Here is a 70,904-nt window from a genome sequence, read left to right as displayed (position 1 = left end):
AAACACTCCGCTAGGAGCCAAAGGACTTATCCGACAAGTAATTAGGAGCGGGGTCAAGTTGAGAGAACTAAGCCCTGTAATTCCCCCTGCAATGCCACGGGTGAGGTAAGGCCTGCCTGGAGATCCTTTTCCTCCTGAGAAGGCCCTCCAACAGAACATGGCAGTGAGACACAGAGAGAGGAGGGATGAGAGAGGGATGAGTAAGTCAAACAGAAGCATTTAGTGTGGAGAGAAGGGGAGACAGTAGACGTAACGCTGAATCTTTGAATTTGCCAAAGGAAAAGCACTATAACATATATAGTGTTATACGTTTTCACTAAATTATTTGGTCAAATTTTAACAATTCATATTTTATCATTTATTTTTGCTTGGATAAATTAAGAACAATTAAAATCCTCTTGGTCAGAAAGGTTGAGCTTTATGAACGAGTAAAAATCTGAAATAATCAATGATCAAAGAGTCAAAATAATTAGATTTTGCCAATATCCAAACATACTGTGATGACTATTTGTGGCAGCATTTGTCCATTTGAAACAATTCAACTGGGGAAAATTTTCTACAATATATTGCATTTGACCATGTTTATTGTTTTTTTGTGCATAAATTATACTTTTGTTTGAAAAGAAAATTATTTCAGATGTATGTTACTATGAAATCTTACAACTTCCAGCATAGATACTCAAGTGGGATTTTGACGTAGCTGTAGTTAAATATTTACAGGGCTTTATATTTTCAGTCCATTGCACGTGAGATGGGAAATATTGTTAGTTTTATTAGTTGCCTTTAAGTTATATATATATATATACATATATATTTATGAAAACTAATAATTAGATAAGAAAATAACCTAATAATGAAAGAATTACCCCACAGTATATAAAGTAGTTAAAATTAACTAATTAGCTTTGAGAGCAAATTAAATGATTAAATGATACTCAAAAGTAACAGCTCTAGACAGACATTCCCATAGTATGAAATATTGTATATAAATACAAATAAAGAACCAAACCGAGAAAAAGACACAAGCAACTCCTAGCTGAACGGATATTTTAAGATCAGCCTCTCTAGAATGTACAACGCTGTGCTAAAGACACAAAATCAACACAACATCAACTCCTGGGTTGTATTTCTGCTGTAAGCTGCACATTAAATTGCCTGGTGATGAAAAATCCTATTTACATTTTCGGAGCGGACTCTCCTGTCAATGGTGGCTCCGACGAATGCGTTGTCTGTCCTTGAGCCCAGCGGGTTCATGTGAGCCCTGGTGAGAAAACACCCATTATGTGTTCATAGCCACAGTAGGCCCGTGCTATTGACCTTCACCTCAGCTTTCATGTGGCTCAATCCTTGAGCAAACCTCACAACCCACAACACGTTCGTAAATCAGTCGCTCAGGACAGATACAGCAAGAATCGTCCAGTTTTAAAGCAACAATAAGAAAAAAATATAGCAAAGAAAAAAACAAAAAAAACATTCCTAGTTATGATTTTGCACTTTAATTCAGTTGTTCTATGGACTGTTGTTTTGGTGCCAGTAATTTCTCTTCTCTCAGCCCAAGGACTCCATGCTCCTCTTTGTAAATATTGTTATGTTGAATGCCGCATTTAAACATCATTTTCAGAAGAGCTTTCATCTTCCAAGTTATCTAGCTCTTCTGGCTTTGGTACAATAGCCCTTTTATCCACTTAGACAAGTGCAGTTACAAAAAAAAGAACTACAAAGCAGCGTCATGTCAGCAGATATAAGGTACTTTTTGTTCAAATTATTACCAGACGATTACTGCAATGTGGACGTTATGGAAAATATGATAAGTAAAATCAAAATTTCTTGGGAACCTTTCAGCATTTTATGTAAGTTGACAAGAGGAGACAACCTGAAGAGGTATAATAAAAAAGTCCTGTGTGTTATTGCTTCTACGTACCGAACTATGTGATGAGGAGGAATAGAGTGGAAAATAACGGACTCACTCTAATTTAAACAATCCAGTCTCCACAGATCCTTCCCCTGGTGCTTATTGCATTTTTTATATCTTATTTTGTTTCCTATTTTTATATTTTTCATATTCCTACCTGCACAGATACACCACAGCAAATTCCTTGTGTGAGTAACCTGCTTGGCAATAAAACCCGATTCTGAACCATGTGTTGTGGAGGGATAGTGGCTACATGTTAGCGAGCACTGGTCTCTGTATTTGGAAACGCCTGCTCAGTGTTTGTCTTCACTTTGCGGTGGTTTGCAGGGGGTGTTATGGAAGGGCAGATCAGCCATCTCAGCGATGGATTAGAGCAGACTCTGAGACTCTGCAGAGAAGTACGGCTCTCATTAGAAAAATGGGAAATAGACCTCTGTTTCATAAAGAGCCATTAGCGTTTATTGATGAGACTAATGTGTGTGTTTATAGTAAATTAGAAGGAGAGAGGCCATGCTTTAGGGGAGCTGGTGATGAAAGGCTTGCATTAATGCACGTGGTGTAGGGACTGCTGTTTTCCATTTGAACTAACCGCTTCCCCTCCGCTCAATACACCAAACCTCACATACAAACACACGCACACACACACATACACAATACCTGCTTAGATATACTGTACATGCTGACACTCTCTCACTCACACACACACACACAAGCACACACACACCACTCCTCCCTCACAGCAGCCTACACATGTAAGTCATATACTAACCAGAGTAGGCCTGGCGCCCGGGGAGAGCAGCCTGGAATTGCCCCTAAGAAACCAAATCCACTTTATCAAACTGCCAGATGTCACTACCAATCCTCCTCCACTGGGCACTGCTTTCACCAGGCAGCAGCATGGAGACGTGGAGCCTGCCGGAGCCGACATGGTGACACTAAGACACAGAGCAAAAAGGACTGAGGAAGATATAAATCTGCAGGTTTCATACACGTTAATTTTTTGTAACTTTGACTGGAAACAATGCATGTGCGTGCCGAGTCACAATAAAGCAAACTTTATTGTACACCTGTACAACTTTATTTTGAAAACTTTGTGCAGACCTTTGCAGCTTCTCATTAAAGCACATTCGTACACACATAAACACACATATACTTTTGTTTCTCTCTAACCCAAATCTATTTTCCAATTTTATCGGCTGAATTTTAAAGCCTATTTTATATTATCTTTGGTTTTTGTCTGTTGCATATATTTTTTTACTGTGGATTTATGAATTGTCTTTTACAAAGCAATAACAATAAAAAGCTATACAAACAATAAAAAAAAAAAAAATCAAAGTAAAATACCCTTCTTCATTGCCCTCCCAGTACTTCTTTAAAATACCAGGCCAGCACAGATGAACGACATATACTTTTAAAGAAAAGCCAGGAACATTAAACATTCCCAGACTTTTTTTCCCCCTGTCAAATCAAGAAGATCATTTCCTTCACTAAATCTCATAAGTGCCATTTCAATTCATCCGCTTACATTAGTGGATCTGTTCCATGCACCGTTGGGATGTTGCTGTTGTAAATAAGGCATAGACGAAAATGAACTTTCCAAAATGGTAAATTATTCTTCATTACAACAGGGTCACGGTTACCGGAGAAGCCAAGCAAAGCAAACACTTTTCAAAGTCCAACAGCTCCCTTGACATCTCGACTGCCCGCTCAGATTGAACAGGAAGCAAGTGGTAATTTGCCGTGAGTTCTGTCCAGCCTCAGAACTCCCAGACATTGTGTCGTCCAATTAGAGCGGAGTCGCGTGGTTACAGAGACGCAGAGCCAACGGGTCACGAAGTTAAAACGGATTCCTACCGTCCCCAGACAGTTGTTGATTGAGTTCCTGGTAATATGTATATATTGAAATCACTTTTTCCCTTTTGTCAGTTTGAAGTCATGAGCTTGTGTGCATGTGTTTTGCATAAATGAGTCGGCTTCATGAATCTGAAAAATCAGCTGCAAATGGGACGAATGGTAAATATGGTTTGAAAACAAAATACTGTATTACGGGCGCTTTGAGGAATGGAAATGGGAAATGGGAACATGCAACGTGCACAATGTGGTTTGAATCAAGTCAACCTTATTTTGCCATGATTATGTAACTAATTACATTTCAGGCTTTTCCATTCTGAAAATGGATGTTGCCCTCAGTGGGAGAGAGACATTTTAATGCATTTCCATGCCCTAATTAATTAGTTCCCCTTAATAGCTTGGAAAAGCCCCCTGATTGTACTAACAGCGTACTATCTTTTCCCCATCAGATCCAGACACTATCAGATATTGATTGGCCTTTAGAGAGAATCATTAGTCTGTATTTTTTGGGGGCATAATCCACCTCAAAGTTATATTTTAACTTAGTAATTTTGAAATAGATACGAGTTTCCTCATATTTTTCTAATTTAGTATGGATCTGATATCAGATCAGATCACACTGAATTAGAAAAAAACTTTCATGTGAGATCATTATGGAAATCTTTAACGCTCTGGAATGAAACGCAGCCCAGAATGTATTCCCATTTATTTCATACAAGTAGACATGTTCAAAAATAAGATCATTGGCTAAAGTGGGCGTAAAGACTGACTGGAAACAGGGAGAAAAATCCGCCAATATTTTCTATGTCATCATCATGAGCTGGCCGGGCAACCAGCAGCCAAAAGAATCATCCACAATGTGTTTATTTTACACTTCATCCATCATATCGTCCCCGTCTCAGAAAGACTATGAATATGCACATTTTAGAAAATTACCAACTTTTCCCTTAAGACACTCATCTGTCTGCACACAGAGCAGCACCCAGACTTAAACTTTATTTTCACACATACACACACACACACACACACACAAAATGCAGTGAACTTGTGTTATTTTCCTATCATACACAGGAAGTGGTTTCTCCACCATCACCATCCTCGAGTTGCCATGGGTAACGTGGTGTTTCCTCACCACCTCTTCGCTGTCTTCCTCTTCGTCCCCTTTTTTCTTGCTTGTTTGTTTGTTTCCCCGATGTTTTTATTTAAGGCATCAAAAGACACCCCCCACCCGCTCCCTCCCTCGCGACGTCTCCCCCAGGCCCCAGACCAGTCAGGATGATTTGTAAACTTCAAACGACTGAGAGCCCCAGCCCGGTCTCCTCTGCTCATTTAGGTAATTCAATAAGCCAGGGGGGGACGAGCACAGCGGCGCACTGTTTCCCCCTCCTGCCCTCTGCGCCCTCTCCCTTCCGACCCAAGCCTCTGTGGACTATCTGCAGCAAATGTCAGTCTGCAGTCAAATCCAGCTTCCGCTAAAAAGTAGGATCCACTGTTCAGAAAGGCTTCATTTTTATATTTCACCCACTATCGTTTTATTTAGAATAAGGCTCATGTTAGTGATCATGGCTGTCCTCCTGCTGACCCTTGTAATGAACTATCACTTTTATCTTTTTCCCTTTCAAAGCTCCCCTTATATCACGACTACTGAATGCGAATTAGGCCTTGCCCTGATATTAACGTCTGTTTGATCCGATAACCTTATAAAGAGACAGTGGTCTGATAGAGACACCCTGGGGAAATCCTCCCTGCAGCTGTCAGTAAATGCTTATCAGCATGGTCACTGTATGCATGTGACAGTTCATTGGGGCAACAGTCTATCAGGGTTTGTTCTCTATGGTATGGTGGGGGGTTGGAGTGGAAAAGGTGGGGTCAGAGGGAGGGAAGGGAGTAGTTAATGATATCCGCCTCCCTCCCTGCTTGTCGAGACAGAGGTGGCGGCAGGTCTAAGTAGGCATTGCCACAATGTCCCAGACTCATAAATGCTGGAAGAGCATAAATCTCTATCTTTATCAAAACCACACAGAGACGTTGGTGGCCACTCCCCTCCACGGCTGCCTGTACACACCAAATGTGCATCTGATAAACTCCCCGCTCCCAAACCCCACTGCTCCACATCAGATGCAGCTAATAATGCCACACAAAAACCTGGTAGAGAGAGTCAAAGGCTGCTTACCCTGCCACCACAATCCCCAGAGGATTTCACATCGCATGACTTGTTCCAACTCATGTCTAAACATAAATCACACAGTTTTTATATTCCCACCAACCAGTTTTAATATGGATAGCAATTACAGACAACATAATGAAAGGTGGTTCTGTCTTTACCGGTAACACTGTGGCATTTGTGTTTCATTTTGCTTGGTTCATCTCTGACCAACAATCAACAATAAGCCAAATTAAAGAGACAATTCTCAGGACTCGAAACAATGTGAAAAGTTAATGATCTTATTTAGAATTTAAAAAGCAGCAGAGCATCTTGAACCTCAGACCCGCTGTGTTTCCCTCTCCCTGCCTGAGCCCACCCCCCAAAGGACGTAGTCAATGGGCCATTTTATCTCTTTTCTGTCAACCATGACTGCAAGAGCACCAGATAGTCATCTGGAAGGAAAAAAAGAGTAAAAACAATTTAAGTGGCCACAAAAATTTTTTTGGAGTCGTCCAAAAACCTTTCAAAGCAAACTATGATTGGGATGAAATTGCAGAGCCTCTTCCGCAGGAAGGAAAAGCTGACTAATCACCTCGTCATTAATGCTGCGGCTCATCAGGGCCATGCCGCCTGCTGGCACTGCCCACACGGCCGACACTGACTGCTGTCGGCACAGGGAACGGAGAATATTTGGATTGTGCTGTTCAAATATTTGGTGCGCCCTGACACAGCCGCCGCCATCCAGAGCTGGCAAGGCAAGAGACTGCCTGTAATTGATTTAATTATCAGTAATTACCCAACTGTTTTTGTGTACTCTCTGTAGTCCTGGGTTGGGGAGGAGAACAGGGGGCGTCTGTAAATGATGTGTTTCCATCTTAATTAATGCTGTGGTCCAGTCAAGTTAAAATGCGGCCACACAGACACATGTAGATGTAATTTTGTGGAGACTGACACAGGTCGACGCTGAGGGTGGCAGTCTGACATGAGATTGAAAGGAGAATTAATTAGCTGAGTCGTGCATTTTGTATGTGTGCGTGTGAGAACCATTTGCATGCACATGAGCTCCTGTAATATGTGCGTGGGGGGGGGGGGGGAGCTGTTAAAAGTCTTGAGTTCTAGCCTGTAAATGTCATGTTTGGTCAAAGATTTCCGTTTTTGCCTTCTAATTGGTGTCGGGGGATTTTGGTTTTTAAAAGGGGAGGGTTCAAAAAAAAAAGCGGGCGAGGAAAGAGTAGTGGGGGGGAATAAGCCTACAGAACTGCCGAATTCCACTGAACCCAAACTGGGTTTTAATGGTTCCTACTCCAGGGGAGCGTAGCTTGGGTCATTAGGACGGGAAAATGGGGTCGTGCTAGAATAACAATCCCCCGCTTTTATTTGACTGCACAAGAAAAATATTGTGTCAACACATAAAAGAGGTTAGTGGTGATCATAAACTACATTCGCTGTTCAAAAACTGTGGCGGGGGAATAAAATGTTGTTGAGGAGGTGGCAGGTTTTGCAGAAGGTGTGATGCTGAGGCGCCTTCATCTGGAGTTTGTAGGTAAGAATAACAGAGAAAGGAAGAATTCTTCACCAGGACTTTTTTCACTCACAGAGGGACCTCCTCCGGGGCAGCTTCAAAGCAGACGCTGCTCATCGCTGCTTATAAATCGGAAGGCACACTCTATATGTTTCATGCACAACCACCCTCCAGCCCTCCAGCACCCCCACGTCTCCTCTTCCCCCCCTGGTCTTGGTCTCGACAGTGAGTGGGTTACTCTACTGTTTACAATATTTCAAATTCCCTCTCAAGTGTTTGGCTTGGCAGGTTGTCCGGCCTTTTCCCCAGCAATTACAGGCTTGCAGAGTTTCTCAAATGGGGCTTTTGAAGAAATAACACTTTTCTCCCCGAGCTCAAGGGAAAAAATTGAGACATTTGGCGAGCAGCTCGTACAGTCAATCATACAAACTGTGCTCAAGCTCTGTCTGACGCACTTGGCCACTAAAATACCCTCATACCTTGTGTGTGTGGAGGCGTTCAGACACACACTCACACACACACACACACACACACACTTTTTGATGCTCAATTTAGAGTCCGTCAGACAAGTACAGAGACCGATGTGCTGTTACGGAATATGAAGATTTGATGCAAATCTGCCAATTGTTTAGATCTAGTCATCCACCAAAAATATTTATCCTATTGTGGGAATGAATGTTCCAAATGTCATGGAAATCTACGCAACGATTGTTGAGATTTTGTACATCAGTTCAGACCAAAACATTATCATGGCTAACAAAAGCTCACTAATGGTGAAAAATAAACAATGGTATTTCCCATATCACAGTTTTGAGAGTGGATATGACAGAAAATGGAGCCCGGGAGGAGGAAGACATGAAGGCTCAGAGTTATAGCTGCTGATTGTTTACTCGTCCATTATTGGACAAGATCAACGTCCTCAAGTTCTGCTTTATCTCCCAGAGCGCAGCAGAAATTATATTTAATGTGTGGGACTGTCAATGAGAGAGAAAGAAGACAGCAGAGAGGCAGATATGGAGACAGACAGGGGGGGAATTTGTTTGTTTGTGCATGAGCGTGCACGTGCAGACGAGAGCCTGACAGCGGACATTCTGAGGATGTAAGTCATTGCCGCTTCTCATTCTGGTATTTACAATAAACGTAATTGTTCTACTAAACTTTCTCTGTGAAGATTACGATGCCGAGTTCAGATGAAAGGCCCAGAAACATCAACATAGTTGGCCTTGCATTGTCATAGGGCGGAGAGAGAGAGAGGGAGGGAGTGCAGGAGGGGAGGGGTAGATGTGGGGAGGAGGGAGGGGGGATCTTGAGTTCCTTAGCCTGAGGCTCAGAATCTCCCCTCCCTCTGCCCCCCCCCCTACCTCCCCTCGCTCTTCCACCCACACAAGGGAGTTAAAAATCCCATTTACTCTGACTGGAGCCAGGAGTTGGCTTGAAAAGGCCGGGGACAAAAAGCGATTTTCCACGGAACAAAACCATTACAATGGTCCAGCTTTGATCTGCACCCCCCCCCAACTCCACTCCTACCAGTGCCAATTGAACTTTGTCACCATGCAACTGTCATCCACGAAGGGAAAGCCCTCATACTCTGAATGAAGCGGTCCACAGCAATTTACTCCAGACAGCGCTTTGAAGTGTCAGGGAGAAGTCCAGTTCCTAGGCTGCACTTTTTTTTTGGGAGCGCTCTCCCTCTCTCCTCTCCGTCCTTCCCTCGTTCCATTCCTTTCTCTTGCCAATTTCAAATGGCCAGCAGGACGGCGTGGACAGTCCAGCGGGGCGGCAAAAAAGAAGAGAGAGAGCATTAAATGTCCAGCATCGATTCCTTCTCTCTCTTCCCCTCCCTCCCTCCCTCCCTCCCTCCCGTCTAAGTAACAGAGGCATGCAGCGCTGGCATGTGGATAATCAGCCATGGGGCCCCGCGACATCAAAAGCTTGGAGAGCCCCTAAGAATACAAATGTGAGGCCTAATGGTACACTTCATTAATGTCCTCCCCATCAAAGGCCACTTTACTGACTTGGGAGATTGACTAATTTACACATTGTGGGAAATTGCTCCCAGCCATGCGTAAAACTGCCAAGCATTTATATAGAGAGAGTCAGAGAGAGAGCTGGGGGGAGGTAAGTGGAAGGGACAGCCTCTGTTCTCTTCTCTAGTGCTTTCTTTAACTGTTGGAAGTGGCTGAAGGCCAAGCCACATTATCACACATATGAACACTAGGGAGTGCACGGCTTTGTGTCTCATAAGGATTATTACTTTTGGCATTTTGATGGGCTCTATCGCTCTTCTTCCCCTTCTTCTCGTTCGTATCCTCTCCTTTTCCCTCTGCGCAAGATCCACTTTTTTTTTTTACTTCAGCTTACTAAAGAATAGTTTGACATTTGGGGAAATCTGGTTTTTTGCTCTCCATGAGTGTGATGAGGAGGTCAATATCAATCGTGTGTGTTTTAAGTAGACCTTAAGCCGAGATGAAGTTAACTTAGCTTTGCGTAGCTTAGCATAATGATTGGAAACAGGGGGGAAGCTGTGCTCTGTCTAAAGGGAACAATGGTATCGTGCTGGTTTAAGCCGTATATGAACAAAAATGTAAACATGTCAATTGTGCGCCGCAGCATGTGTCTTCACAAGCAACAGGTTTTCTTTGCATCCAGTGTGGGTTGAAACATTTAGCCTTCACAGTTCTGCTCTTTGTATAGAAACCCAAGAAATATGTTCATATCGGACAACATTGCACCTCACACTACATCAGATGGCAACAGTTATTACCAAAGCAGGAAGTTGGTTTTCCCATCATTAAGCTGGCTATAAAGTGAAGGTGGAGGTCACAGGCATCCCACGGAAGACGGGAGGAGCTGAGTTTAGGGTTTGTCACACACTCAATGATTGCTTTGTTATATCAATAATCCTTATCTGTCCATAATCAAGTTTTAGTTGCTTAACCTTAAAGGTAAGGGATGGTTATTTGTTTCCGAAACACTTTATATTACTTGTTGTAATACTCTTTACGTCACAAAAACCATGAATAAATAAAGTAATCTGAAATAAAAGCAGTGTCTATAGCCCTTGCAGAACAGTAATATACACAACATTCGGACCTGATAAGATGATTGGCTGGCTGACCTGTCTGTCACAACGACCGGCCTGCCTGCTGCACCCTGCCCATGCTCTTACTGCGCATGAACAGAATCTTCAAAAGCACGAGAGGCTCACAGCACTCAAGCAAAGAGGATTTAGATAATAAATGATGATCATATCTGAATCATATTTACTATCTGATGTGGTTTTTACAAACTACAAGTTCAGCAAAGTTCCTTAGATTGGATTTACCGCTTCGCTGTAGATGAAATATTCAGAATCACTGAACATGCAAATATATGTCTTTCATTTCAGAAGTTTGACAACTGGAAACTAAATATTTCCTACTTCAGTGGAAGGTTATTCCTCAGTGTGTGTACACAGTGAGGTTTCAAGTTTACACAGTCACGTCATGTGTTCCGTATCAGACAAATTTGGCTTGGACACAATTTAGATTCAGAATGTGAAAACACAGAAATTCTCCTCTTTCATCTTCAGCAGATGAATGTGAAATCAACCGCAGCAAGTTTTTTTAAACTTTGGAGAAAGCCAGGCTAGCTGTTTCCCTCTTCTTCCAGTCTGTATGCTGAGCTATGATAAACTAAACTAAGATACCTATGCCCTGACTCCACCACTGTCCTTAATCTGCTGAGATTAGAGTGTCACTGCCTACACGTATATCCCAAAGATTCTGAACAATTACCTAAAAATACATACAAATAAACGTATCTTCAGCGATTCACGCCTTTCTTCCTCTTTTCTGCAACACTTTTGTATAAATATTTCACTATTGCCCTGATTCACACACACTCACACTCACACACACACAAACACACACACTCATATTACTGTCAGCACCAGTTATTACAAGCTGGAGCCACTTGCAGGCCGGCGTGTTTTACAACCACGTTAACCATGCTATGGGGAGCGCTTGTGATATTTTCTGTCGCTGTCTTACATATATGTTAGTGTGAGCGTGGACCGTGTGTGTATATGAGTGTGAGTATGTTTGGGCGGCTGGAGAGAGTTAACGCCTGCTTCGGGCCCTGACACTCGCGATACAGAGCAAGTCTTTCAGCAGGCAAATTATATGGCTTTAATTTGTCTTCTTGAAACAGTGTAGCCGAGCCGCAGACGCTGATGCCAAGTGCCGCTCGACTGTAGCACTGAGGAGAATGTTAAAAGTGTGTTGAGTGTCTGTACATGTAAGCAGAGCCTTGACATAAGTAAATACACTGGCTTGGGCGGAACACCTGTTTATGTTGGAGACTGGAGGAGCTGACAGATATTATAAAGGAGTTTTCAATGTTTTCCATGGAGCCAGAGAGTAGCAACGTTTTCAAGGAGCTACACTGGCAGAAGGGCTGTGCCACTGGACGGGGGGGGTTCCCTGGCAGGAATGGAAAGCCTAATGTGTCTTGTTTGCAATCTGGACAGAGTTGTGTGGTTGGCCCAGCCTGCAGTAGTACACACTTCAGTCATTGGCTGGTCAACAGAGGCGATTTGAATATCGTGACTAATTCGACCAATTAAACTGTCACAGTCCTTTTTTTTCAATGGTGCTTTTTTTTCACAGGCTCCTCATCCATAATGCTCTCCTCTGTTACTCCAGGCTTTGACTTTAACTCTCTCTATTCACAGAGAAGTGGTGCAATGAGCTAGATCACAGAGTATGTAAAAGCATAGCCAGAGGCACTACTGGGCCAAGCCACAGTGGAGGGGGGATCTTTACAAATTGAAGAATGAGGTCAGTATAAACAGTTTGAGACACTGTTATTTGGCTGCTTTCAAATCAGAGGCGGTCAGGGTGGTCAAAACAAAACTTACAGGAATTATATGGAAGTCATAAAATAAAATTAACTACTTATGGATATGAAGAGAAACTCATAGCATCGCTAATGTGATAGCCGTAACTCGACTAGTCCCCAGCGTGCATGTGAACGACTTTGAGGTTCTCATTTCAAGTCAATGGAACTGGTTCTATTTTGAATCAGTTAGACACAGAGCAAAGATAAACAGAGAGATAGACAAACTGGATTTTGTTCAGTGGCAGCCATACTGCACAACACTGCTCCACCGCTGTCGGTAACTAACTCATGACCCTTTGGAAAAACCACAGGTAATTCAGACACTTACACTACTGAGGCTAAAACAATCTTTTTAAGCAGCAGTGCAGAGTTTTTTAAGGTCTGGGTGTGCTTTAAACAAACTAGGTCGTTGAACCCGATCAAAAGGCAAAAGTGTTTGTACCAGTACCTTAGGGCTTTTCTTGACGGTGAAAGGGATTGGGGGGGGTCTTGGTTTCAGGCACTGATAGACGATCAGACATGCAGCTCAATTGGAGCATACAGGGGACCTTAGGCCTTGTTCAAACACACAACAGTGTTCCTTTCTTCATTTCAATAAGAAAGAACCATGTCATCCAGGAAATAAAGTTAAACCTGGTTATATTTGGCTGCAACCAAACAATTTGATTAAGCCCTGCAAGAATTTCCTTCGGGATTAATAAAGTCGGATGTTATCTTATCACACAACCATATGTATAAGAGAATATTCCTTAGTCATTTAGGAAATGATACGATACAATGCAAAACACACTATTAGTCCCTCAAGAGACAAACTGAATATATGAATGTGAATCTTGTAATTCTGCTGTTTAAATGCAAAAAATAATTGAAATAACATGTTCATTCATTGTTACAAGATTTCAGAGTCAAGGATCTTTAGCTAAGACTTTTTGGACCTTTCTGGATTTACTGTCTTATTGCTACCTGAATAGAAGAGGGTTGCTTTTGATCTGAACATCTATTTATTGAGACGGTTGCATCAAGGCCTCTGGATCGTTCTTTGACAATCATTGAAATGCCAACATAAAGCAGCCGACTCCCTCAGGCTCAATGTGTTCGATTGAGTAAGATTGGTCAGTGTCACAAATTGATACAATGTTAAATTGAATGTGCAGATGACCAATCTAAGGTGTTGTAGCTTGCTAACATCATTACAGACTCACAAAGACATAATCAATGTACTTATGTGCTTAAATTACGATTTAAATCTGTGTTTTTCCTGTTTTGTTTGATCTCCTTCATCAACCACATCAATAGCAATGTTACAGAAAGTATTGCACTCTATTCTCTGCTCGAACGGCAAACACCTGTATGTGTTTCATTGTTTGATCTAGACACTGCTGCCATTAAAACATTGTCTTGTCCAAACAAAACAGCAGATGGTAATGACCAAGATCAAAGGAATAAAGGTGCACAGGTGTGACATTAGCACACATTCAGTCAAACACGACACTGGTTTGTCCTCGGGGATTTGAGTCATTATATCAATATGGTTGCTCTTGTTCTAGATGACTGAAGTGCAACCAAACTGTTGCACAGGTTGTCCAGAGACACTGTGGTGATGCCTGACCAATGGAGACATTTTGGGAGACTGAAGGGAGACTTGGCATCAATAGACTTGAGTCAGGTCTTGTGAACCTCAAAGGGAGCGCTTGAATTCACCTTTTGTCCGTCCCTAAACGAGACGCTGGGGAGACTGTGCCAATCTAGTCCGCCGATCTCAAAGAGAGGGAGAGCCACGCTTGGATTTAAGTAATGCGGTGCTCCTTGTTGAACAAATTCACCATTGTGACTCTTTAGCCTGATACTATCCACATACCTGCTTTTGGGGAATGCATGTGAAAGGGCAGTCTCGAGTCTCTGCCAAGAGGAGGGATGGAGTGGTGAGGAAAGAGGAGGGGCTCCACTTAATGGGTCACAAATTCACATTGAGAGGAGCCACATCTGCATTTTATCAGCAAGGCCCAGATAGTGTTACAGGGGACGATTGTCTGCAGATTGGCCATTGGGCCTTTTAAAGTGGTAAATTGTTGAGCAAAAGCAGAGCTGCTTACAGGATGACGTAGCATGGTGCCGCCTGCCACTCACAGAAGCTGAAGGGCCAACACCAAGGCAAAAAGCCCGATGAGCTTGGAGGAACCAGTGGACGTTTCATCGTCATAATACTCTGTCATTGCTAAAGCTCTCTGTGTTACCATGTCTGTTCAGTTCCTTGTGTGCACAGAGGCCCTGCGACAACTCAGATTCAGGATATTGTAATAGTTCTTGGTCCAACCTCGTTGTTTTTTATTTACACTCCCTGACATGAAAAGCACAATTGGTAATCTGGCGAAAAGACGATATCTGGTCAGACATGGTCTCTTCCCATGGCTGACCCAGAACATCCTCTGACACATCTACTCCACAGGGAGCTGTGGACGTGGGGGCCAGCGTGGTCTGACAGTGAAACAAGTCCCGTGAGGCGTCAGCGTACCCGCGGGGACTTCTTGTCTCTTCCCTCTGCTTCATTACCATCTCCCCCTTCTTTCTACCCTTTCATCTGCAGTCTATCGCTGGCTCCAAGCCATCGCATCCGGGAATATGGTGAATGGGGTGGGAGGCTACAGACGGACTGGGAGCGGATATGGGAAAAAGAAGAATAAACATCACAAAGAAAGGGGATTTTTTTCATTTCAGTTTTGACGCCAGTTTCTGATAATGAAAGTCGACACAAAAGAAGAAGAGACGTTAATGTCGGTCGTGGCATTAAAAAATTCTCAATTGCAGCTCAGGTAGTTTTAAACAGACAGAGTTAACTGCAAACTGGACTAATCTTGAAAAGGCCAATAGCATTTTAGTGTAATAAATTATGCACAAATACGAAAATGGTGATTATGCATTGCTAATTAAAAATCTACACTTGCATAAAATCGCTGTTGATCTGGCTTTATCTCTGAAAATGTTTTTGATATGCATGACTGCCGCCCTATGACACCAACACCTGGTGAACAAATCAGTGAGCTGCATCGCACAGCTCAGCAGAATCAGCTGCAAAAAGCAACAAGAGACAGTTATCCCACTCGTCTTCAAAGTGGCCAATAAAGATGCTCAGCTGAATCTCCTCACTTTATCTTAATTGTCGGAGAAAATGGGAGGCAGAGCCTTTCCAGTTTACGATCACCTATTTGCCCTCTAATGGTGTTTATGAAGAGGATGGAAATAAACAAATTACAGCAGATGAGTAGGATAACACACACACACACACACACACACATTATTCTAGAGTTCATACGTATTGCATACAGTGAAACTTACATTTGAGTTATTTTCACTTTTTGTGGAAGGATATATTATCTACATTACAGAAAGAATCAAGTAAGTACAATTTGCTTCAAAAAAGCCAAACTACAAGTGCTACGTAAGTTCCATATAAGTTCAACTAAACTGAATTTGATTCAATTTGTATCATTTATTATTTCATAACAATACTAAACAGTGTGTGAAGCTCCTTTCATACAGGACAAAAGAACTGACCAACACCCTCTGACATCTGGCTTTTGTCTTCACTGGAAAAGGGCACATTTGAAAGCTAGCTAATATTAGCCCTCATTCCCAGTACTGTCATTTTTATTCAGGTTCCTTTCAGCACTTGCTGAGTCATCAGAGGCTCCGACACATGTTGGGTGCGTTACAATCACAATGGGACAAGTAGCGGCTAACATCATTGCTCCCTAGTTGACCGGCCGTGTGGCCACTGCTAATGAAGTGATGTCACCATTTTAATACCTCGTCATTCATCAAATTCACAACATCAACACTGTTAGTTTGGACCCAAAAATGTACTTCTCTTGGAGAATGGTGATTTAAGGGGCACTATTCTGGTAAAAATATGCATTCCTATTATTTTGAAATAAAGATTTGCCCAGTACACAACTCAAAGTAACCAAGAATATTACAACATATACTGATTTTTACTCTCTATCACTAATAAAAAGTAACTTGTTTGGAATGAAATGAAATGGAAAATCTCAATATTATGAAAAACTATATCAGATATCACAGAAATCATAGACCACATATAATCTTCCATTATTAAGCAAAAGTGTCAGACTGTGATAACATAGCCATCTCCGGTGATGTATTTCAGATACATTTTATTGACAATAAAAAGGGAAAATGCACTGATTCTCTGGCCAGAGATATGAAACCAATCCAGTTTCATTCGACAACCATTAAGTAACTGAGGCTAATTTATTGCTTTCTCATTTATTGGGGGCAGCTTTGAAACACATTTACCCACGGCTCCCCTCTTTGATTTCTCTGACCTCCGACAGTCACACACCTTCACTAAACGCACACATAAATCTACGCCTATCCACCCACTACACACACACACACACACACACACACACACACACACACACACACTGCAAGCGGCCTTATCGCCAGACTCTCATGCGCACCCAGACTCCACTAATCAAGACAAACTCCAGCCATGCCCCTCACACCCCGAAGCCCACCCTATCATATCCTTCTCTCATTCCTGACGAAGCCCCCACCCAACCCCCCTTCTGCCATCATCTCCTCCCACTGGGCCGCACAGGGTCCCACTTTTATTGGTTTGGACATAATTTACTGCCCACTTGGTAATGTAGCATTTCAGCATATGATAAAAATCATATCAAGTCACAGCAATGGGTGCTATGGCTTGAAAGGGACTCATTGTAATCAGTTAGATACCAGAGGAGGTTCCTGCTCTCTCTCACTCACTTCCACTCCCTGTTCTCAACCTTCTCTCAGTCCTCCTGTTCCTCTGCACAAAGATTACAATATAAACTGATATATTCACTTGGACGTGTTCATGTAAAACTCCCCGCTGGCATTTTCCTCTTTCCTCCTCCACTTTTTACTGCAAGACATTTTCAAGGGTCAATACTAAGCACTGTACCCATTATTATTTCAAAAAGAACCTGGCTGCAGTTAGTCGCTTTACTATTTGTGGTAATATTCTCGTTTCCCCTTTTCTTGTGAAACGAGAGAGAGAGAAAGGATGGGGGGGCAGTGAGACAGAGAGGAGGGGAAACAGCAGACTGAGGGGAAAAATCTGCCTCTGAAATAAAAGGTAAAGTAAGGAAAATCCCAACGTTGTGACAGTGAATTGATGAAAGTTGTAATTATCCTAATTAAGTTAGTTTGGGGCTTCATATGGAATTGCAGGAAGCGTGGCTGTCTTTTCTCTCTGTACTTACAGAGGGTAATAAATTGAGCCCCAGGCTGATTCTGTTGCCACATTTCTTTCCACACCATCACTGCTGAGCTACTGTTAAACTGCGGTAAAAAGGCATGATGGTGTTTTACTGTGCTGCAACAGATGTAGATAGGAAATGTGCTGTTCCTGGGTACCTGCAAAAGTACAAAACCAACATTATTTACACAAAACATTTTGAATAAATTTCACACATCAGCAGAATAGGTTTTATATCATTATTATATCATAGTTTAATTGAAATGGTCATTATTTAGTGTGAACCGGTCTGGTTAAATTGGTACTGTGTAAACAAGCACTCTTGCATTCATTCAATACATTGTTGCAATTCCTCTTTGGCGAGCTTGGATTCAGAGTTTGCTGCACTCCTCAAGTTTAAAAGGTTCTGTATGAGCGGATATTGAGATAATTGGTGCGATGCGTAAGGATATGAACTTTGGGTTCAATTACGTGTGAAAGGACTTTCCTTCCAGAACTATGAGAGCGGAAAGGAGGCTTATGAAGCAGCTAATCCAATGATAACACTTATTACACCTTAGTTTGCAGATTTTGGTCTTGAAGTATGTGCTGTATATGTATACTGAACTATGTTCAAGCCAATATATGTTTAATTATTTGAAATTCAGATAATGTGGAATTTTAATAAAGGTTTAGTATTTTTTCTTATCAGACAATTGAAATGTATAGATTACAAGACATTGTAGACTATGTTTATAAACCATTCTATTCCATTAACAATCTAAAAATAATTTTAAAATGGTGAAAAAGATTCAAACTTCCATCTACTCACAAAAGTGGAAAAAAATCGACCTCACTTGGCAGAGGTATTTAAGATGGAAAATGATTGGCCCCGATTTCCAGGTCTTGAGGGAGATGGCTATAAGCGCACAATTTGCCTTGTGTTTTATGAGTGGCCCTAAATCTGTGTTTTATCAGTGTGAGGGAAAATCCTGATGCACTCTTCGGGTTTCACCGACATTCAGCCCACTCACCACTGGACACAAGCCGCTCTCTCTTCACGGCTCATCTGTTCCAGGCTTGACCACACAAAGGAAGAAGCCACATGGATAACCAAGACGCTATCTAAACACTAAACAGAGGCCTCCTGTGTACAGCAGTCCAGATAAGTAGACAGGTGATCAGGCTGTGATCAAAGACGCAAAATTACTTCCAAGGAGATTCTTGCCTTTAAAACAACACATGTGATTGTGCCAATTATCAACTGTCGACTCCCATTCAGTGAGATAACAACTCACAGCTACATCTGTATGTGATGTCTAGTGTTGTTGGAATTCCATCTGATGTTTTACCAACTGAAACTAATAACAATGACTGTTTTTGATATCATTGTAGCATGTTGTGCATCAACGTGAAAACTAAACATATAAAGTGAAAGAATAAATTTACAATGAGACAAACTGAGAATTCCAGTAATACGCAGCAGGTTTCAGTCCTGATCCGTATTGAGGGTGACCAGCACTTTAGCTTGCTGAAGCTGGCTTAGAGTTTCAGTGGCCAGTGACTAAACATTAGGATGGAACAAGTGCAGGCCTTTGTGCGGAGAACTAAACCCAGTGTCGTTTGAGGTTAGCTGACTTGTCTCTGTGTCCTTTGCTTGCAGCTAAGGAGTCCGTCACTATGCTGTAAATCTCACACGCTGCAAGGCCGCTGTCCAAGAGAGAGCCATTAGTATTCGTTGTTAAGTGAACCGCTGAAGTGCTCACCAAATTAAAGGCAGACTTTTATCTTTGGAGAAGTAAATAGGTGGTTTTCCTGATCGTTCCAAAGTAAATAAGTTAGAAAACTGTTTCCATCCACTCCCAACTCAATCGTCTGGGTCCTATTTACACCACTAGCTATTTAGCCATCTTGCACATCCATGACCATATGCACAGCTGAAAGGTATTGTACACTTAGAGAGAAACCTTGAGAGAGGCCAAATCTGTCGAGTTGAAACAACAGAGAGAGGATTAACAATGCGTGTGGCTGTGCGGTTAAATACCCAACCTCTGACTTGATAGTTTTAACAACTTAATAATATGTACAAAAGGAGCCTGGAGAAAAATCCGATCTGTTCACAGGACTGCTTTAGGACTGGAAACCATTTCAGAAACCAAACAGCAAGTTAAGTGTTTTATACAGCTTTGGTTCATTTAACAGAGCCCTTAGAAATCAGTTCAGGTGTCATTGGACGACAGAGTAATTGCATGTTAATCCCTTCTAATATGTCTCAAAACTGTGTAATGAAACAATTAATTCTCAGCACCTCCTCTTACCTCCCACGTCTGCAATCACAGGAACATTCTCGAGGTTTCATAATCCCCTCAGCCCAAATGATTCCGCACAAGGACCTGAAACCTAATATCAGTCTGCACTGTGGTCCTGACATCATCGTTCCCCTGGTGTGCGCACTCTTACTGGGTGCGCTCTTCATACAAGAGTGTGCACTTGATAAGATTCGCAGGCCACTTAAGAAGCTTTTCAGTGGTTTTGAGCCGCTGTCAGGAGTCAAGTGCAACCCCTTGGCTTTGTCCCACCGAAACTGTTGACTGTGAACGACACAAAATCCGAGGAGCACGCCGCACACACCCGCCAAAACTCACTCGAGTGTCAAGCCATGGAGGATTAACTTCCGACCAATAACATGCAATTAGATTTATTTTCCTCTCTTAATCCTATTAGGCTGCAGCTGAGCAGTCAGTGGTCTTGCTTTAGCTGAATTTAATTGTGTTTCTTATGCCCAATGAGCTGAGTGTGCTGCGGGGGGTAAAGGAGTGGTGGAGGCCCCCCCCCCCCGTGTCAGCCTCAAAAAGCCACGTCTGAAGGGTTCACGAGCCGCTGAAGCGATCTCAGCTCCGGGGCAGAGCTCCGCTGAGCTTCCTCTCATGGAAGGAAGACTGAGAACACTTCAAACTGTAAAGTGAAACTGACACCACCCATAATCGTGTCACTTTGCGTGCTGTCCCCTTTCATGGGCTCGCTAATCCTGTTACGCTAAAATAAAGACATGGCCACGTCTCCGGCTCTGAGGCCTTCCACTGCTCATTTACAGATCCTTTCTCTGCCTTTGTGTATGTGTGGGTTTATCCACCATTGTTGCTTGAGTGGGTCTGAATAAGAAAATAAAGACAGGCAGAGAATAGGCTCACTTCTACAGCACATATGGCCAATAGCAGTGCATCTTTGAATTTTAAAAGGTTGGAAACAGATAGTATAGTTTCATCTCTGAAACTTTATTTTTGTAAGATTAAACATTTTTTGAAGCAGGATGAACGTCTCTCCGGAAAAATACTATAAGCTATCATGTATTAAGCCATGCAAGTACAGTTGGTTAATTGTTTATATTTTTAGATAAGTTAATGGTTATTTAATGATTATAAATCACAGTTTCAGGTATGCGGAGGTCTGGCTGACAAAGAGGGGGCTCTCACTCTCGCAGACAATAACCCTTTGTGCCTTTTCTTCTGATCATATTCAAACCAGAAGCTAAATCACCTTCGGAGCCCACCCCCTGTACTCGCTTTCTCTTCTATTCCCCCGACTCTTGCTCTCAGCTCAGTAACACATGTGATGTCTAACTCCAGTACAATTAAAGATTTTGACAAATGAAAGATCAATCCTTTCTCGTCAGGTGGATGTAATACCTTTGCCGGCGCACTGAATGACTCCATGAAAAGAGCAGTTCATCACATCCTCGTCCGTGTGGAAAACGCAGCAGCAGAGACAATCAGAAGAGGAAACGAGAGAAGGTTATCGTCTCAGGCTGTGAGCAGAGACACGTCAGGCGGGAGAAGGATGATCAGAGGTTCCTGGAGTGATTTCTCCTCAACAGCAAACATGACGCACAGTATGTCACCAAGTCGAAAAACCATCGTTACTGTATTACATTACATGGATACAGAACTAAGTGTGTCTTTTGTAATCTAGTATACAGTCCCTGACACCAACCCGGGTGTACCCAACAAATTGCTGCCATTAAAAGTAGATTGCTGCACCCACAACGAGACCAGTGAGCACCCGGACACACATCGAACCTCACGCAATCCAATCAGAACGAAAACAAACATCTGAAGCAGCAAACTCTCATTACACCATCATCCCTCCAGACCCACACTTCAGTTTGAAACACTTCTTGATGACTGAACAAACAAATCCCAACATTTTTAGTGTTTGGCTTTTGGCGGGGCAGATTAGTAATCATATCTCTGTCCTGTTATTCTATGTCTGGGCAGGGGGGGGGTCTGGGATGTGTGTGTGTGTGTGTGTGTGTGTGTGTGTGTGTGTGTGTGTGTGTGTGTGTGTGTGTGTGTGTGTGTGTGTGTGTGTGTGTGTGTGTGTGTGTGTGTGTGTGTGTGTGTGTGTGTGTAGGGGGGGGTGCAGATGAAGGAGAGGGAGGGGTTTGTGGGCTTTCGCTGAAAACATAATTGGCATGGCCCCGGTGACACTGTCCATCAGATTGCGCTGTGCCTCTCTGTGTGTATTCGCAGGCAGGGCCCCTGCGATGTTTCATTAAACAAGGAGCAGGGGCCTCTGAGGAGATGTTTGTGCAGCCTCAGTGGCTCCACCACACAGTGAGGAGCGCGCCTCGCCATCACAGCCCCACACAACTATAATTAGCTATGCAACCCCGCATATACCTTTGCCCGAGTCTGCGTATATGAGTGTTTCCAAAAGTTAAATTAAAGTTAAAATACTTTTCATGAAATCAAACCACATTGGATATATGGGCAACAATTGTTAAGCTTTAGTCCTTCAATGTGTTTACATTCTGTGCCTATCTTTGGTAGTTTTCACTGTGTGGTCTGCTGGATACAAATTGATTTTGCAAGCACAAGGGATTCACAAGAAACACTGTCTGCATGAAATCCAGCATTACGGATTGAAATTGTATCTCACTGATATCGGCCTGAGTGTTTACTGTTCGCTCTGCTCCAGAGCTGTATAAGGTTTCTGCTAATGCAGCTAGCAAAACACAATGTGGCTTTTCAGTGTGAAGTAGTCACAAGAAATGTAATGTAGTTGTCACAGGGTTTAGTGCAGACAGTTATTATTAACAACTGCATGTATAAATAAAGAACATGTTCAGCATTATTTGACAGAGGATCAGTAAGGGAAAATTCACGGGGTAAAGGAAGAAGACGGAGCAGCCATGGCGAGCAGAGCACCAGGCTGCAAATCTCCCAACAACACAGCAAGGCAACCCTCTGCTTTCCCTGGACCTTAAATTGTGTCCAAACAAGCTGTAATTTGTGCAGATTGAGATTGCATTTATTGTTATCGACAAAGTTTGCTTTTGTGAACAGATACACCAATTGCTAATCTGTTGTATTTCCTAAAAAGATGCTGCCCAAGGTAAATTGGCTTCCCATAGAACTCTGTGACCTTTTGTTATAAACCATCACCACCAAATCAACCAGGACTGTAATTTTAAGGTATATAACTCTGCATTTTATCACCAAATGTTACAGTCTGTAAGTACCATGTCATTTTCCATAGGTTATTTAGTAGGTTATTGCTATGCATTTCAGTTTTTCATGTATCATTTTACACATCGTGACGTAAAACCTAACCCTCCCAGTCCCAAACCCTTACAATAATTACAGGGTGTTAATTGACATGGTCATTAAATGATCAGCAAAAAGCTTAAAAGGTGTAGAAATTACATGTGTAATGTCCTGAAAGTGGTGCGCTATTTATACACAATCCAACAATACCAGTGTGCCAAATGGAGACTTTTCATCCTGACTCACTGAGGAAAAGCACTGTTGATATACAGTAGGATTCAATTTGCAAGTCCAGTAAGAATTAAACCATCCCTGAAATTATCTGGGTCACTGAGTACTCGCTAAGCTGCTTTCAATTTCTAAGAAGAATTTCAGGTCCAGTGAGCTGAATAGCATTATGTAAGAGTCAGTGGAGTGTGGTTATATAAAAGTTATTCAGTGATGCTGTCGGATTCGATTGTTGTCACCTGGTCGAGGTAATCATAACTCTGAACGCATGCCTTCCTGTAAACCATCCAAACCTGCTGAAGCACGTCCAAAAATACTTTCTAAATCTGCATGTCTACAGAAAAATCGCTCCACAGTTTTGAATAGTTTTATCATAGTTCACAGTAACATTGGATGACCATCCGCTGGAAACAAACCCTATTATACAACCGTTACACAATGACAGAGAAAACACAAACCAAGATCCAGTTGTGCATAAAAGGGCCGAGGCTCCTGGTCATGGCCCTCAACTTCAACAAAGATAATCATCAGAGATATTGAATGAGGGGGATGTGAAGATAATGCGAAGCATGCAGGCCAGAGGAATCCAAGCTGCCTTATAAGGTCTTAAGTATTGCAGAGAGGGCAAAAGAGTTAGTGAGGGCACAAAATGGTGGACAATACCTGCTCATCTACGGAACAAACGCTTCATAAATAACATCACATCCAAAAGAGATTCCATTCTGAGTAGATCACGCATGTCCTGTTGTCTGGACTTAATGTTACAAGGTGGAGCCAAATGGATTCAACACATACTTGCCAACTTTTTCTTCAACTTTTCCAACTTTTTTCTTTTTCATGAGAAGGGTCGATATCCTTTCCTGAATTACCCTTAATTCCACATTTCAAATGGTTCTCTGTATTTTCCACTAAATCATCCAGTCCCGCCTTCCTGCACTGTAGTTAACCGCTAGATCCATCGCTTAATAGCACACCTGTACTTCTCACTATGCTCACCTGTCCATCAAGTGAAGTCTAATAATCTTATTTGTGTAACTCACCCAAAAGATTCCCACACCTTTTAACAATATAAATATATACCACTTCAGCTGGCTCCACACATCTAGTTGTGTCTGCTAACAATTAGCATCTAGGTTTGTGCGACGCCATTGTTTGGACTGCCGGCCTCTCAGAGAGATAATGAACCATAATCGTTGAGTGACGCTGTAATTGCCAAGGTGTATGGTGACACGACAGCCGACACAATTACCCTACTTTTGACATCAATGCTCTCATTAAATGATGTCATGGAAACATGATGCCCTGCATATGCGTACACACCCTGTGGGACTTCACACATGCGTGTGCACAAACACACGCCACACAGTCTGGAAAATGGTTTCTGAAGTCGTATTCTTAGAAATGGAAAAAGGTTTGTCTCATTGATATTTTATCACAAACAAAATGTGTTTTATTTGTGATTGTCAAATTCATCAGCTTTATTAAAATCAGCAGTAATATTTGGATTCTTACAGTATTTTTTTAATCAATAATAGAAGACAAGTTACTTATTAATTTTTTTATAATGTAATTATGAATAGCAGTTGGTCTCAAATGTGTCAATCTTTTTTCGAAACAATTTATTAATATTCCTCAGAATTTTTAGACTTAATTTATAAACTTTTATAGACTTTATATAGACTTTCTTTCAACTTTCCCATTTTCAGTATTTTGGAACTAAAATAAAGTCAATAACCTATGTTATTTGAATGACAAAACTCACCGGTAAGAGTCAATACAAGTTTAAAGGTGTGTATGTGTTTTGTTTTTCGGTCACAAACCCTGTAATGACCAAGCAGTTAATGGATTCAGGTAATACCAGAACAAAGGTTGACCTTCACTTCTTCATTCAAGTCTGTGAACCCTAACCCATTCAAAGTGACGGCAATATTCATTTCTGTTTTCACTTAAATCTGGCTTAGAACTGCCTTTACAAGGTGCCTGTGCAAAGCGTACAGAAGTATTTCTTTATTAAGTGTTAGAAGCTACTGGTGTTTAGTCACCACTTAAACATACGCTGTAAAAAGGTGTCAAGCAAATAGCTTGTTACAGTTTTATTGTTGAAGCTATAACACTATTCATCCAGATCACTTTTCTGCACTACAAGCTGAAGAACCTACAATATTAGAGGCAGCAATAATAAGACCAAAGTTCAGGCCTATTTATATATATATATAATATATATATGTATACAGATTTTCTTGTATGCACACACTACCTCTCTCGTGCACACTGACTCCCCCCCCCCCCCCCAGCTGAACTACTTTCCTTCACCTCTCTCTCTTACACACACTACATTGACCATGAAGCCCTGACAAACAACACAAGCAAAAGGCCACAGCCATAAATAAACACGAGAATTTGTAAGGCTGACTTTTGCAATTAGGACTGCAAGGGAAAATATATCTCTGAGAAACATTTTAATGAGCTTCAGCTAAGCTGCCGTGCTTTCTAAAAAGAGCACCCCTATAACGGTTCATCACTCAAAAACTGATGTAGGGAAAATTCTTGAGGGTGTGAGATATTTCACTGGGCCCGGTGATGGGCTCAGTAAAAAGCCTCAGGCGTCATAAAACCTGAAGGCAATTAAAAGTGGTTATTTTTCACCCGCGTATCTAAATTCTGTAGCAATTAATCTGCCCAATTTGATTACGAACGGCACAAATTAAACAATAAAGACCTGTCTAATGAGGGATTAATTATGGGTAGCAGGAGGGGAGTGGGACCGAGGCAACGGCCATACGTCAGTGTCTCCTGTAGACAGCAGAGGGCCATAAGGAAGACAAAGAGGCTCCTGGTCCATGTGGTCCCGCACTGATACGGCCCCTCATCACAGATCAGTAGATCCACAGGCCATGGAGCCCATAAACGGCTGAGCCATAATTGAAAGTGCCAAAATCAATAGCGTTGACAGGCCTTAATTAAATTAAATATGTCTCCCATAGGGGAGGGGTGGGGTTGTGGAAGGAGGTGGGTACCAGTGCTGCTGCCCCAGTGAGCTCACTGAGGGACTGAGACTGCAGGGGCATCTTTGGTGTGTGTGCATTGACAACACCCTGCGATGATGATGTTATACAGAGACACAAACAGGCAGTGGAAAATGTTGTAGATGTTTTTTAAATAATTTCAATCTATGAAGGTTTAAATCAACAAGAGCTTTCAACAGTCAGAGCATCCGTTTTCCTAAATTTGAACTTTTATGCCAAACTGCAGGCAACACAATGCACTTCAGGGGAGTGCTTACTCATTGCATCTGTGTGTACGTGGTCACATGTTAGGCAGCGCCTTTGTGTGTATTTATCTTTGGGTAAACTTATTCAGTCATTCAGACATTTAAATATGGTTTTGGTTGGCCTCCATTCCCTTCCCAATACATAATACAGAAGCCACCACATAACAGCATATTCCCTACTATCTTATACCACACCAACTTCTAAAGAAACACTGATAACTTGAGAAATATTTTTGAAATGGCATCAAATAAAGGAGAATTCTTCTTTGAATGGATTATCTAAAACGTTCAATGTCTGCCATTAACAACGTAAGATTAGTCAAGCCTCATGGCCTCCTTCCTTTCAGGTTTTCTCACAACAAGCAAAGGGGATGTACTGTACCTACAGTAGTGACCTGCATGGAATCTGAATCTGACACAAATCCTCATGCATTCCTGCTGCAGACTGCTGGATGTGGTGATATCTGCCTGGCCCATTACAACCAGAGGATCTCTTGTGTCTTTAGGCTGATCCTGCTGGCCACAAGGAAACACAGAGAGGCAAAGGACATCACCTGTATAAAAAGCCCAACTCCTCATCATTTCAGGCTTTGCCCACATTTAAAGGATTAGGCAGCCAGAGTCAGCAAAGGGTCACTGACAGAGTGTTCCGCTGGGTGGAGGCAGGCGGAGGACAGGGGGTTAGATGGGATGGCGATGGGGGGCTGCAAGAGGCTGAACCCCCTCTGGATAAACTTGAGTTGCAGACTGTTGAGACTTGTGAGATTAGGATGGAGCCAAGTCTGCTACAGTGTGATCTGAAGGACAGGGCACGCAGCGGCTTGCTGTCCACAGTGCAACTTCCCAGACAAACCCCTGATTCTGCCCTGCTTTGTTGTTTTGGTTTGCTTTTCTTTGGTCAGATCTAAAGCGAGTGGGAACAGCCCGAAATGATGGGCTTAAGGTTTTTGGGAGGATGGTTTATGTACAAGGAAGTGCGAGACAGGGATTTGTGGTGATCTTTTAAAAACGGCTGACCCACACACAACCATGCAAAACCCTTCAGTTTCATTTCAAAACTTATTTGTATCCGATGTCAGTTCCCACAGAAGTAATTTTCAACACAAGTGTTATTATATTGCATATCTTGATGAAAATGGGAAATGATTATGTCCCAAGGAAAATTTGATTTAGTGATGTTGTCTTCAGAGGAGATAATCAGCTATCAGTTTACAAACTAAAACATGTAATTGTTTAATATTTGGTTCAATATAATGTGATAACACGAATGGCACTGACAAATAAAAAAGATGATATCTACTTTAAAACATGAGAAAGATTGTAATCTTTTTTATATTGTTTATAGCAACGTTAAACATTCTCACAACTGATTTTATTTATTTAAAGTTCTGAATGGGATTATGCAATATTTACACATAGTGTAATATGTATTACTGTATAAAATAATGATGAATTGTGATGTAATTATTCTTATATGAATATAAGAATTAGATAATTGTGACAATAATAATTATTGTTATTATAACTATTGATAATAGTAATTTAGGTAATATAATTATATATTATAATTATAAGTATAACTATAAATATAAACTTAATAATATATATAATCATCATTATAAGTGTAAAATACATAGCAGTAATAATACATAATTAAATTAAAATATATTTAGTATTAGACGTATAATATTAGTATAACTACTACAACTACTACAATAATAATAATAATTATAGTTATTGTTATTATTGTTATTGTTATTAATATTGTTTAGGCTGGAAAAGTAACCGAAGCAATAGCAGAAATATTGGTTGCAGCAGCTTCTATCCTAAAAATAAGACTGGACATGTTTTCATTATACCTGCAATTTGTTTTGAGCGTTGGGATATATGGCTGATAGCGTTTTGATCATTTACTTGATCATTAAGCATCCTTATAATTCTCATATGCCCGATTATAAATTAGTTGTTGTTGAAACTACTTCTTGTTATGCGCTTATTAAGCATTTCATTTAAGCATCTATTCAGTGTCTAATCAACAGGGACACTCGCTGTTCGAAAAAAAAAAAAACCCCGACTTATCTAAATAAATCCCGTGATTTGTCATGAGTGAATCAATCCATTTAGATGCTCTATATCATATTAGCCAGGCCAGTGATTTGCAAATGATTTGAGTATGCTTCCTGTTTAATGGCGTGAAAGACATAAAGACATAATAATTCAATTTCACACCAATACCGCGGGTAATTGAGATGTCTGTGATTTAACGATGGAATGTTGTAAATTTAAAAAACCGCAGTTTTATCTAAGTTTTACAGCGGAGTGAACGACGAGCACCGACACAGATACCACATGATGAAATGATTTTGATTTTAAAGTCATGCAGAGGTCAGGCTGGGAGTGTGATCCTATCAGTGTGTGTATGTGTGTGTGTGTGTGTGTGTGTGTGTGTATACGTTCGTGGGTGTGTGCGTGTGTGTGTCTTCTCAACCGACTGTTTGTAAACGTATTATTGTATATTATACGTTATTACTATATTATAAATATAAAAGGTATATTATTTTCTAACGTTTTTCTAAACATTTTTGAATAATAATAATAATGTATGATGTAGTAATGTGTAAATAATGAATTATTCATTAAATGGGCAGTATGAGCAAAGTTTATATTTGTAAATGTAATTTTTTAAATTTTTTTATTAATCGAACAAAAACTGATTCTTCATTGAAATTATATAAAATTGCTCTGTCATTTGATGCAGTTAAATAGAGTCCTGTAGACTTTTCATACATGTTATACCTCCTGCATTTATGAACAGCTATGATGATGATGATAATGATCCTATCACTGAAAATGAAACCTTGTATTTAATGTATTCATTCTAAATCAAATTATCAAAGTTAAATTATATTTTCTTAACGATTTTAGCGAACACAGTTGTTAAATAACCTCTGGACAGCAGGAGGAGAGGGTTTTCATCAGCGCATTAATATGAAACGAACAGTGAGTCACAGGTGATTCAGGTAAGCTGCAGCTCAGCCAATCACAGCGCAGAATCACAACTGGCTCACGGTGCACTGATAAACCTGGAAAATAAAGCACAAAAAAACAGATCTTAGTGTTTTTAAAAGAGAAAAATGTGGACATGGAAGTTATTTCCTTTTCTCGGGGGTCGTGTGTTTTGTATCCGAGGCAGAAGACTGTCTAGGTATCGATATTTCCCAGCAGACAACCATAAAACCACCATGCATCATTTCACCGACTTCATACGATGCCAGGAGAATCCAGTATTTCTTCTTTAGAGACCCTGCCTGCAGGACACACCCCCACCTCTCACCCGCTGCTCTGGCGACAACCGAGCTGGAAACCTCTTCTTCTCCTGCTGCCCCTGGACCGCATGAGGGTTTTTTATCATCACCGTGGGACACATTCATCCCGCCTGTCCGCCGCGGGGAGAGCTGCGGCTGATGAATGGCGAACAGAGTTGACTAAGCGCTGCATCTGATCCACTTAAGAGTTCATAATTCCAAAAACATCCGTTTCGTCTTCTTTGTGGTTTAATCCCTGAAACTCTTCATGTATCACCGGTGTCTTCTCCGACCTGCTGCAGAGTTTTACTACTGTAGCATTTGATTTGACTAACTCGCACTGACTCCCTGAAAGAACTCAACTTATAACTGAAGGTTATCAATAAATGTGTAATAACTAACACTTGTAAATATCTGTTAATGCTATATTTTTATTATTAACACAATGAGCTTAATCATGACAGGTTTGAGTAACTTCAAGCTGAATTACTATGACAAAATATGCAGAGCTGCACGGTGCAGTCTGATTAAAATATGAAGTATAAAAAATATGTTATAATTAATATCATATATAATCGAACTTGTTGAGTTACACAGGATACACTGAGAGCTTAGATTATGATGTATTGTTAGTGATATTTTTTTAATTGGCTATAGCACAAACTTGTATGACCAAAACAGTTTATTTCATATGGTTTTAATTTCAAGATAATTAAATGAGTTAATGAACACAAAGTGTATTCTGGACTCATCCACCTGTCGGACTGGACCATTCTGGACTGGAAGGCATGTAGAGGCTGAAAGGACCGTGAGGCCTCGTTACTCACTGGCAGCGGAGGGATCTCCTATCCGCCTGATTGCGCTAATTGCTGTGAAGTATAGGAGACGTGATGTATAAACGCGCAGCGCCGGGTTGGTCGCTCCGCACATCTCCACTCGCTCCCTCAGCCTGTAGCAGGACCTCCACGGTCATGTGCAGGCGCAAATTCCGCTATAGATTAAAAAAGTGTGACCGAGATTAGGACTTCTCACATGTGCGGAGTCACCGTCCCCACAGGAAAAGTCACGGACCGGCACCAAGTGCAAATATTTTCTCCTGAAAGTGTCTTTTGACATCCTCGCCGCCTTTAATGTCTTTACAGTCTAAACTGACAGGGCTCGCATGAAAGGGGTTAAGACAACTTTGAGAGGAGGCAACAATGGGCCTTTGTGCGGAGTCCCTGCCTCCTGACTGCAAATCAAAGGTAGTTTATAAAAGTTCAATAAAGGCCCGATGAGCCTCGCGGTCGCTTTGTATCGCAGCTCGGCCCTCATTTGTTGCCTCGGGATTTCAATAAAACGCGATGGTAATCGTCTTCTCCATGGCATAGCAGTCTTCTGTAGGGCCACTGTTTGGGATGCTAATTGCCACCAACACTGTTCCGCAGCACCACTGTCCCTGTGTTCCCCAGACGAATAGACTGGAGACATGAAGACTGCAGCCAAACATTCAGGTTATAACAGAAATTCATAACATTCAGATACTGAGAGTCTGAGCAAGTTCAACATGAAGATAATCATTTCTGCACCACGGTCCTCAAGCCATAAAACACTGGAGTGTGCAGTAACAGTGATCACAGGCCTGCAGTGTTTCCAGTGTGATTGTGAGTCTCTGGAGGAGCAGGCCTGCACATCCACGCAGAGAGAGAGAGAGAAACACAGCAGGCCGTGCGCCGTGGCCACACTTGACCAAAGCAGCGCGTTAATGCGTCTCATGTGTGCGTGTTTGTGTTTACGCAGGCTCGTTTAACGATCGGTGTGGAGGCGACGGGTTAAGTGTCGGAGCCCCGAGCAGAGAGGCTCCTCAGACGGCCGTGGGAGCCCGAAGACTCCCGGGGACTTCAAAGCATCCGGAGCAATGGCACTCGTTCCAGGTTAGAAGCTTTAAGTGTTTCCAAACCCTCTGCAGCTGCATGCATGCGCGCGGGGCCTGCTACCTGCACACACACACACACACACACACGCACACACACACACACACACGCACACACACACACTAACACACACACACACACACACACACACAAACAAACATATAGAAGGGCTGCGTCTGAGGAAATGATACATTAAGACTTAAGCTGTGCGTTAAGAAACCAAGCGGAACCTGGTTATCTGCTTGGCTGACTGCCATTTAAATATGAACGCGTCAACCGGAAGTCACACTGTTTTTTAGGACGCACGTTGCATGCATCAGTACTTTGACAGGCTTATTTTAGGAAATTATAAGAAGCACAACTCATGAAGGCAATCAACATGCTCAGCCTCATGCATTATTTCTTAAATCATGATAAGGCCTACCTTGTCGTGTCATCTATAGATTTGCTCATGTTTACACAACAGTCGAGTCCACAGAGTTAAACTGTGTCACTTTGAATATGAATCACATTGTTCCAGTGCAGGAAGCGTTTAGGCCGTTTCGACCAATCAGACCACGCCACAGCAAGTTTAAGCTTTTACCAGGGACTGGTTCCACTGGTCCGCGGTACCCCCGTGGTCCTGGGGGTCTGGGAACTTTATTATGGTTTCTCTGAACGTGCACGGCGCGGAGTCTGGGAGTCAGTGATGTGAAGCCTCACACTCAGCCAGTGCTGCACAGTCACATTACACCAGCACACACCTCCTCACACTGCAGGATCATGTGGTCTCATGTGTATCTCAGGAAACACTTGCACCGAGGAATCCTTTTCAGCCTGGGACTCTCTGAAAAGTAACGAGCCGGCGCTGACCTTTTCTTCCGAGGCGCCTACTATTACACCGACCGTGGCGCTCATTTGAATAGATGGAAATGGCGTGCGATCGGCTGAGAAAAAGCTAATTTTTCAGGCTGAATGGCTCAGTGTCCCTGGGCTAGGGCGGGTACGGAGGAGGAGGCGGCGCTGCGCTCTCGGTGCAGGGTTGAACTTTTTCAATAGTCTCCCTAAGAGTGGAGCGCTTTGATCCGGCCGCTGCTGGCGCCTAGAAACAACATAACTTGTCTGGCCATTAGAGTGACTGACAAATCTTGACAGATTGTTTATGCCTGACAATTAGCGACGCCTGAGAACTGACGACACCGCAAAAAAAAAAACCTGGTTTCATGTCAAGATTCCTGAAGCATACTTTGAATCTTATATTTATACTGCTAAATTTGAACTGCATTATTTGATATGGAATCCAACTTCAAGGCTGCATCCATTGAGATTAAACAGGATCTAATAGATGCAGTGATATTTAATATAAGTGACAATAAGAGCAGCGTAATGCGCGGAATGATAAGGTAGAGCCAGGTAAATCAATGACAGTCCTGGGTTCAACCCCTCCCTGACTCCACGATGTCTCCGCCCCCTTGCCCCCAGACTCCACATTATTTTTGACATTAATGGATAGAGTCAAAGAGAGGGAAAAAATCCCAATGACCCCCCCCCCTCCCCCCGCCTTTCCAAAGCCCGATAATTACCCCTAAATGACTCCGAAGGCCTGTGTGTTTCAATCTGATTAAGGCCCTAAAGCCGTCAATAAACAGCGAGAGGTGCAGCACATAAAGAGGACCAGCAAACTGTTGTGCAATATCCCAAGATTCACTGCTGAGAGTTCTCAGGTGGGTCCAACACAAACCCGCTGGTGGGACAGGACATGTCTCAGAGATTGTGTAATCATAAAGTGGGTAATAATAGAAAGAATGGACATGGCTTTATCCTTGTAGGGTTAAAGGCTGATCTTTTAAAGATCGTAAAAAGATGATCACTGGAGGATTTAGTCTTGGAATTAGCTGTGTTTAAAGTTGGTTGTGTTTGATGTAACTATTGTTAACTTTCCCACTGTGATTTCTTTTCCTTTTTTTTTTTTTAGTGTCTCTCTTGGGCCAGCCCATCTCAGCCCTGATTGGCTGCCTCTCCATCCACGCCTGCCTTATTATAGCCCTGCGCTCCACTTTGGTCACATAAACATGAGGATACCGTCACCTAAGGGCGCACCGCATGCAGCTACTTTTTAGAAACTCCTTGCGCGAAACCGACTAAAGTCAACCGGTCGCTCCCCCCCCCCCCAGTGCCAGTCGGACCTGTATGGCCCCATCGATCGCCATGTCAGCTCTGACCGCTGCTCTGAAAACCGAAGACCTTCCTCCCCGCTCGGCTCTCCTCAGCAGAGGCGAGATGCAGACCAGCCTGAGTCCCGCGGAGGAGACCAGGAAGCCCAAAGTGGCGATCCTTCCCTTCAGCGTGGAGGCACTGATGGCTGACAGGAAGCCCAGCAGAGAGGTGCCATCCCCGGACCCAGCCCTGTCCGTGGCCGGGACGTCCCAGGTGCTCGGGAAGGGCGCACGGATGGGCTCCTTCGGGAGTCTGGATACTGCACTTCCTGCTTTGCCCATGAGCTCTTCGTTTTCCATGGGAGAGATCATGAACATGCAGGACGACGTGCTGATTAAACCCGAGAGCCCGGACAGTAACGAGAGGTCTTCATGGATACAGAGCCCTCGCTTTTCCCCTACACCTCCACGTAAGTTATATGACGTTAACGCTGTGAATAGATTCGAATAATAGGTAATATCGTTGTTCAATGCAATTACATATGTGTCAATGCATGTTCTTATTGTTAAATAAATCAGAACCTGTGAGGAAAAGTATATCTATTAGAGTTATTGAGTGTTAAATGTGAGAAATGTGCTCCCGAATGTCTTTGTTTTGTGGATGGGGCAGTGCGCGCAGTAATCCAGGGGTTTAAATGAGAGCGTTTTTGTCTTATTGCAGGAAGGTTGAGTCCTCCCGCGTGTCCTCTGCGAAAACACAAGACGAACAGAAAGCCCCGGACCCCGTTCACCACGTCCCAGCTGCTGGCCCTGGAGAGGAAGTTCCGCCAGAAGCAGTACCTTTCCATCGCCGAGCGCGCAGAGTTCTCCAGCTCCCTCAACCTGACGGAGACCCAGGTCAAAATCTGGTTTCAGAACAGGAGAGCCAAAGCCAAGCGGCTGCAGGAGGCAGAACTTGAAAAACTGAAAATGGCAGCTAAGCCGATGCTGCCCCCAGCTTTCGGGATTTCCTTTCCTCTTGGTGCGCACGTCCCCGGGTCCTACGGAGGCTCGCACCCGTTCCAGAGGCACTCGCTGCCGGTTTCCCCCATGGGACTGTACGCCGCGCACGTCGGATACAGCATGTACCACCTGGCTTGACAGGGACAGGACGAGGGCTAGAGACTGCGTCTTTGTGACAACCCCAAAGCATTTGGACAGGTGAGGGGACACTGGTAAATACAGAGGCATCCTGGAGGTGAGCTCAGTGTCACATCTGGTCTGGGGGCCAGGAACTTCTAATAAAGCCCTCTTCTGAGGACCCTGAAGTTTATCCACTTCTCGTGACCTCGCCAGTAAGTTCAGACACTGCAAAAAGAATCCAGCTTTACTAGTCATTTAATCTTAACCTTTAAATCAGTTCTGTCAGTGGAATTTGGAATAATAGCAGCAACCATGAACGCAATGAAAGTAGAAATCTTAGGAATAAGACGGCTGTGAGAATAAATGACTTTAAAGTGGGTGTTTTTGCGGTGCAGAAGTGGAAAACAGCCCAGCACCTGCAGGCCTATGGCTGATCACTGATGGACAGTTTAGTATGGACAGCAGGCTGTGCGCCACAGACAGAGATAGACCCCTCTTTGCCTTTTATTGCTGCTTACAGCACATAGAGGGCTATTTCTCAAGCCTCAATGAGTGACAGACTGTTACGCAGCTGGACATTTTGCACCAACTAACCAATGTTGGGGTTCATTGCATTTGTGGTCTGCTGTCACACTGCAGAAAAAAACACACTTTCAATTTTTTGCATTCATATCAATGCGTAACGTGAGTTACTGAATCCAGTGTCAATGAATGCTCTTTGAGAATTTGGAGAACCACAGCATTTGTTTTTCTTTTTTTATAACAGCACTGTCTGTTGTCGGATGATTCCCTTCGGAAGGGATATGTGTACTGTAAAATAATGTATATTTGAAGAATATCCTCATTTATATTATGAATATATTTGTGACATAACTTAATAAATTGTTTATTCTTTTTTCATGAAGAACGTGTTCGTTTTGACTGACGTTTGCACGGTGCCTGTTGCACCAAAATTTGACTATTTAATGGTCAAAATGTAACTTTAACCATGATGGAAAATATAGGAAAATAATCGGTATTTTACAAATCATTTTCCATTTTACAATAATATTTGTTGCTTTTGTGAGGAAAAGGAAAAATATTATTTGAGAAAAAGCAGAAGTTAAGATTTAAATCATGCCTGTTAAAGCAGGTAAAAAAAAAAATATTAATATTACTGCAGCTTGAGTACTGCATAATTTATATCTTATTATTTTATTTATCTGAGATCCAAACGCATACATCATAACAACATTGAGTCTGTAGTGTCCAGCATTTACATGCAGACCTCTCACTTTCTGTGCGCACGCAGAGACGCACGCAGCCCGCAGAGCATAGTGCCCTGTGAAATTAAACTTGTGACATGTTATTTTGGTGGAATGTATTGCTACAGCTGTTGCCTATTGCTTTGAACAAAAAGAAAAAACTAACCTAGATTTTGTTGGCGCCAGAAGAGTTCGGAGGGGGTGGGAGGGGTGACAGCCAGTTGTTGTGCCGACTTCAAAACACACCGATAAATACTGGAGATTGCTTCTCCATGGTTTAAATAGCTTGTAAACAATCCACCAGAGTGTCATTACGGGGCGTTTAGTGTGTAAAACGAGCCAGGTGACACCCCAGCACGGAGGGTGCTCGGACCCGTGCGCCCATCCGCACGCACACATGCTCCACGACTGGGGCGCGTAAACAAAATATTGGAATTCTCCTGAGTGATGACCTTATAGACAAATGACAAAACAGGGATCAGATAGGCTGTGGGGAAAATTACAGGCCATTCTGCAGCACGTTTAAAGGCTTTCTCCTGACTGCACTGCCATTCAGGCAGGGGTTAAATTGGAGTAAAATAATTGCTGTAATGAGCAAAGGCAATCTGCCGCAGACTGAGGCCGGCTCCAGAGAGGCTGTAGCTCCAGGCAAGGCGGAACTTTTATCATTCCTAAAATGTCAACGGGGGACTGGGACGGGCAACAGTGCTCCTCTCTGCGCGGAGACTTCCTCCTGCTGTCCCAAACCAGGGCCTGCATCTCCTCCTTTATCTCCACACAGAGTTTTTAACAACCATTTTATAATTTAAAAAATCTCCTAGTCATCAGTGACATGCATTTAAATCCAGACTGTTTTCTTAAAGTCTCTACTTCAATCCACTCTGAATCTTCCTCCACTAAAAGCCTTTGTATTTATTTACTTTGTGTTTTCAGTGTCCTCGGCTGCATTTTCTCCATGAGCCATGAATTAATACATGATCCCTGACAATAAGGTGAAATCACACGGATGAGCGCTCCATCTGAAAAGAGAAGAAACTTGACACAAAAGAGCCAAAGGGGGATCCGTCCATTCTCTTTAACCTCTCCTCATTGTTTGGCATCCGCCTCTCCCCCCCCTCGCTCTCTGTCTGGCCAGGAGTCACACAGAAAACAAAACTCACTTGTTTATATCATCTGAAAGATCACAGGAGGCTGTTTGACTCTGCAGTCAGACCCTCTTGATCTCCAGCACATAAAGCGGGTCAGGCTGTGAGGAGTCAGCTCAGATAAATGATCTTTGAGGAAGACGATCACTGGATGTTCCAGAGACTTTCAGATGATGCGTTATCTGGACTTTTTTTTATAACCTAAATTAAAATGTTATTGGACAAAGTTCGTCTAAAAACTAAAACTAAAAGCTCATCTGGTTTTATTCCTAAATATCCAAATGTGTCCAGAAGATACATGATGTAAGAAAAGCGTAAAAACCCACATAAATGCTTGTGGGTGTGTGTGTGTGTGTGTGTGTGTGTGTGTGTGTGTGTGTGTTTGTGTGTGTGAGATCGGGATGGACTCACAAAAATTATAAAAATAAACTCGCTTAACATCTTCAATCAGAGGTAAATGAAAAACAGGCCCATGGATCTATTTATCTCTTTTATAACGACATGTTCCTTCCTCTATGACGATCTGTAAATCTAATAATTACCCTTTTCTTTTTCCATCACGTATAAATACATTTTTAAAGCTCCACTATACCTTGTCATTAATGATGATTCAATTATTGATATTAGAAATAAATTGACGTTTTTGGATCATGATCATGAACTCTGTAATAAACTAAATAAATGATGGGGCATTTTTTTATTGGACTTTAACTGTAATAAATTACAGCCCATATTACTATGTGGGTCTGACCGATGCAATTCGCAAAGTCTAATCCCGCGTTTTGATTTTATTTAAAATACCAGACAAAGTGTTGACAGGCTAGATCCACTCCCAGTTGTAATTTAACCGTTTAGCAAAGTCTAATTGAACCTATACTAAATAAAACACTAAACACATTATGACTATATGAGATGTGGGGGGAAACTGACCATATACACGACTCTTAGGCCAAAATCCACATCTGTGAATGTGACCCTCTGTGTTTCCTTCCAAACACCACACCACCACCTCCTGTTCAGAGGGGGAGTAACATAAGAGCTGATGTCGGAATCAAAAGATTTGATCAGTCACAATACCGGAGGAATATAAAGAGTGAGCCATCATCAGGTTGTACCCACTTGTTGTTCTTTGGGTCTATTCGAACATTAAACCGCAGAATTAATAACAACTCTTAACTAATTTAACATGTTTTCTGTTATAAATATAATATTTATTTGCGGATAAAGTTTGATAAAAAGGGCAAATTGTTAATTAAATTACCCAATAGATTATTTTCCTAATCAGTTTTTCGCCTCATATTAACTCTGTGTCCAAGCAGCGTCCGTATACAAGTGAAAACTGGGCCACGATAAATTCGTTGGTGCGCAGGAAAATGTTTACTACTTCAATTTCCATATAAAATAACCATGCACGTACAACTATGGCAGACTGTATTCACTTGAACGCACACCACGTTCCTGCTGTGCATCTATAAATATACAGTGGGAGTCCTGCCAATCAGAACCGTGTACTGTAAATACTATTAATCATGCAGCATGAATGTTATGAATCAGTGTTCACTCGGGGCACTGATTCACATCATCACCAATTTCTTGTGGCCGCCTTCAACAAAAAAAATGGCAATAAAGAGCCGCCTCCTGCAGACAACCAGATGTGCTCATATGCTGGGAATTTACAGAAATGTTACAACAACGACATGTTTCAAAAATGAAATGTAATAAGCTCAACATGACGTTTGAGACAATCATACAGTAAAAGTCAATATTAATGAAAGGATTTAAATACACCATTGAGTTGGACATCTTAGTTCCAGGCAGCTATACAGGCATACATACATATATAGGCCAAATATAGATATACACGTTCATTGTCTTTCTAATAATTTTAGTATTTGTCTATATATTTTAATATTGTTTTATTTTGTATTTTTGCTAATTTAAATACTATATTTTTGCTTAAAAGGCCTGTATTGTTCACCAGAAGGCAAATATGATTATTTTTTCTTTGGTTGATCTGAATTGAGACTGACCACTCACACTATGAGGGTAAAGTTACTGGCCACAGAGGTGAGACCAGTCATCTCCTATTGCCATTAGAAGACCTGAGATGACCCTCTGTTGAATAATAACTACAACATGTAAATCCATGGAACAATTGTGTGTTTATTAGGTACATTCACTGTTGACAGGGGGGGGCAGCTTCAGTCTATTATGTGAGAGGTTTGAATCTCACTGTGGGTTGAACTCCACAACACATGCCACCATCCACAGCCAGAAGTGTGGAGTGTGTGCCAGTTGTCTATTGAAAATTAAGTGGGAAACGTTTTCTTATGTGGACTAATGAGGCAACGTTTCTTTTAAGATGCAATAAAAGCACTAAATGTGATGGGAAATTGCCTAAAAACCCCATAAACAAAAAACTCCATCGCAAACTCCATCGCCTAAACTTTATTGGAAATAGGTTTCTGATCTGTCCTTTACAAGGTAATTTAGTTCAACAAAGCAGAGAATGATTACTGTCACCCCTGGGCAAATTGTTGTGTTTTATTGTGCAGCATTTAGCATTTTTGGTGCAGTGTCACAGATCATAAAGTTGCTAAACTACGTGGCTGCCTGCGGCTCCGATGTTCTGCTCTCGTTTTGCCTTAATAATGATAATAAGGTGGATTCTGTGGCCCTCTAATGATGATCAATAGGTGCAGAAATAAAGCCTTGTAACCAAACTGTGGGCTGATCTCTGAACAAGACACATGCTGCTGACTAACATGTTCACTTTTGCAGGGTTGGTTAATTAGCAGTGAGGGACTCAGACCTGACGGTTCAGGAGTGCAACTACTTCATTCTTGGCACTTAAAGAAAAATGGTCTTGTTGCAACATGGGACAAACAGAAGGAAAACCTCAGGCTGTAAAATGATTAGTATATGTTGTTAGATTAAAAACTGCTGCTGCATATGAGTCATAAGGGGTTTCACAAATGTCAGCTGAATATTACATTCCTGTGAATTGGATTATTACGCCAATACAATATTCTGACCATAGATATTTTTATTAAAATGTTACAACATTATCACGAGTTAGAAAATTGTGAGTGCATCCTCTTATAAGGAATGATTACCCTGTCAAAGAAACCTAACAAATAGTAGGGACATTTTCAACAGTATAGGTTGCAGATTTTACTCAATATAGATTTCACTAAGGAAGAGCTCAGGCCTAAATTTCTTTATCAAATAAAAAGTATAAATGAAAACGTTTTAAAATGTATTATGGTGGCATGTTTGAATAAAGCCCAATTGAACCCGGAGAACTCTAGGCTGAGGTGTTCTAAGGTGATGGAGATACCCAGCTGTGGTCCTGACGAAGAGAACAGGTCTGTCAGGGGCATAAAATGATGGAAAACGATCCTCATATGATGTGGCAGTATGAAAGTATGACAACCAGCGCCACCTTGTGGCATATAGAGGCACCTTCATGCTCCTGAAGATGAACACACAAAGTAGATCTCAGTGTAGTGATGGCCACTGCATGGACACCCTGCTTGTTCAGCAGCCTTCGGAGGTGACACTGCTTTAATGCTGCACAATGGTGCTTCAACGACCCTGGAGATGACCAGAAACACTTCAGTGGAACTCAACACTACTGCCAACAGCAGCTCCGTCTGAAAACTCCTGCACAGGTGCTATTAACAACATTCACAATGGCCTTGCAACCCATAGGAACGTGACAGTGAGACATTTTCACAGAACCAGGAACTGGAGAGTGAAACAGCTACATGGAATCCAGCCATGATACATCACACTTGTGTGTTTCATACGGTGATACGTTGAAGTGCTCTCAGAAAGTCAATCCGGAAGCAAAAGTCTCCGACACATTGTAAAATTCCCACGATTGTGTCTGTCATCAAACATATTGTTGTATAACAGACACATTGTTAAATTCCCACGATTGTATCTGTAATTAAACATATTGTTGTTTGACAGACACATTGTTAAATTCCCACGATTGTATCTGTAATTAAACATATTGTTGTTTGGCAGCTTGGGAAGTCTTCCAATGAACAGAGAGTTGTCAAACAAGTCCCTTCCATTCAGGTATTCACATGGCACGGGTGTGAATGTAAAGCAGGGACTTACTTTCTTGTCAAGTGAATCATAATAAAATTCTTGGTCATGGTTTTATATGAACAGATTAAAATATGGATTAAATTAAATCCAGGCCGTAACCCAAAAGTACGAGCAAACTGGGGTACATGTCAGATAAAAAGTCTAAACATGAAATACGTGAATCATCTATCAAATGGCAAAAAACACAGTAAAAAAACTGAGAAATCAAAGATTGAAGGTATATGGCCCCAAATTAGTCCAGGCAAAGTAGCGTTTTATGACCGACTAATTGTAAAAGATTTTTTTTCAGCATAGATCATTTCTATGAGGTGTCCAGAACAACATAGTAAAAGTCCTAAGAAATCCTAGTTGAGGAAATATGTTTAATTCTCATCAAAGTGTGCCAATAAGGCCAGGCAACAATACACCCCAAAAAGACTATTTTTTTTCCTTTACTCCTTTCAAAATAAAACTTTACACAATGAAAGTAACCATGAAACGTAACATTTTTTGTATTACAAGTTTCTTTGAAAATGAATTTGAATATGCAAATGAGCTATACACTAATCGAATATGCCCAAAATACACCCAAATAGGCTTAATTTTTTCCTTTACTCCTACCACAATAAAACTTTATATAGTAAAAGTATTTATGAAAAGTAACTTTTTTTGTATTACAAGTTTCTTTTGAAATGAATTTGACAAGCACATGAGCGCCACACTTATTGAATATGTCCTAATTTGCATAGGCAGAAACACCATTCATATGTATGACAAATACATACATAAATTCATTTTCAAAGAAACTTGTAATACAAAAAATGTTACGTTTCATGGTTACTTTCATTGTGTAAAGTTTCATTTTGATAGGAGTAAAGGAAAAAAATAGTCTTTTTGGGGTGTATTGTTGCCGGGCCTTTTTGGCACACTTTGATGAGAATTAAACATATTTCCTCAACTAGGATTTCTTAGGACTTTTAGTATGTTGTTCTGGACACCTCATAGAAATGATCTATGCTGAAAAAAATTCTTTTACAATTACTTCAATTTTTGTCTCCAAAATGGGTTACTTTGCCTGGACTAAATCCCAGATGCACATTTATATCCATCACAGCAGATCCACTTCTCTGTGATGCCAGTTACATAGTATTTCCAATAGAGGGCAGCAGAGGCCAGGAATAAAACCACGAGGGCAGAGCACCAATATTAACTGTTCAAAAATCACAAAGCGATGTTTTCTCGTCGGGAGGGTTGAGTAATATTTCAAATTATTTTTGTCAGCCGAGTGGAAATGAATGGGAAACCATGATTTATGAAAAGCCGCATCGTTCACTCACAGTTCATCAATCACATATTCCAGACATAACCACTAGTTTCTTTTAGTCTGTAAAGAGAAAATACAAATCTACTTTGATTTAAACCATTCTTAGAGTTGTATTTAAGTCCGAACTGCGACTGAAAGAGAATCAGAGGTCATACGGGCAGAAACTCAACAGCTAAATATAAGAAACAGGCACAAACAGGTACATAAACACAAGTTTTATTATATAATATGAGACTTACTGTGTAGAGATGTCATTATAAAGAACTTGTATACTTGTCTAGTATTTATATAACAGTTAAGGTTCAATTTTTTCATCTACATTGTGCCTAAGGCTATAAAAATATTATTTTTTGTTGAGCTTCACTCTAAGAAGCAGCAGCATTGTCACAACTGCTCTGGATCTAAACAACAAGAAAACATTGAGAACTCTGAGGGAACACACTGTTCAACCAAAGCAACACGTATAGGAACATCTAATTCTTGCATTTTCAGCCACCATGTTCAACTCGTAAAAAGTTTACAACACACTGCATAGTGCTCCTTTAAGACATGTTAGTCAGACCAAGGGTTATGGCAACACAACATATTTCTCTTAATGACATACGCTGCTTTGATCAGCCTCGGTAAGAAAGCAGCGGTTAAAGCCCGGCTCAGAAGCATCTCTTATTGGTTTATTATTTTAAGGTTTTCATCGGCATGGTTGGCATTCAGCAAATTTCCTGTGGAAAGTTCTACACTCCTTGCTGGAATGTAACCACACATGTCCTCTAACATGAGTGTGCAGCTGTAGCACGGAGCCAACTGGGTAGGGCATGAAACAGCACTGTGTGTCCTGCCAAAACCATATGATGCATCTAATACACTGCAGGCTGTGGTGTGTCTGGTACATGTGTTTGTGCGTTCATTCTGTATATTGTTGATATGTATGTTATAGACCAGTGTGTGTTGTCTTCTTTCGCATGTTGCTCATCTCTCTTCTTGCAGGAGCTGGAGCCGGTCCTCTGCATAGTAAGGGCGAATGTGACCGGTATCAATAGCCTCACAGTCATCTGTGAAAAACACCAGGTCCTGCCAATGAAAAACAGAGATATGTGGTCAAGCCACTCAGGCTCGAAAACAAGCCAGGTTGAGAACAAAAGCACTGCACACTCTTAAGATCTTCTCACCCGATAACAGATCCGGGTGATGATGGTGTACAGGCTCTGGATTTTACGTTTCAGCAGCATTATTCTGGGACGCTCTCTGCAGTACTGGTTGGGGTGGTTGAGCACCACATAGAGAAAGTCACGAAGCTTGGTGGTGATGCACGCGTTCTGCAAGGATAAAGCAATAGTTTTAAAATGAACAACACGCAGCATCATCTGTGAGCCACTTACAGTATTCATACTTCTTGTGAATTATTAGTTGTACAGATTACACTCAATGTAATCAAGTAGTCAAGCAAAATCATTTTTTTTGTCTCATACATTCCCATTTTACAAACTCTCATCAAACAAGACATGGATCATCTTCAGATTTTAATCACACGACACAATGACAAATCAAATACACAACAATGCATTGGTTTGAATAGTCTAATATTGACAGAGCTTTGTGAAAGCAAAATGTGTAGTGAAAGCAAAATGTGTAGCTCCACTCTAACTGGGATCATTTTCTTAAGTGCTGATCAAATTTAGCCTTAAATATCAAACAGGACTTCTGATAGTGGACATTAGTGGTAACTCCCAGTGACTGGAAATCCCCTCATTCCACAACACTGCTCCCAAGGAATGGCTGTGGTTTAAACTCTTCTTTATGAGCAGAGAATGTCCAAAACTTAATAAACAGTCAATCTTTAACAAATCTGAGGTCGATCATCAAAACCAATTGCCACTTGCACGATGTATTAACAACACATCAGTATATTATTGAGCTTTTCTAGTATTGCTATTGATGAAAGTAAAATTGCGACAAATACAACGTCACCTGCTTTCCCCCATTGCTTTCAACTCACATGCACATCCAGGAAGATCGTAGGTAGGACTTCAGCGCACGTTTTCTGCAAATCCAAAACAGTCTCATGAGAACACATATCGAGTGGATCCTCCACCGCCTGCTCTGCAGACTGCCTCAGTCCTCACTCACCGTGCGGTGGTACGTGTGGATCTTGTCCAGCAGAGCCATGACTTCCTTGCTGAGGCCGAGCGCCCTGGAGTAGCAGGTCGGAGGAGCGCAGTCCGACAGGCGGAGCAGGCAGAGGAGCCACAGCACCGCGGCCAGTCCCAGCCTCATGTCGGCTTCTCCCAGTGAGCGGCTCGGTGTCTGCTTCTAGCTGCGTGTGCAGCCAACACGGATCCAAACGCTGCGGAGGGGACCCGCCGCACTTTTATGGATGGAGGGGGAGAAAAAACCCGGGGGATGATCACGTGGAAGTGCCGCTGCACTGGGGGGGAAACGTCTGGGGGTCTGCTGTGTGTTAGTGGAGCCAACCAGTGCTGTGTTCAAATAACCAGGGGATGACTGGGTGATAATAACACAAGTTACACAACCACATTATTTTGCAGCTGCCCCCCATATTTGTGGTTTGTCAATTCCCAGAAACATGATTTATTTATTATTAGATTGTAATTATCAAAGGTAGATAAGTGTCTAGATGCAAAAAGAACACAAAGAGACAAATGAGGGAAAAGTAAAGACTTAAATCATGATGTTCACATGATGTGATCCAAGGTGTTTGACAACTTTACATAAGCGATTATGAATAGTTTTAAGTATTGTTCATGAAAGAACTTTGTGTTTGGACAAATTTAGATACCGTTGTATATTGAGCACACAGAGGTTAGCAATCCTCAAATCAAACCATCATAAAACAACCATCTGCAGTTTGGTTGTAATAGGCAGGTTGATTAAGTACTGAACAGTTTATTTGAGTCTGTTCTTTCCCAGTAAACTGATTAGTGGTGTGCAGCCTTTTGATCTGAGCCTGTAGCTCTGTGGACTGACGGCAGTTATGGCAGACTAATAACCGGTGAGTCAACCACTTACTTTTGACCTTGCAAATCAACCTGCCCATTACAATCTGAGGAATTGAGAAGGAGAAGGAATAACTGGAAACAGTCAGCTGCCTTTACTTGAAAAGCTACAAGCTAAATACATGTTACAAAAAAGTCTGTCTTTGCTACATAGAAAACTTTATGAATTATATTGTATTGAAGTAACATCATAAAGTACAAGCATTATAAAAATCTTGCAAAGCAATATATATGTCACAATAGGTTTGTCGGGGCCACTGAACCTTTCTTCAGATTGAGGAAATTCCTCTTCCTTTTTCTCTTGGAGACATTTCCACAGTCGCGAGCTTCAGGTGGATCCCGAAACACAAACAGCCTCCCTCCTGTCCCCGGGACGTCCAGTGCACAGCTGGCTGAGGCGGAGCTGTTTAATGTTTCATTCACTGTCTCCCCAACTTTCCCTTTAGCAGCGTCCCTTTGCTGCTGTGTAACCGTGTTTTCAGTCACGGTTGATTTACAAACGCGCGGTTGTGTTTCAGTGAAACTGTCCCTCTTTCCTTTCTGTGGTTCCACATCTCTTGGAGGCAGAAGGTGAGATGAGGGCAGCAGTTTTTCCATCAGACTTTGCCTCTTTTCCTGGAGCCTGTGGGATGTGGAGGACAAAAGCTCTGTTGTTAGTGGGACTGGAGGGTTTGAGTGCTTACCTCATGCATGTGGTCACCGCAGCCCAGCCATGATGAACTGCGTATTTCACTTTAATAAAAAATGATCGGTCTATGATGCTGGTGACCACTGAACTACAAACAATCTTTACAAGGCAGCTGGTAGCACAACTCACCTCTCTCTCTCCACCGGGCAGCACAGCGTGGTTGACATATTTTCATGCACCACATCTTCTCTCAGTTTGACGGAAATAAGTCGATTAGAACCCACAGCACACCTGGTCAGAAGGATTAAGAGGCTGGTAATTAGGATTCAGTCGCTGAGCACAAAGCCAGTTTTGATTAATAACACTGAGTGATCCCCTAGGTTTCCGATACACTGTAAAAACTTTTTATTACTCTATAGACAGAGAATTGTGAAGTCAAATATGTTACTACCTCTCATTAGTACAAGTCAGGCTTGTCAAAACAATAAAAAATACAGGGTTAATTTTTATAGGGATAAATATTCAAGATTGCCTACGCACAGTAAAACTGTGTTGCTTAAAAATCATGTTTGATGGAGAGTAACAGTAAATCATATCCATAATTTTACATTTCATTACCTGTATAATAACCACTTACCACTCTACTGATTCCATTGTGTACAAATGTAAAAGAAGTACAAACAGACTTTGGTCAGGAGAGATAGATAATGTGTGAGCTCCTGATTTTTGATTAGTTACAAATGGACAAGATGCAACACGTACTTCTGGACATGTCCAGAAGTACGTGTTGCATCTTGTCCATGTTAGAATGTGCACATTCTAACATTTAGGTGATGTACACTCAATGGTCCAACTGAGGGAACATACCACAACAAACTGGAAGCGTGCCGGAAACACCATGAAGCACCAGGACAGAGAAGAGGAGTGAATGAAAAGAAACAGTGGGAATTTTGAAGGTAGACGTTTCTTTTGATGACTCAGACCTGGTATTTTAATTTTTATGACCAACTAAGCAAAGGAAACGAAGATAAGGTTTATTTTTGTCAACAGAAAGGAAAAGATGGCTGCATGATTGCATTTTTTATGAATGCAGTTCCAATCAGTAGCTAAATGACTGTATGAAAGGAAGTGCAATAAAGGGATGTTATGAGAACATTAGTCAGCTCATTTAACCTTGACCAGTGGGATCCTAAATTAAATGTTAGTTGAACAGTTGCAACTTAGTGTACTGATAGATGATTTTCTACAAACAAAACGAAGCAGAAACAAATAGCAATGAGAAAAGAAAATATCTTGAATATTGCTCTAAACAGAGAATTTTCATTCCCCCTTCCTTGGGCCACACAGCTCTGATCCGAAGAGACCTCATGCATGAGACATTATTCATGTGAACTCCAAACTCAGCAGGAGCCAGACATGAGTGTTCCAGTGTATCAGGAAGAGAGGGGAAATTAAATGTTGAGTCAAATCCCTTTTCCTTCCATCTTGGCTCAGGGAGAATGGCTCTTGTGGAACTGTGCTCAGACAACATTTATTTCAATTGAAGACAATGCTTGCAGATGGCTGTGCTTCAGCCAGCTGCTGTGGAAACTGAACAGCTTTCTTTAAAATCAGTGACTTCACATGCAAAACTACTTTTGTTTAACCACAGAATCGCTGAGACTCTGGCTACAAACTGGAGACAGAAATGTTTTCACTCGATTACAAGTAGTTCTATTCTTTTTTTTTTCTTTAAAAAGAGGGAAACAAAAGATTTTGCCAGATGGATGAGACAAACAGATTTTGTATGATAATGTTAAATAAATAAAGTATATCCATTCAGCCCCTTTTCAGTAAAAGAGCCGTATTTTGATACTTGACTTGTACATTGTGTGGGTACTCACAGTTTAATTGATGAATGTCTTCTAAAATAACGAGGACCAAGACTTTTTATGAACCAAACAAAGTCCTGCCACAATTTACATACCAGTGAATCCTGATACAGCTCTCTGATGACCCAATAAATGGTTAAGTATTGATTTAGTTTTTTTCGACAACGACAATTTGTTGAATTTGTTCAATCTTCCTTCAAAACACTTTATTGGTCAAGCATGAGTCTATCTCTGGGTAGATATTATCATTCCTTTTTCTTAGGAAGCTGCACAGTTTATTCAGGGAAATAAATTAGCAGAAAAGACACGCCACAAATCAAATATTCAATGGGATGCAAAAACTCTTTTAGATCCCACTGTATATTCACTGTTATTATCACGTGTCGAACACATTTACCTCTTTGGACTCTGCACTATGTAAAACTAGACATTTTCAAGAAAGTTTGCCAGGGAATAATAACCGAACCTGGTTCTTACCCCACATTTTCTTGCTCTGCCAACAATGACGCATGGTGCTGTTTAGGGCAGAGGGCATCAGAGATGGAGAGGAGTTCGCTTTCAGGCAGCGTGGGGAGGAGGAGGCGCAGGGCCTCTAGGAGAACTTCGGCAGACACCTGACTCTGCTTCACCAACTGAGATGCAAACTCCAGATCCTGAAATGAAGAGCAGGGCACGGAGCCATCATAAATACAGATTTCCTCTACTTCCACTGGCGTGCAAACAGAAGTAAGGATGTCACTGTATTTTCTCAGGCCACTGATATGTTTGTATTCATAATATTACTGGAAAAACAGTCTTGAATAAAACCCGACCTGGTCACAGTTTCCATAAAGCCTCCTGAGCTCCATTTGTTCTTTCAAATCTTCCATGGCTTGATAGTTGGCAGTTATTTCTTGCAAACTGAAAACACCAGAGAGTTTCAACACAGTCAAATTGAATGGCCTGTGTCCGCCCATAAAATTCCTCATTACTTCTGAGATAACATTGATGTGACAGCTCACCGCTCAGACAACAGTGTGATGACCTGAGCACACTTGTAGAGCGCCTCCTGGAGGATGGTGGTCATCCTGCAGTCCTGCTGCAGCTGAAACACTTCGTCTTCCTCGATGTCCTCCTCACTGTCTTCAGAGTCGTCTCTGCGGGTTTTATTTGACTCGACTCTGCTCTGAAACATCTCTAGGCCGTCCAACTCGGACTTCTCCCTCTGAAGCTGCTGCTCTGCTTCCTCGAGGCCCTGTAGTAAAAGGCAGGTTATCCCTCTTATAAAAGGGTGAGTGTACATCCGTACTGCTACGCCTTTTGGTTTGAAAAACTGCATTTTCAAAGTAATACGATCTCTGTCTCCATGAGCATTTTTGGCCGCAAATCCGTATTAATCCCCGTCCATACTAAAACACCTGAAAACGAATCCCACGTGACCAGTTGCATATGGGCATGCACATGCTACTACCCTGAACCTTATTATACACCTCAAAGGCCATGAGCAGACTTTTAAACATATAATGGTAAAACACAGGAATTAACCATGAGTCAAGCATTGCCTACCATGCAGTGGCTTTGTATACTCTGGGTCATGTCTTGGCTCTCCAGGCTCTTCCTCTCTCTGAGCTGCTGAATGAGCAGACCGTGCAGGGTGAGCATGGCTCTGCAGGTCTCCAGGACTTTGGTCCTCCGCTCAGCCTTCAGGAAGTGGATGGCAGCCATTTGAATCGTCAGGTTGTCCGCCTGAGAGCGGAGTTCCTTCTCCCTCTCCCTCTGCATCTCCTCCAACACCTGCCAACATTACAATGGATGAGTCCACTTAAAACACTTGCTGCACTTACAAATTACCTGCAGTCAATGTAACTGGAGTAACATCAGCTTGAGTGTCCTCCTCTTCACCTTATTCATGACAGTGCTCTCCATCTCCTTCTCTTCCACAAACAGCTGGATCCTGTCCTCGAGTCTTTTCTCAAAAAGCAGCAGGTCGGATTCGTCTGTTTTCTGTCTGGCCTTGCTGCTTTTCCCCTTGGACTGCATATTCGTCTGCAAAAGACCACATATCCATAAGGTGGTTGGGAAGTGACTCCAACCACACTGCTGTGATGTGATTAAAAATGAAACCACTCTGTGGAGCCCTTTATCATTTCTGAATAACAATGTGCTCTCATCCAGCAGCCACACAATTGAGGCTGAGCACAGTGTGGTTTGCACTGGTGGTTGCTATTCTCCATTTCTTATTCATAAGAGAAAACATTAAATCCACTGTTATCTACTGTGGTAGTTTAATTTACACGGGATCCTTTCGTTGGATTATCTCCAGAACTGTATTATGAAGAGAAGTAACAGAAACATATATTTTTGGAGTATCAGAGCCAGGCATTAAAAAAGATAAATGCATTTCGAGAATAAAGCCAAAATGTCGAGAACAAACTTGAAATTTCAAGATTAAAGTTGAGCCTTTAACAATATGTCAAACTTCTAACTCTAGCTGTTTCCAGACATGACCTTTGGAGGATGTCTGCAGAATTGGGTCTGGACTCTCTCTGGATTTTGGAGATTCGCTTGTGGTGAATCCTGCAGAGGATCTCCTGCTGTGTACTCACATCAGCTCCTTCAAACTTTCTGCTGACTCTTTATTGGGAGGCTGTAGAAAGTCAATAAGCTGTCAAACTGACATTTGAGTTCACACATACAGCCGCTCCAGAGAATGTCCTGAGGTTCTCCGGGGTTCACATAGCTGTCAGTCACCCCTTAACCTGGACAACTTTAAAACAAAAACAACAACAAAAATCGTCCTCCTCTAATTTTTAATGCCTGGCCATAAAACCGTTCCATACGGAGTAAAAGGGATAAAGGGGAAAACAGTTTAGTGAGATGCACTGAAAAAACAAACAAAAAAAGGAAAACCTCAATGCCTAACTATAAAGCAAGAATGCACAAATATTTGGGGATACCACTGTGTTCCGTGCAATGATTAAATAAGATTGGATCGATAGACGTCTTCCATACAGAACACTCTGCACAATTCAACACATTTAGCACAATATCTTTTAAAGCACTAACCAGGTCATTCAAATATTGTACCAAATATGTCACCAGAGTCACAAAGTAACTCTACACATTGGACATAGGAATAAATTCCAGACTTTGTGATTATGCGTTTACCATCTGTTTCTCGCTGTCCTTTCTCCAAGCTGCCAGAGAAGTGTGGAGTTTGGTTTTGGAGACAGCATGAGGCAGCACCAGGCATCGGTCCATCACAGACAGACACTTCTGGAACTCCAGTTTCATCCTCAGTCTATCATCTTCAGATAGAGTCAGCTGGGATGAACACAAACACCTAGAGCAGAGAGGGAGAAAGAAGAATGACAGATCACCACCCCAGAGTTTCACATTACATGACTGTGTTGGAGCGCTTTAAATGAAACAAGATGACCAATGTCATTACACAGCCTCACTGACCTGAAGAAAGCTCTGGATTGTGCCCTTATCTCCCTCTGCTCCTGCAGCTCTCTCTCCCTGGCTTCCTGCAGAGCTTCCCTAGTGCCGCTCAGGGTGCGCAGGGCTGCCTTGCCTTCCTGGTGCAGCCTCTCCTGGCCCTGCAGGAGAGTGCTTGCTCCTTGTCCCTGCGCCTGTCCTGCTCCTTGCTCTGGCTCCACCTGCAGCAGGGAGAGGTGCGTCCCTGGAGGTAAGGGCGTTGGCAGAGCCTGAGTGACAGAAGGCTGGATGGCTTTGACCTCCGCTATCGCACCTTGGATCACACGCATGGTCACCTGAAGAACACACAGAGGATCAAGACGGAGTCATTTAAAGGAAATCCATATTTGTGTGGTAGTTTTTGGGTGATTAGGTCATGATTGTGCCAGATGTACACTGTTAGAGCGGCACCTTGCGGATGTCAGCAGTAGCCTCCTCATCCAGGTTGTTGATGAGCTCAGCTAGCTCCAAGCTGTGAGCCGTCAGTAGATTCTGCCAACAGTGCAGGTTCTGGGCTACCTCCATGCTTTGCTCCAGGCGCTTAGACAGAACCGACAGCTCCTTTTCTCTCTGTTTGTGGACTCTCAGCTGGAGAAGGGGGGAACAGGATTGAATAAAGGCAACATTTTAATTCAGGACTGAGATGAGCAACAGGTTTTGCTGCATCAATCCACAATGAATAGTGGTTTGGAATAACCCTAATTATGTATGATCCTTTTCACCATTTCAGTGATAATCTCCCTCCTCTTCTTGATCAGGCCGCAGCGCATGGCTCTCCTCTCTTGACTCAGCGCCTCGTCCAGTCTCTGCCTCACCATCACCAGCTCTTTCTGGGCCTTTTCCTGCAGCTGGTCTATCTGCTCTGCAGGCACTGTGCTCCCTCTAGTGGAGAATAAGAGAACATGCCAAGTTGAAACATTAACCTGGTGCAGGTACGGGTTTATAAAAAATATTTTCTTTGACATTGCAACATCAGGCACTTTTAAAAAAATAAAGAAAATTCAGTGAATAATTCAGAGATATTTTTTCTTTTCTGTATCTACAATGAGAACTAAACAATCATGTAGGATTTGGCCCTGACAGAGGTTTGTGCTATACTGAGTTCCATTCTGGTATAAAAATGAGCCATGAGACTAAATTGTCAATAAACTGAGAGAAAATAATAATTGTATTTAGTATTTTATAAATTTTAAAGTATTTTCTCTGTACAAATTTATATTTTTAAATATTATATAATGCAAATGTGTTCACTCATATTTAACCATTTCACTTTGAGTTGGTCGGTATCTTCAGATTGATTTTAAGATTACCGATGTGGAAACTGTTTGTTAATATTGCTTGAGAAGATTACTTTTAACATTTAGAGTGTGGAATATCCTACAATAAGCTCTGACCTCCTGATGTGAGTGAACCAGCTGTCCAAGTTGCTGGAGGTGCTAGAGAAGGTGTCCGAAATCAGGCTGTTGAGGCTGTGGAGGCTGTGAACCAGGAACTTCCTCTGTGCATGGCGTTCAGCCAGAACATAACGCTGATTGGCAAGGACGACATCAAGAACCTCTTCAAGCTGATCCTGAACAAAGGAAACGTCACATTATCACATTAATAAATCATCAGTACTTCAGCCAGTGGAAATATCGGAAACATATAGATGCCAAATGCATTATTGGAGGAGGCCATTCAAATGGTCATGGTTCTAACCGTGTGTCAGCAGAATGTAAATCAACTTCAGTTTCTTTACCTGACAGGTAAAATAATCATGCTGAAGACTCATGGCTGTGCTTTTCTCCAACTCGCCCATCCTGGTGGCCTCCTCCAGCTCCTCAGAGAAGATCTTGTGCAGCTCCACCCGGCGCCACTCGATGATTTGCCTCTGAACCTTTGCTGAGGCTTCTTCATGTCGGACCAACAGGATGCGCTGGAGCCGACTCTGGCTCCGTTTATGCAGCTTCTCCAGCAGGACACTGCACTGGAGGACTTCCTACCGACATCACAAATGGTTTATACTATAGTGATTGCAATTAAGAAAAAAAAGTCTCCTGCAACTTCCCTAACAAGTTTTACTATCTCTTACTTCGTACATTATTTCCAGCCAATTTTGTTTTCTGTTTTCCAATTTAAAAGTAAAACTAAACAATACAAGTAACTTAAAAGCTCCTCATTACTGTTACCTGTTGGTCTGCATGTTGACACAGCAGCTCGGTCTGGGCTTTCTCAGCTGCTTCCTTGCGATGCTCTTCTTCCATTTCTTCCCGAGTCTCCAGGTTACACTGGCCGGCCAGGGCAGCCATTCGGGTCCCCCTCTCCTCCTTCAGTCGGCCCTCCATGCCAAGCAGTTGTCCATGGAGCACACTCAGAAGCCTCTGCTGGGCCTGGGCGCTGGTCTGCCCCCTGGCCCTCAGGCCGCCCAGCAGGGAGGATATCACATCCTTGTAGATCTGAATGCGTGTGGTCTCCAGGTTGTTGGTTGCGCGAAGCAGTGTCGACATTTCAAGGCTTTTGTGGATGAAATGCAGAGTACACAAGTTAAACTTGTTCACTGTATATTATGGTTCAGAATATATTTATATATTATTGAGATGCATTTGACCATTTCTTCCCTTCAGAATCCAAAAAAAATCCCCTCTTGACTGGTTTACTCACTTCTCCAAAGCCTGGTACATGTTCTGAGGATCCTCTAATACCATGATGTCCACCATCTTGTCCTCAAATGTTGACTCATCTTTAATTGTCTCACTCATGTTGCAGTCTGCATACTCCAGGTCCGAATCCCTTCTTTTCCTCTGAGCAAAGAGAACATATGTGCAGTTTATTAATATATATTCCTTCAATAAATCATATATCCTAAAACAGCTAGCAAAATATGTCAACATTATTTCTAGAGAGCAACTTTTACTCCCTCTTTATATAAAAACAGCTTATATGCTTATTCAAAGATACTGCAGGTGATGAACAAATGATGATAACAATCACTTTTAAAAAATAGACTTTTATGTTTGTGATACCCTTTGCTGTAGAAGGTTAAGCCTGGTTCTGAGGCCTATCAGGTTCATGGCCAGGAACCCAAGTGACAGCAGAACCAAAGTGACAAAGAACCCGGCCGCAAATCCAGCAAAATGGACTCCGTGGTTGGGATAGATCTGAAACGGTGAGCAGAAACATCAGACTTCTCATAAACTCAGTTTTGTCAACATGATCGACACTCAAACAACAAACATGCGATGCTCAAAGCTGCAGGTGTGTTTCCAGTGGACGAACAGTATAGGTGTATTGGGGGAGCCATTAACTCACTCTGTCAGTGGAGTTCACCCTCAGGGTTAGATTAGCTGTTAATGGACCAAACATACTGACATCATTCTGTGGAATCAAGAAAACAAAACTTCAGGTAATAACAGCAAAAATAATTCTTCATAAGTTGTGAAATTAAAAAACAAATGTTATTTGCATTTCACTTGAGTTAAAAGGGGGAAAAGTGGGTGCAGACAATACCTGTGAGGCATTAGAAAAAGTGAGAAAAGCTGGAAGGTTCAGTATTTCACTCTTATGACTCCGCATGTGAGCGGTGTAGTTGACCACAATCTGAGAACCAGCTGGGGAGAAAATTTAGGAGACAAATAAATGTAATAAAAAGTTCAAGCAAGACAATTGGGTTAAATGTTACATCTTTCACAACATTGTGATAGCCACACGTACCAGACAGGGAATCAATAGCAAATGTCTGGTAGCCTCTTTCCACTACCCTGCCTTCAGTTTGCAGGAGGACTATTCCAGACAGAGAGTCCCGGATAGCCACCTGAGACAAGTTGGTACCACCGACGGGACCCATGTTGTGAATTAGCAGGAAGAAGGTCAACTGAGGAGGGTCAGTGTCGAGCTTCACCTAGAGACCATGCGTCCGAGGAGGAGAATTGATCACTGCATGTTAAAGATGCTTGAGCAAAAATATATTAGTAATTAAAAACACATTGATAAAACGGGCCGGGTTAATAAGAATATGATGATGTACCTTAGCACACTTGTGGAATTTGACCCCGAATGCAGATGGAGGTGCCACACTCTGAACCTGAAGAAACATTCAAAGCATTTTACAATTAGTTGTTTCCATCATGACAACCCTTTAATTAACTAGCCTCAAATCTTCAGTTTCAAGAATGGCTAAATAATAATGTAGAAACCCACCTGAGGCAGAGTGTGGCCCGGGTTGAATCTGGTGAGCGTGCTCCTGCGGAACCGAAGGTGCAAGATGTTCGACATGTCAGTAAATGAAGAGTAAAAGGAGTGTCCCCGTGGACCGGCAGGAGCTGAAGAAGAGAGGGGGCGGTCTGAAGAAGACACCACTGGCCCTTGGAGTTCCATTGTACCTGTCAGACACAGGGTTGAAGAAGTCAGTAAATAAAATGTTTTAGTGCAATGTAATGCACCAAAATGCTCACATGGACACTACAAACCTAACAAGAACAAGAGCAGTAGCAGAATCAAAGCAAAGGAACAGATACACTTTCATACATTCCAGACGGTCACAACTCAAATATCTAATCTAATACATATCCATCTCTTTAGACATTAATCATAAGATCCATAACTTTGCCATTGACTATGTACATCTTCTAACCTTTCAAACGTAAAGCGCTTTCCTTGTGAGTGAAGCACAGTAGTGAGGCTGAATCTACCAATAAATAAATAGCATTTATATCTACGGAAAGATCCTCTGCACATACACAACTTTCAGACAGTGCACTCAGCCATCAATTATGGCACATTGGACTAAACTCATACACATTAAATTTTTAATTTACTGTAAAGCTGAAATTCAAACATAAGAAAAAAGGCACAAACCATCCATCCTGAGCAGTGTCAGCGCTGAAGTTCTCCCAACACGGTCATGTTGCATTAGATGGAGACTGGAGAAACTCTGACCATGGAAAAGAGGCAGATGCTATTAAACATAAACATAATAAATACATGGATCAAAGAGAGTCTTTCACAAAAGATCCTCTGGAAGCCTCTTCTAGAGACCTGGTGACAGAATACTCCCATTGAAGATACATGCTATCTCTGGTTGTGGGGTGTGCAGCAGTAGCAGGAGGAGGCTGCTCCTCTATCAGAAGAGAGACGGAGGACTTTGGGTCGTTGACATGTAAGAGTTGTGGTTCTAGTTTTGGAGACACTCACCTCCAGGTTCTCCAACTGAGCAGGAGGAGGAGGAGGTGGGGTTTTGCACCATGACTCATCCTGACATGTACCGTTACAGCAGGACTGGTGTCCAGCTCCCTGACCCTGGCGGCGATGTGCAGAAGGTGGAGACGAACATGACACTTGTGTGTTTAAGATAAATGAAAGTATCGTGGCCGTCGTCGCGACTACATGTACCTGAAGCATTCGTAGCGTTGCTGGGTCGCTCTCACCGAGGAGAGCCGCTAGCTAACCGGCTACATCCAGAGACGGTGGCGAACCCCACCGAGACATTTCTACAGCTCTTCCCTCGGGAACCTCCTCTGTAACAGCGCATCTGTCGTAAAAACAACGCGGTGCTAGTTTGTTTACATTTCAGGAGAAACTACAGGCGCCATTTAAGAGATTTATACAAAGACCCCGAGTCCACAATCACAGCAGAGGCTCCACTCCTGAAAAACTTTTTCCAAAACTTTGGGAAAACGGGCATTTCCTCTGGGCCTGTTAAGCATCATGTAGTAGACCAGTTGATTTTCAAATTAAAAGTAGATGTGTTGAACCGCAGTGTTGATGGAATGTTGGCTATCTAAAAACAAACAAGAAAAACGCGAATATGCTTTTATTAGCCCATGTGTGATGTATGCATTTCCCAACGTTATAATTGCCCTCATTTTCGACCCGGGTCATTCTTGTGCTTTTATACTGAAGAGCCAATCGTGTGATTTCCGCCCTAATGCTCGCTAGCTCTACTGTCTCTGTCCTCCTTTCTGATCCCTGCCCACCCATTGGCTGAAACTTACACCAACTTTGTCGCTTTGGAGAAAGTGTTTTTAAAGACATTTCTTGATTCGTCGTCTTTTATTATTTAAACGATGTAAACAAAGTAAGAACGTATATAAACTAAAAAAAGAGAGAAAGATGCGAGCTACCAGGTTGATGGTGAACAATGAGGAGCAGCTGGGTTTGTGTTGTTTCCATCAGTAACATCATGTCTCCTGTTGTTGTCAGGCCTTCACAGCTAAGTGCTAACACACAGTGTCCCCACAGTTTGGTGAGTTCTGTGTGAGATGAGCGGACAGGCGGTGGTGATGGTGGCGGATTGTGCAGTAGACGTCACGGTGGTCTTCTCCGAGTCTCTGTTCGTGTACACGGACCTGCTGAGCGTGGCCTCGGTGTGTGGAGGACTGTGCGGAGTGGTAGCTGCTGCCCTGCTCTATGTCTTCTGTCTGAAGCCTCTGCTGCTCACCAGACAGGTAAACATCGTATCTAGCGTTGTAAACACGTTGTGTGTCCGTTTCACGTCATCCCCCTTTCATTACCTCAGGGTCATAACGCGAGGAGGCTGCTGGAACCTGATGACAACAACCACAGTGACTGTGTCAGCAGGAAGGAGGCTGCCCCGGCTGCCACCAAAGAAAAAGTACCACTCTGTCCATAACATACACTGCATTGATTTATTTACACTGAGGATGATGACGTTACATTAGATCTATTATAGAGCTGGGCAGTAAAACAATCTTAAGTGATCATCACAATTTCATCGATAATAATATTATAAAGGGTCAATATATATTTATATCAATATACTGCTTATGCATTGTGCAGCACAGTGAGGAGGTAGAACACATTATTGATCTACTTCAGATTTAAAAAATGTTTTGCTATTCATCAAAAATCTGACTTTAAACGTATATATTATACAATCTATATTGATAGTCATCAACTGATGTGAACATGTATATATTTTTTGCCCTATTGTCCAGCCCTAATTTATACCCATAAAAAGAGGCTAAAGTGCTGGTAATAACAGTTGTGCACATTTTTTTTTATGTTTGTTTACTAATTAACTCCCCACTAACCATCTATGTCCGTGCACTCGTTGACCAGGAGAAAAAGCCGCCGCTGCCCGTGAACAGTGATGTAGCCGCCTTTGCATCCAGAGCAAAAGTGGTTTACCCCATCAACCAGAAATACAGAGTAAGTCTGCACACACATGTTGGTGTAACATGTAATTTAATGTTACTAGACTTAACAAACTTAACATGCCACATTTTAAGGAGCTGCATTAAGGTGTAATTAAGTGTGAGCCAATCAGATTCAAGTATGTAATTTATTTAGCCAAATGTCATGTATTAAAATGGGTCCACCTGGCATAAACACTTCAAACATAGAAAAACAAGTACAGTAGCAGAATCACAGGGACAGATGCACAGTAGAACGTGTTAGACTGTTACAACAACCAATTTAGAGCACAATCCTTTTCTTAAGACTTAAAGACATAAAACAGGCATTGCACCATTACCATGGAATTATTACTTCACTAGGTCTCCATTGGCATAAGATTAAATACAGGCATAATGATCAATTAAAATATAAATAGAGAAAAGTTGACTTAATAATAGGAATTACATGTCACAAACTGTGAGTTATTGAGCATGTTGCTAAAATACACTCTTAAGATCTAGACATTGTAAAGAAAGTTTTTTCTGCAATCTGTTCCCTCTGCCTGTCAGCCTTTAGCAGATGGAGCATCCAACCCGTCACTACATGAGCACACCAAGTTGTCTGCAATGCCTAACGAGGAGTCGTCCTCCACGGACGGAGAGTCTCTGAGCCAAGAGCAGGACAACGATGACAGCAGTCAGTTTATCTCCTCCTCGATGGTTCCCAAGAGCCTGCAGAACCAGAGCTTCACTCGGGTCTCTCACTACCCTCACACATTGACACAAACAGGGTAGGGCTTTGTGGTCTCTAAATGTTAATCCATAATCATACACATTAATCTACAGCAACTTTGCACAAACCAGAGTCAACGTTTTCTTGTTTTTCTCTGTAGTTTTGAAGGTAGGATCAGTCTTCACTGTTTGGCCCTGCAGGACATACAACAACTGTGTTGTCACCTTCAGGAAGAAAAATACCTGGTGAGTTGATGTCATTTGTTTCATTAACTGTTTATAGTGCAGATAAATAGAGTAAATATTTTTTTTTTTTGTATTACTCCTTGTTTCTTCTTATTGCTGCAACAGATTTTTCTACAAATGGTGAAAAAAATATTTATCGGCCGGTTTCCGAGAAACAAAAATGATGCTGACTTCTGCAAGAATATTCTTCAAACACAGGAAAAGGTAAAACAGAATGAACTATTCATCGTATCTGCTTTGTAGTTGTACCTGTTTGCATAATGCATTCTTTTTGCAGTTCTGATTTGCTGTGCAATGTAACACCTACATTTAGAGTTTAATCCACAGGAAAGTTCACGTTCTCATTTGTTATTTTAGGAACTAAATGAGCTGAAGAAACAGTCGTCTGCAGGACACTCTTCCAGCGAGAAAAATGATGACTCTCCCTGTACATTGGAGGAGATCGAGAGAGCTCAGAAAGACCTCCTTGAAAGTGGACTTCAAATGGTAAAACGTGATAAGAAAAACCCATAATGCAAATATTTGAAACACCCTTTATTTATAGGGACATTAATGAAATGTCTCTTTACAGTCCAAAGGTTTCAGCAAACAGGTGGAGGACTTGTGTCAGACTCTGCTGATGAAGACCAGTGTTTTCTCCAGGGATGAAGCCCAGGATGTCATTCTGTCTCTCATTCAAACTCTTCTGTTGGTAGAGAACCACCTGGTTAACACACAAGAAGCAGAGCTAAGAGTAAGACATGCAAGCTGTTAGTTGGCATAAAACAGATATAACATCAAACCATTCTTTGAGTAACATGTTATATTCTCATAGAGAATACATCAGAAGCTGCTGTGGTGGGAGGAGCTGACCGCGCTCCTTCAGTCCCAACCTGCCCTGTTCATAAGGGAAGCGTCTCTGAGGCAGAGCTTGATCGCCACAACACTGGAGCAGCTGACGAGCGATGACATCTTGACTTTTAACCAAATGGAAAAGATACTTTCAGAAGTTCAGGCTGCTCTGATGAAAGGCCTCCAGCAGTGCACTGAGGGTAAGACCTGCACAGTGAAAATGGTTCCAGATCTGAGATCTACCAGGTAATAAGACACCAACACAAAAGATGGTGGCCATGTTGCAGTGAGCATTTTTGCAAGATTGTGATTGTAAAAGTGAAAACAGAGTGTTAGATTATAATCTCAGAGTTTCTGCTGGCAGGTAGCAGTGGACAATGTCTAGCCTACTTTTCAAACTCAAATGATGTACTCTCAAAATAGACCATTTTGTGGGAATCCTCTTAAGCTCCTCAAATAAGGTCAGGTACTTTCAGGACACCACTGAATATCACGTCTATTACTGCATTGCAGACTCTCATACAGCATCATTCAACATCAGATAGATTATAAAGACTCATACCGCTGTTCTACTGTGAAATCAAAGACACACAAAACTGTAAATGAATGCTGCTGCTCGTGGTAATGTTTATTTTACTGTTAGAGAAATGGCTAAACATGACTCTACCTTTTGCGTTTTATAATATATATGTTGTGTTCAAGCACAGTAAAAGAGTAAAAGGATTCAACTTAATTACTTAAAAATTTACTACATCAAATATTAAAACTTGGTATAAAACACACTGTCACTCATATTGCATTCTGACTAGAGAAATCCTCATTGAAACAATACTCTAAAGGTTCAGCTTTATTGTTCCAGAGTGCTCCCTGAAGACGAAGGAGCTGGTGAACGACAAGTGCAGCAAGATGGAGTCCAAGCGGAAGAAGCTTCAGAGGAGCCAGGCGAAGGAAAAGACTCACATCCTGGAACAGACACATTCTCACAGTGACCTACAGCAGCTCACCAAGGTCACAACATTAAGCCTCATTTAAATCTGTCTTGTTTATACTTGCCTTTTTAGTTTTTTTAGTCTCTTCTCTACTAGTAGACCCTTGCTAATCCACTGGTATCTAAATGTGAACTGTAACTGGTCCTACAGGTTTACCAGGAGCTGCTGGTCAAACACAGGCTGCAGATTTCTGATCTGGATCTGCAGCAGGAGAACAGGGTGGCTGAAGCTCTCTGTGACTTTTGGAGGGTAAAACATTAAATACTGTATTTTATGTTGAACTGTGCGAGCGTGTGTTTCTATTTGTTTTCTACTCTTGAATGAAATCCTGTATCTTCAGAAACTTCGTACCTCTTGGTCAAAGAAGCTCGGGGAGCCAGCCAAGGAAATCTTTTTAGCCTCAGTCTCTGCTCAGCCTGAACTCTCTGCTGAGCACTGTGAGAAGCTGTGGTTGAACCTGGAGCAGGAGCTGGTTGCACAGCTGCAGCAGGCCGAGTGCACCATCAAGCTGCAACTGGACGACTTGAGGGCTCAGCTGGATAAAGATAGACAGGTAGACACACCGTGCATCTACATTTGAGCTTCTCCGTTGCTTGGCAGTTTGAGTCTTTCAATATTTAACTTTTCTTCTTTTTTCTTTAACACTTTCCACTGTTTTTCTGAAGGGGTGGAGTGAGGAGATGGCTCTGGCTCAGGCCTGCCTCAAACATCTGAGTGAGCAACAGATGAAGATTCTCCAAGCCATGGTGGCCAGACAGAGCTACACAATCCACAGGTGAGATGTGAGCATCTGTCCAAACGTGTTTGTGGTCTACTTAAGTTGTGAAAGAAGAAAATAAAACTGAATTTGCACTCATAGCAAATATCCAACACAGCTGCAGTATGTGAGCATATCTTAATCAATGTTTATGAGGTGCTTTAAAATATTGCAACATGATCCTGTCCTCAGTGAAGAGGGGATGCTGTTAGAGAAGAAACATGAGCACCTGTTGGTGGCGGTGCAGAGGTGCTTTGTGGTCAGGCACTTCAGTCTGCACATGCTGAAGGAGATGAGGCTGTCCAAGCTGAAGGGGCTCTCTCAGACTGACTTCAGGGCAGTGCTAATGGAGGATCCCAGTAAAAGCCTGTCCTGCGTCAGTTCAACTCACAAGGTGGGAAAAATTCACAAAAGATTCTCTCAGTTTAGTGAGAACTATATTTTGACTTCTTCTTGATCTTTTTAGACTTTCTCTACACTTAGGATTCTGAAATGTGACTGATTGAAGGAACTTGGTCCAGGCTGAAATGCTTTTGTCTCTTCCTAATGACAGAACAGCAGTGCCAGCCTGGCAGAGAGGCATCTGGGTCCAGAGAGTCAGCTGGTGGGCCACAGCTTCCAGCAGGAGTTCCTTTCTGAACTGGAAACAGGAATGGAGCTGCTTCAGAGCCATGCGCAGCTGGTGCTCGGGAATGCCCTCAGCCAATCCATCCAACAGATGATGGAGAAGGCGCCCACAGAGACCCCGGCCTCTCCGAAAACAGATAGTAGCTTGAAGGTATCAAACTCCTGTTCGTATCAAATGTCTGTTGTGTGTTTCTTAAGATGCATGTACTACATGTTCTACACTCCGGATATTCTGCAGAAATTATCCTGTGGGGTTGTAGTGAGAACACAAATGTCCGAGTCAGTTGCTCCAGACGATCACTAGTGTTTTTTTGTGCCAGCTCAACAACATTCGAGAGCTTTTGTCGATGAGAGTCGACGCCAGTGTCAATGTTCTGTAAACGGAAGCATGTCCTTTCTGTAGCGGAGTTTATACGTTTTTATGTTCAGCTTCAGATTGGTTTCGAGGTAAATGGCATCCTTTGCTCTTCCCTCACTAGCACCACCTGATGGAGGCTGTGTCAGAGAGCGTATACGTCACCAAAGATTCTCTCACCACACTGGTCCAGAGCTACTATTCCCAACTACAGGACATTACCAAAAAACTACAGCAGGAAACGCAAAACAAAGACCAAGGTGAGAGGACAAATGTTTAAATTGTAGTTTTAATGTTAATACATTTTGTTAAGAAATATGATGCTGTTATAACTGTATTTAATTTATAAGTCAAAGAAAACATGTTAGTGAAAGTGACGTGACTGTGGATTGTTTATTTATCAAATTAATAAACCGATGGTTGCTACCGTATTATTTTATTATCTGTTAACCAAGTATGGTTCAATTAGACAAGGCACAAATAAGAGACAGTTATCCTTAAAACATACTCATTATATTCAGTACACTACATATTACTACACACAGATTGTCATAGTTTACCTTTTTACCATTTAGTAAAAAAATATCTACATAATATAAAATGTAAGTGTGACAGCCAATTTAACTTCACAGACATCAATATTGCTACAGTAGTTCCTACATTTTTAGTCTGTTTTGTGATCTGGGTATAATTTTTCTCTTTTCTAGTGTGAACACACCACACAGTAAAATACCTCTTTGAATCAGCATGTAGTAGGGATCTGGAACACAGAGCATGATAGATGAATACTGTGCGTTTTATCAACTGTTCCCTCAGAGGTGAATGAGCAGCGAGAGAGCAGCAGTCAGCTGAACAGAGCCTTGCAAAGGGAGCTGGTGAACTGGGGCAAAAAACCCATGTCTGCTGAGTTTCAACAGAGGTACAACAACCCCCACAGTGCTGGTCATTTTCTGTTGGAATACTCAGATCATCTTGCATCATAATAGCAGAGTTCAGTTTTCTTCTTTGCTTTTGTGTGTATTAGGGTTGAACATCACAAAAGGAGGGTGTTGGAGCTGAGTGATCAGCAGCAGGAGATGATATATGAGGAACTGAGGCAGAAGAAAGTGGCCCAAGATGAAACCATGGAAAGGATCAAAAAAGAGCTAGTGGTAAGTCTGCTTCATGTCTACTGTGTTTCTAAATTAATGAATATATGAACAATCTGGCACCGTTATTGTTTGTCAGCACTGTGTTACTGTCTCTATTAGGATGCCGAAGAAAGCTTTATAAACGAGGTGGCAGACTTGGCGCGGGTTTCACTCCACAGTCCAGAACCAGAGCCCAGTGGTGACAAGGACAACACTGGTAAGATACTGTATCCCCAGAGAATAACAGTATTGCTGCCTTTAGACATGCACTGATCTCCAGACCTTTTCCAGAGGGCTGTATGTGAGATCGCAGTTGCTTCGGACATTTTCTGGAACTCTTCCTGCCGGCCCTCCAGTAAAATGCCTGGAAAATGTCTGTGTGAGCCCATTTGAGACTGCAGCACGATTATGCCTAGTGACGATGTGCTGTGAACAATAAGTATGTCCTGTTGTTGTGAATGAGTCTGGTTTAGACAATCTCATGCTCATCTTCATATGTGAAAGTCAAACCCACTTTCATGTCTGAAAACGGCTGATGAGAACCTTGTGCCACTCCCACATAACCGGACCTCCGCTATGTTGTATTTCTACAGGGGACCAGAGTGGCACGATATTGGACCTGCTCGCCCTGAACCCAGCATTAGATCCAGCCTTGAATCCTTCACTGACTCCAACTATTGTAACACCAGTGGCCAAGTCAAAACCAAAGAAGAAAACAGAACAAAAGTCCCATCTCAGCTGAAATCATAACATGCCAATGTTCATTCTGTGAACTACGAAAAGATTCCCTTATTTTTATACTAATAAATGAATAAAACTTCATTATTGTTGTTGTTATAAAGGTGCCTCTTTTAAAGGTTTAAAGTGTTTTGCTTGAAGTAAGTTATTAAAATGTGGCAGTATTTTTCAAAAGCAATAAGTCTAAATTATTTTAAATGTCATGTACCTTCAAATAAATTAACTCTGAACAACAATAACAAATCAGACTATCTTTTGAATACATTGTCGAACTTTTGTACTTTTTCCCCTGGTATAAAGAACCATCATATCACAGGTCTGAAAGTATGCACTTACTGTACTACAGTATGGTCCTATATCTTAACACACATTGCTTTTCATACCACGGCTCATTCACTGCAAAGATCCCCATTGATTGCAGAGTACATGGGATGATGGATGCACTCCTCTGCGAGTCGTCAGATAAATTAGAGTTGTCTGTTCAGATTGTAGCAGAGTGCTACTACTCAGCGATGAAAGCCTTGCCCTGCTCTTGCTCTAATGGGGTTTTAAGTACGAGCCTTTATGGATGATAATGCAGAGTAATGGCGAAAAGTACAAGGAGGCTGAAGTCTGGCAGACACTTCTGTGTCCAGGCAGCAATCTAGCACGCCATACACCCTGTGTCTTATGGTTTACTGTCAGTTTAGAGTTTTAGGAGTGTCAATTAGTGAGCATCAATTTTTAATCTGACCTTTATTTGTATGCTCACCTTGCACGCAAACCCAATTATTGCTGTGGCACCCTGAGAAAATATACTCCTGATTCTGCTTCACTCACACACAGGAGTGTCCTGCTGAGAATGTGCCTCTCCTCCTGTGTATCTCTTAGAAACAAGGGTGTACTGTTGACTTTGCGAGTGTTCATTGCTGATCTTTGGTGAGGGGAAACCGTTTGGATGTATTTTGAGTTCCCTGAGGGCACTGCAGGGACTTGTGGGAAGATGACCTGATTTTGAATTTTCTCCTCTGCTGCCTGGGCTTTGGGCTAGTCGCTGCTACAAACACAGGAGCCCATGAAACGAGTGTGACAGCATGAGATGACCTGGATCTATTTACGCTTTTGGCGCAAAACTGGATGTTATTTGTCAGTGTTGATGGATGCAGGCGTGGTTGTTATTATCTTTGGATAGATTCAGGTAAGTGTTGATGCTCCATTGAAGCTACACTTTTAATAAGACATTTAAAACCCACATTACATTCACAACATAATGTCTTTATTATTATCCTAGCTGATAAATAGGAAGGACTAAGTACAGATTGTTGCACCTTTTTAAAATAGCCTTCTCTGTCCCGATCTTATCTTCAGATTGTTAATGTGACCTGATTACATTATCTCTGAAGGGATGTCGGTATTTTCTTCGCTCAGTAAAGTTAAGACTCTGCCCTGAAGCTGTTAATAGAAACGAGGGGACTAAAAATGTCCAGTGAGGTGAAGATGTGCGCAGTGAGACGGCGTCATCACATCAGATGATCGGGTATTTTAGGGCTAAAAATAAGGTCGCTTTGAAAATTATCATTTAAAGAACCTTTGTTCTTTGAATGAAATTGTATCATGTTGTTAACACTTGTAATTTAGTGAAAGACTACAACACATTACCGGGTTATTGCCATTATTTAGACAAAATATAATGACAGCAATCATAATGATAAAGCAAGACAAAATAACTCCTCATAATACTTTGCCACTATTAATTTATTACTCTTATTAATGCCTAATATTATTTATTTTTGCAACATGTTACAACATATTAATATTACTATTATATTAACCAGAAACGATACAAAATATATTATTGATTTCCTTGTACTAGGAGAGCAAACACGTTTATTAGCATCATGTATTAAGATTTACTTGCATTTATCAGATTAGATGTGGGAATTTCCTGCAATCATACTTGTTGTACTCCTTATGTCAGTTTTATTTCTTGCTTTAAAGGCCTTTCAAATGTAGAGTAAATCTTTTTCAATTTCCTTTTTTTTCCTTTTTTTTTTAAGCTGACGTACAATTAAATTAGCTTTTCCTTTCTGACTGCCTTGTTTTTTCCTCAGGTGAGCAGCCATGGCTAACCTGCAGCAGGAATACCCCGGGGTCCTTCTGGGGATCCTGGAGGAACTGGCCAATATGCGCCAGTGGCTGACGTTCCAGGACCTTTGCCGCATGGTCAGCACCCGCTTTGACCTCGAGAACCTCATTGAGCTCAGGAGTTTGCTGTTTGCTGCTGCCAGCCGGGACCCCTGCTTCCCAGCAACTCTCTTCAGAGACAGGGTTTCCACAAGGGGCCAGGGCCTCTCTCCCATAGGCGTCGCTGCTGACATTGTAACTATTTTCAATCTTATTCAGATGACGGGTGGGGCTCCAGAAGACAGTCAGCCAATCAGAGCTCAGGCAATCCTCCCAGTTGACCAGTACCCAGGCCCCAGTCTGCCTGGAATCCACCAGCTGAACATTTCTGGTCGAGAAAGAGCACGCGCCCACTCTGATTCCGGAGGAAGGCCGATCGACCAGCACTTGCTGAATCCGAAATCGAATTACTCTGCCCGCAAGCGAGGGAGTCTTCCCCCCGATCCCATCTCCCTTGTGTCCTCCCCTCCAGCCAGAGCGAGGGCAGTGTCTTTCGACTTGCCTCACACAACACTCTTATATTCTAGTGGTCAAATCCCCGACGAGGTCATGAAGAATATCTACATGCCTTTGGAGACGGACAGTGAGTCTAGTGGAGATTCTGCACCTTTGGAAGTGTTTGAACCTGAATCGGCATCGTCTGTTGACCAGAAAAGAAACGTCTTTAGGAAGGACTTCCATAACCAGCCGCCTCTTATACCCCAGGTGACCGTCAACAGTGAGTCTCCTAGTCCCGACATTTTAAAGAAGGGCTTTGACAATCTCAGTTTGGAAACAATCCAAAATCCTTACGCGTCCCCTACAACAGTCCAACAATTGCCAGAGCAGAGGGCTAAACATGAAAGCCTTGATGACCTGCAAGACTCAACTTATTTCGGACCTGGGTCTATTGCAGAGTGCTCCCCTCGACACCTGCAACCTCCCAGAAATCAAAGACCAATCTGGAGCAACAAGAGCCACAGTCTAGAAGACCGGATAGGCTTAGGCAGTGTTGGAATTGGCATAGAATCACAAAGAGGGCAACTTCCCAGGAGATCAACACCTGCTTTGGGGTCCTCGGGAGGTGAGAGTGGTGATAGTGGATTGCCAAGTGGAGGTGATGGAGTCAAGGCTCAGGGAACCCAGACAGACCCACCGGACACAAGGCGCCTTCGTAGCCTGGTCCACGCTGATCGCTTCTCCTTCATGACCTCATTAGATGACCCCGACTTTTGTGAGGATGACATCAGTGTCATTTTTCGTTTCTTAGATGACATAAGCATGTGTGGTTCTACGGGAGTCCTGCACCCCAGCGATCCAACAGCGGCCATCAACCAGGACACCCCTGAGGCCAGACGTGGCCGCTTAGGTCAACTGCAGAGGCTTTTCCACTCTTTAGAAAGCAGTGACGATGGGCTGAAGACCAGTGTCTGTAAGCTGCTGCTCCGTATGAGCCAGATAGAAAGACAACTGGACTCATTGAATGATGTGAAGGCCGAGATCTCTCAGGTGCTCTCTGCATTGCAGCGACTCGATGAAAAGATCCAGCTGCCTGTTGGTGGCAGTGGACAAGGCAGCGGTGGGCGATGGCTGGAGCCTCTCAGTGGTGTCTCCTCTTTTATGAGCCACCCTCTGACTCCTTCTGAGTCATCGGAACCTCAACCTCTGTCAGTATCTGGGAATCTGTTTCCAGCGACCAGCATGAGTAGTCTGGACTGGAGCCGCTGGAACACTGCTGGGGAGCTAACAGAAAGTGTCAACTGTTTGGCTGATTCTAAGGGGACGAAAGAAGGGAAGAAAGATGCATCATCTCGTCGTGCCTCTAAAACGCAGCCTGAAGAGAAAATAGTCCCTGATTCCAGTCAGCTGAAGCTTTCTAACCCTGCAAGAGACTGGACGGTGTCATTCTCAAAAAATAAAGATCCAAAAGCCTCACACAGGAAAATTGAACAGGTAGGGAACTTCTACATTCTATATTCTCACAATGTCAGAGGAGAGATGGGTTTCTCAGCATATGACCATCACTTCTTAAACAGATTTAACTCTAATCCAGTACGAAGGCAAAAATATAGTATGTGCACTGTATGTGTCCATGGTTCAAACTTTTGCAGTATGCTTTTTAGGCATGGCTGCAAAAAAACAAACTAGTATGCATGTTTGGTGGTGGTATTTAGTTAATTAGTTATGTCAACATTGCCTCCAATCATTTAAAAAGTAACACTTTTAAAGGTTGTTTATACAGTAAATATAAAATATATGCTTGGTCCATTTTTTTTCTAGACAGATCAGTCGAGCAGCACAACTAACCTCCTCACGCATAAGTCCTCCAGTCTGGTGGAACAAGTGTTTAACTCATCCCTGTTCCGCCACAAAGACAGCAGTCTGACAAGGGGGCTCAACTCTGGGAAGATTAAGGATACCAGACTGGTTGAGGGGAGAGGAAGGCCCATCTGGACTGTAGATGACAGAGAGGCACGGATCTCCCCTTTGGATGCACAGGTAAGAATAGATGACTTTTAAAGGGATAGACTAATTAAAAATATTAATTTATGTCCTTTTTTCTTGTAATAATTCTCATATTAGGTCAGTGGTTTTAATCTAAAAATAACTAAATTGGGTTTGCTTTCTGCATTTTCTTTTGATTTTTATTTATGGGAATAAGTGGCCTAACATACATGCATCATACAGATGCAAGGTAAGTAAGTAAAATACAAACTAGTGATGCATAAGGCGTTAATAGAATAGTTTAGAATGTGCTTTATATTCCTTACATATGGGTTAATATTTGCTCTAAAATGCTGTTAAATAATTGTTCCCCAGGCCCAGGAGTCTCTTAACCCCAACAACATGGAGTTCTGGATGGACGATATCTACACTCCAGGTTACGATGCTCTGCTCAGGCGCAAAGAGGCCGACCAGCGCCGGGCCAAGGTCTGCAAGCTGACTGCACTCATTGCCACTGGGGTGGCCATCATTCTCATCATTGTCATTCCTATTTGTACCATGGGCTCATGAAGACAATCACAGATTGCCCACACTGTTGCCTGTTTTCATTTATCTTTTTTCAGCAGCGATGTACTGCACCAAGGAACTTGCACAGTATTCAGATTGAGATTAGTGAGAGTGTGACATAAATAAACAGACAGCACCTCTGCATGCAGCACCATTATTCATGACTTCAAAAATAGAGGAACTAAAGCTTACTTTGAAAACTCAGAGTTCCTCCCTCATGTAGTAACAACAAATAGAAAAAGATCTGCTGTACGAAAACATTTTTCTTTTCACTATTTACAGTCATAGTTTTCATGATTTGTGTTCACAATTTTTTTAGGTCACTCTATACGGTAGTAATTACAGATGATTTAAAATTATTCTAAAATAACTCTTA

The 70,904-nt window shown here is 42.1% G+C and overlaps 5 protein-coding genes across 7 annotated transcripts; 3 read left to right on the top strand and 2 right to left on the bottom strand.

Annotated features, from left to right (window-relative positions):
• Positions 1-33,986: 33,986 nt before the first annotated feature.
• msx1a (muscle segment homeobox 1a) lies at positions 33,987-35,092 on the top strand. The gene is made up of 2 exons (XM_061070530.1): positions 33,987-34,422; positions 34,674-35,092. Exons 1-2 carry the CDS (start codon positions 33,987-33,989, stop codon positions 35,090-35,092), a joined length of 855 nt encoding a protein of 284 aa, XP_060926513.1.
• Positions 35,093-43,206: 8,114 nt separating this feature from the next.
• On the bottom strand, positions 43,207-45,159 carry LOC133000645 (cytokine-like protein 1). Its single transcript, XM_061070597.1, has 4 exons — positions 45,013-45,159; positions 44,882-44,926; positions 44,055-44,201; positions 43,207-43,956 (listed from the first exon to the last, which is right to left on the bottom strand). Exons 1-4 carry the CDS (start codon positions 45,157-45,159, stop codon positions 43,855-43,857), a joined length of 441 nt encoding a protein of 146 aa, XP_060926580.1. The 3' UTR covers positions 43,207-43,854.
• A 391-nt stretch (positions 45,160-45,550) lies between these two features.
• On the bottom strand, positions 45,551-57,481 carry LOC132999825 (limbin-like). 2 transcript variants are annotated; one of them, XM_061069602.1, is made up of 24 exons: positions 57,225-57,481; positions 57,027-57,131; positions 56,691-56,766; positions 56,034-56,215; positions 55,861-55,917; positions 55,548-55,734; positions 55,344-55,444; positions 55,146-55,211; positions 54,860-54,994; positions 54,498-54,637; positions 54,026-54,350; positions 53,596-53,835; positions 53,252-53,427; positions 52,580-52,739; positions 52,269-52,445; positions 51,843-52,153; positions 51,546-51,720; positions 50,280-50,423; positions 49,944-50,171; positions 49,400-49,632; positions 49,211-49,298; positions 48,876-49,051; positions 46,717-46,818; positions 45,551-46,521 (listed from the first exon to the last, which is right to left on the bottom strand). In XM_061069602.1, exons 1-24 carry the CDS (start codon positions 57,231-57,233, stop codon positions 46,134-46,136), a joined length of 3,981 nt encoding a protein of 1,326 aa, XP_060925585.1. In that variant the 5' UTR covers positions 57,234-57,481; the 3' UTR covers positions 45,551-46,133. The 2 variants fall into 2 exon arrangements, with proteins under 2 accessions (XP_060925585.1, XP_060925584.1); XM_061069601.1 differs by having other exon boundaries at positions 57,027-57,481.
• Positions 57,482-57,827: 346 nt separating this feature from the next.
• On the top strand, positions 57,828-65,599 carry LOC132999826 (evC complex member EVC). Of its 2 annotated transcripts, none has more exons than XR_009678167.1 (21): positions 57,828-58,279; positions 58,351-58,446; positions 58,914-59,003; positions 59,540-59,760; positions 59,863-59,947; positions 60,053-60,151; positions 60,305-60,433; positions 60,519-60,680; positions 60,762-60,978; positions 61,638-61,786; positions 61,918-62,016; positions 62,108-62,320; positions 62,433-62,542; positions 62,717-62,918; positions 63,078-63,302; positions 63,631-63,766; positions 64,323-64,425; positions 64,531-64,657; positions 64,757-64,853; positions 64,928-65,075; positions 65,230-65,293. XR_009678167.1 is itself a non-coding variant. In XM_061069603.1 (21 exons), exons 2-21 carry the CDS (start codon positions 58,094-58,096, stop codon positions 65,376-65,378), a joined length of 2,895 nt encoding a protein of 964 aa, XP_060925586.1. In that variant the 5' UTR covers positions 57,828-57,987; positions 58,074-58,093; the 3' UTR covers positions 65,379-65,599. The 2 variants fall into 2 exon arrangements, 1 of the variants encoding a protein (XP_060925586.1); XM_061069603.1 differs by lacking the exon at positions 64,928-65,075 and having other exon boundaries at positions 57,828-57,987; positions 58,074-58,279; positions 65,230-65,599.
• A 1,875-nt stretch (positions 65,600-67,474) lies between these two features.
• Positions 67,475-70,531, top strand: LOC133000702 (major intrinsically disordered Notch2-binding receptor 1-like). Its single transcript, XM_061070659.1, has 3 exons — positions 67,475-69,469; positions 69,797-70,015; positions 70,337-70,531. Exons 1-3 carry the CDS (start codon positions 67,475-67,477, stop codon positions 70,529-70,531), a joined length of 2,409 nt encoding a protein of 802 aa, XP_060926642.1.
• Positions 70,532-70,904: the final 373 nt, after the last annotated feature.

Source organism: Limanda limanda, chromosome 4 (genome assembly GCF_963576545.1).
Source record: "Limanda limanda chromosome 4, fLimLim1.1, whole genome shotgun sequence".
In the NCBI taxonomy this organism is placed as follows: Eukaryota; Metazoa; Chordata; class Actinopteri; order Pleuronectiformes; family Pleuronectidae; genus Limanda; species Limanda limanda.
The sequence above is the reverse complement of the archived record's forward strand: the minus strand, read 5'-3'. Positions and strand labels throughout refer to the sequence as shown.

Bases quoted from the DNA above. Each gene is read 5' to 3' on its own strand.
- msx1a (XM_061070530.1), top strand. From the start codon at position 33,987: ATGGCCCCATCGATCGCCATGTCAGCTCTGACCGCTGCTCTGAAAACC. The intron at 34,423-34,673 runs GTAAGTTATATG...GTCTTATTGCAG, and splicing joins CTTTTCCCCTACACCTCCAC to GAAGGTTGAGTCCTCCCGCG.
- LOC133000645 (XM_061070597.1), bottom strand. From the start codon at position 45,159: ATGAGGCTGGGACTGGCCGCGGTGCTGTGGCTCCTCTGCCTGCTCCGC. The intron at 44,927-45,012 runs GTGAGTGAGGAC...TTGGATTTGCAG, and splicing joins TCCACACGTACCACCGCACG to AAAACGTGCGCTGAAGTCCT. The intron at 43,957-44,054 runs GTGAGAAGATCT...TTTCATTGGCAG, and splicing joins TCACCCGGATCTGTTATCGG to GACCTGGTGTTTTTCACAGA.
- LOC132999825 (XM_061069601.1), bottom strand. From the start codon at position 57,233: ATGCTTCAGGTACATGTAGTCGCGACGACGGCCACGATACTTTCATTT. The intron at 52,446-52,579 runs GTGAAAAGGATC...CCCCTTCTCCAG, and splicing joins GGGAGATTATCACTGAAATG to CTGAGAGTCCACAAACAGAG. The intron at 49,633-49,943 runs GTAGGCAATGCT...CTTTTACTACAG, and splicing joins GTATACAAAGCCACTGCATG to GGCCTCGAGGAAGCAGAGCA.
- LOC132999826 (XM_061069603.1), top strand. From the start codon at position 58,094: ATGAGCGGACAGGCGGTGGTGATGGTGGCGGATTGTGCAGTAGACGTC. The intron at 58,280-58,350 runs GTAAACATCGTA...TCATTACCTCAG, and splicing joins CTCTGCTGCTCACCAGACAG to GGTCATAACGCGAGGAGGCT. The intron at 59,004-59,539 runs GTAAGTCTGCAC...TCTGCCTGTCAG, and splicing joins CCATCAACCAGAAATACAGA to CCTTTAGCAGATGGAGCATC.
- LOC133000702 (XM_061070659.1), top strand. From the start codon at position 67,475: ATGGCTAACCTGCAGCAGGAATACCCCGGGGTCCTTCTGGGGATCCTG. The intron at 69,470-69,796 runs GTAGGGAACTTC...TTTTTTTTCTAG, and splicing joins CACACAGGAAAATTGAACAG to ACAGATCAGTCGAGCAGCAC. The intron at 70,016-70,336 runs GTAAGAATAGAT...ATTGTTCCCCAG, and splicing joins TCTCCCCTTTGGATGCACAG to GCCCAGGAGTCTCTTAACCC.